Genomic DNA, 52,418 nt, shown 5'->3' with positions numbered 1-52,418 from the left:
ACCCGAGGATATAATTCAATACATGGATTATTACAGTCACACCTTCTAGGGTATGCAGGCATTTCCCATTTGGTACTTCCACGCGTAATAAGTGTTTGGGGCGGTTGCCTTCAATTTGTGTTCCATGATGATTTGAAACAGATATTACACACTTGTGATTTCCAGTGATAAATATTCAATATAAGACTAAAGTGTGGTGGTTTTCATGCAGGCAAAGTGCCAAGAGAGCTAGCAAACACCTTCCTCGGTTCCATTAACTTTCAATTTGCATGCATCATCCTGCAGTGAGGGAAGGGTTCACCTCGAGGATGGCTCGCTTTTTCCCAGCGCTCAGGTACATTTGTATATTGAAAAAGTAGCGGGTGCAATAGCACTTCGCACACACAAACAAAATACATTTAAAAAAGAAAAACGTATGGCGATTACAATTTTTACGACAGAGTTGGGTGCAATTCTTCTTCAATTTGAGCTGGATACTTGCTCAAGTCAAGTGGATAAGGTCCTGCGTTGCTCAAAAAACAAGTGCTTACACTTTGGAATCGTTACGAAACTACAATAAAATACGACCATTTGTTTGTCTTTGGTGTTGATTTCTTTTAGGTGCACGACCTTATCAGTACGATAGTTGTCGCCAGTCAGTTGGGTCGATATTGTTTTTGCCTTCTGCATTTACTTTGGACAATATTTAGGCTTGCTCACAATGATCACAATGTTGTGTGTATACAATCTGTTATGCTCTGATTGTAACAAGGTTTATTTGTATCTCTATTTTTAGATATGTATTTCATGTGTTTGGTCTGTGTTCTCAATGGTCCATTCCTATAATTTTCACAGTCATTCTGCACCAAATGAACTTTCTTGCTCTGAATAATTACATATTCTATTGCCTTGATATATGTTGACAGGCGTTACATGTGATTAAATGTCTACTAGAAATGTTAAATAGAAATGCTTAAACAGTATGGGACTATTCAGACACAAGCTTCACATGTTGTAATACCAACCTGCACTTTAGTGGATAAGCTCCTATCCACTAAAGGTAGATATGTTATATTATCATTATTATATAAGAGCACGTATGGCTTTATGCGCGTCTGACACTATTCTGGCACTGTGATTGTTCTATTCTAGCACTACTTAAACACTATTCAGTTGCAGTTTTTTGCACTAGGACAATGCCGTCGGGGAAAAAGTAATGTACCCACGCAGAGAATCAAACCTAGACCTTTCCGTAAACGAGCGTTGCCAAGAGACTAAGCCAATGCAAGTAGCTGGTTGACGTTACAATAAAGGCGAGGAACGAGTCCTACTGTTATTGCTTTGTTAAGAAATACTTCATTGCCATAGACAAGGATGTGTATTTTTTGTGATTTACCGTTGTTAGGCTAGCTTCAATGTTTCCGATAAGGACCTTGCTCCTCAACGATAAAGGTTCAGCTACAAGATTATCAAACAAGCAGAGGAATCTATTACAACCGTCGGTTGAATGATCAAAGAACAATTCCACGGGCGGTCTCCGGAGTCCGACAATGACGAATATGGTTGAATGTTTATGGCTATTTCTTCTCGTACTTTGGCCATATTGTGGAAATTAAAGGTTAAAGGAGAACAAGAAAGATCTCCCGTGTGGACTTTTAAGTTTGTGGTTAAACATACTGGTGATTTCGGATGTGAAATATCTCTCCGAGTGAACAATCAAATGATGCTTGTTCTTTAATGGAGGGCTTTTCATATCACCAAAAAACTGAACCGTGTTTGCTGCATTAATAACATCCACTTTCAACTTGTTTCATATTAATGAAACTTGTGTAATTATTATAACGATAATAATAATGATAATGATAATAATGACGCTATTTCACTTGTTCTTGTCCAAGCTTGGTATCCTCATGCTTTGATGATGTCCGCATCAAGTACCAGCTGCATAGAGCTCTCGCCTTTTAAGCTGCGTGCAGTAATTGTATTTCTACGCTCCCTTAAAAGTAAACAACCGAAGCTACCTGAAACATTAACGGTCACATCACCTTCTCATCCTACCGGGTATCCATTCACTGCTGGACCAGACGTATTTCGAACCCAGTGCCTTATTTGAAACCCCATGTGCGCTACGTATGCTTCAATAAAAGGGCAGGATCCAAGCCCTAGATACTCCCTGAAGCCAAGCTGCAAAATATGGTTTATTAGTACACTCAGTGCAATGTACTTGCGAGATGGAATTGATTGAACTCGAACGGGCTTTAAAAGCAAAACTTCGATGGGAACATTATGAATGATGTTTAAGGTAGGTAGATTAACAATACAGTAGGCGCGTGTTAATCTACTGGAAACATATATGTCGATATACTATGTGCTATCTGCAATTAGTCATCCGTTAATAAAACAGACTGGAGAACTCCAAAATCGATTTAAAACATTTCCAGATAATGTTTTTTTTACAAACCACAGAGTTTCTATCAGCAGATACACGGGCAAATTTCACACGTGAATGAATGCTCTTTTCCGCCACAGTCAGCGGCATTCAATGACGCCTGTTCATGGGTTAGGGAGAAATCAGTTTTTGAAACATTTCATCATGTGTTTTGTGAATTATCGTCACGCTTCAAATCTTATCTCACTAAACACAACATGGCAAACAGCCGCCCTGTGCAACATTAACATCAAAGAAAATGTTCATGTGAATTTTCCTGGTTTTATATGTGGCGTCTCTGTGTCTAGTAGAAAAAACAAAGGAATCATTACAGAACATGGACTATACAAAGCTGTGTGTATGGTATCGTAGCCTTTCACAGCAGACTCACGCATTTAAATGATCCTTAATTGGGATATGGATTTGGTCAAGTTACCAAGAGCAGAATTTATTAGTTACTCATTGAAATAAGAAATAAAACACTAAAGTCAGCCAACTGTTTGAAAGATTATGTGTAGTGTTTCAACGTTTTGTTGTGCATGGAGTAACATCGTTGTGTGTAAATGCATTCTCAGCAAAAGCTCTCACGAAGGTAATGGAGCGATACTTTACGTTGTTGGCCATTTGGATTGCTGACGTCGAATAAAACCTTACTCGTATTATTCCTGTAACCTGTGGCCCTTAGGAGACTCAGAAACCTAAATGCACACGAAAAGCAAGATTCATGGAATATCATCTGAACTACCACTGCGTCGAGTTTAGGAGCAGTGTCTTCTTAAGAACAGCAGCAACTCCACAGTGTCGCTCGCTGCCTGAAAAGTGAAATAGAAGGCTCTCTGTTTGCTGCACAGGACCAGTCACTTCACACTCGTCAGTGTACATGTGAAATGCGGATTATGTCTTGAATGTGAAAGGCTGTGCAGCACCTTTTCAGTGGATGCCCGGCGTTGCCGCTTACACATTATTTTAGCACGATGAGGCTCAATCCGTTAGAGGGCGTCGTAAAAATTAATAATCATCAATTTGTGTTGTGGGTAGATCAGCATAATCCTCAAAAAACCTGACCAACAGAGTCAACCGTCCTTGTTTGGATATAAATCTAATGCAATCATAAAGATTCAGCAATATATGATAAATATATGGATCACTAGATTGTCTGAACGATTATTTATAGACCACATTTCAGCAGGAACATTGCTGAGTCTGGAATTGCAAACACAAACACAGAAACCTGGCTTACAACGTGTCACGTTTACACATCGGGTGCTAAGTTGTCCGACTCCAAAATGTCTTCGATTGATTTGGTACCTAATAATCTTTTGACTGATATTTGGGAAATTCCCGGGTTTGTTACCAGGAATAGAGAGAGACCTGTCACCCTGAGTAATACAGGCAGCGGTGCGGGTTCAACTAGGTCATGCTTCCTGAGAGAAGCACTTTTGCTGTCAAAACTGATTATGGAGGGGTGTCTGATCTAATGATGACCCTAACCTCAGTCACCCGAACTATGTTGCATATATATTTTTTTCTCTGTCTGTAAATATTAATCTGAAAAAACAATTCATCCGTAGTGCCTCACCTCCATGTTGCTCCCCCCAAACGATGAATAAAATATAAACCTGAACAAGGCACCCTAATGTCATTCTCACTTCTCTGAGAAGTATACAATGAAGCCTACTCAAGAACACTTGGTAATATTGCCATCTCACTCCACCACTCCTGGTGGGATCAACAAAGTCTCATTTCGAAATGTTATGGAAATACACTCCTTGGAATATCCTCACAACAAGTCTCCATCCTGGCGTCAATGATTCATGAACAGAATTTCTCAATACTACAATCATCTATCATAAACAAACATTAATTAAGGAGTGTATCATTGTTTTATATCGGAAATCACATCCCATCTCAAGTTCAATGGCATTCACAATATGCCTTGACTAGTTTACTGTTCATCCGTTTGAGACATTTGGCCTCCTACGTCGTGAACCCAGCACTGACAATCATAAAGAACGACAACCCTTAAAAACCTACTCGAGCATTCGCAATACCAAATGGATTTATGCCCAAAGTAAATATGTATCATTTTAGAATAAATACATGGGGTATGCCGAGCGCCTCTAGTCTGTGCATGTTGATGTGGATTAATGTAACTGGGGGTATTGATTAAGCCGAAGCTGGCGAAATCACATGTAATCATACGACCCTCATTGCCACCATAGAAGTCACGCTCGGAATTGTTTGCACTCGAGTTAAATCACCGAGGGCCTGTTTGGTACGAGAACGTTAGAGTCCTGAAGCACTTCAGGACGTTTAGAAACTCCTTCGTTCAGCAGTGTCGTAGGTTTGATCTTTCACAACGTAAGGGCCGTTAACTAAATGCCGAAAAAACGCCCGCAAGAGCTTCATAAAAAGGTCATGAAGCGGTTGGCATCATGTTGTAGATAACATAACCATTCCATCGATCTATTTTTTCGCTCATCTGTTGAGCGTTTAACCCCCCATTCAAAGTTGCGATGCGATTGCCAACATGCGGCCTTTATCACAGCAATCAATACAGGGAAGGCGTATAGAAATTAACTTTATGAGCGAGTGCCAAAAGTGAGCTCGGACGCAGAGCATCCTCTGCCAGCCAAACTCCAACGTGCTTGCGTTTGTTTAATCATTTATGAATATATGTCACATGGGCATACTTCGGAACATTTCCTGATTTCGGATGATTTCCTTCTCTTGACAAAATGTAATTTATCTGCTGTGTGTTTATTTCATTATATATCACGCTTACGACAGTGGTGTCACTGCCAACCGTACGAGACAATCAGTACCGTATTGGGGACCTGGCTAAACGTGTGCAGGACTGATTAGGTGGCTCAGTCCAGAATGCCACAATGTTAATATTTGCACACAATTTTCTGCTGTTTGACTTGGAACCGCTGGCTCCTCTCGCCCAATCGGCGTCCCATCACCGGCGAGTTCTGCTCAATGAACTTGGAAACTGACATAATCTAGACAGGACTGGCAGCATTTTGGGCAGCTTTGTACAAGTTCTACAAATATCCAATTACTTCCTTCATCCAAGCTATCTCGATGGTGCATGTGTGGATATTCGTACTCATCTTCATATGTGGTATTATCCCCAAGGGCCAAAATTCATCACAAAAAGTACCCATTGGTAAGTACACAGTGATTTCAGTTCTTAGTTCTTAGTAGAAAAGAACACGCTTGTTCTGTCGGCGAACACCTGGTGTCATGGCACATTTTCAGTGATTCATTCACGATATTGTATCTAATGTTTGCCTTCCTGTGCCAGCGGATAATCGAGACTGAATATTTTCTGATGTTTATTTATTACACACTCTTCAATTGTTTTACGCCATCAAGTTATGGTTTATACGAGCGTCGTGTACCTTACAATGCTTTCCATGGATATCTGATCTGGATATGAATGATGTTCCTATCGGTTGTAAATAGAGGCATCACATTATGTGCAAGTTAACACGAATTCTAAATACAGCCTTGTTTCTTTGCCTTCTTCAGTAACTGTAAAAATGCTGTGTATGATCAATTTATGTATGCAAAATATAGGTGTATAAGAAAGTTTTAAGGATAACATTCAATGTATGATACACTGAAATTAGATTTCCTTCACCGGTATGAGCTGGGAACATTAATGTTGTGTCAATGTTAAGTTAATATGGAGGTCATATGTTGAATATTTTAGAGATCTTAACAATTTAGTGTATGATAAATAGGAATCATATTTCCTTTGTCAGGATTAACGGAGATAATATGATATGTCAATATTATGTTAAACTCGAGATTGTGTACTGATTATTGTGCAAAGCTTAACGTTCAGAGTATGATAAACACGAATCATATTTCCTTCGTCATTATTAACGAGAAATGTATATTGTGTGTCAATATTAAGTTTGTCTAAAGACTGTTTACTGAATATTGTATATAGCTTAACATTCAGGGCCTGACACGCATCATTTAAATTACCTCCGTCAACATTAACACGGAAATTCGATATCTCCATAATCAGCTTTATATAGAGATTATTTATTTAATGTACGTATTTAGAGACTTTATCATTTATTGTATGATGCATATAAATCGGTCTACCTTTGTCAGGATTATTTACAAAATGTATTGCCTGATTATTGTTATCTACAGACTATCTGTTGCATGTCAACATGTTAACATTCACTGTGGATACAGACTCTCTAGATTCAAATGGAATCTGATAGTGTCTTGTCATGACGCTGCTTTATTAATAGCTGTATTGCTTTATTGTTTACGCCATGCATTTCAACCCTAGTTTATGGTATCAGTTCTGACATATTTGATTATCCACTCAGCGGAGTGTGTCATTCGTGATGGAATTTGTGTATAATTGATGGTATCATTGATATATTGGATTTTCTTCAATATTTATTTTTCTATTAGTGCTGAATTATCCAATATGGGTGTAATTTTTATTGTGGGAATCCTGTTGGCTACAATAATGTCTATGAATGATTAATGGCGTCATTGTCATATTGAATTTTCCCTATTATTTACTTTTGCTATTAGTAGTGAATGATCTGATCTGGAATGTATTTGTCGTGGAAGACGGCATCTGGGTGTAAATCATGTCTGTAAATACTTAATGACATTGTTGCCATGTTGATGTGACTTTAACCGACCACAACCAGACCATAATCACAAGACACATTTTCTAGCCGCATTGCCCGTGTCTCCGATGTCTCATGTCTCCTTCGTCTTGGACATTAGTTATTTTCACATAAGGGAATCAATTGTTAGAATATGCTGCATACACGCAAGACCAAGTCAGTAAACCTAAACACGTGACATAGAAACATGTATTTCATTCCCATTCAATACATGCAATATAGGTCACGTGTAGGTACTCTGTGTTATAAATAGACAACATGATGAAGATACTGTTTCCCAGCTGAGGCCATACCACCAGTGTCACTAAGATAACAAACATTCATTCATGTCGTAGACTCTACTTCTACTTTATTGTCCGTGCGTGTTTATGTGAACTGATTGTGAAATGATTGTGAGATGATTTCTAGTGAGTGAGTGAGTGAGTGTGTAAAGTTACAGATTAAGAGGTATTGGAGCAATATCAGAAGGAGCATAAAATAGGTTTCACTTCAGGTTTTAGGCAACTCCTGCGAATGGTGGAAATACCGGTACTGAATCACATACTTCGCCTTTTTGGAAACACCCAGTATCATCACTTATTGTCAGTGGTTCATTCATGTGATTGTCATATCTATGTTGCATTGATGCCAAACAGAATTTGTTTCTGAAGATAGTCAAGACCACGTATTGACCTTCAATGTTCTATACATTTCCCTTCAGTGCAAGATGACATTGGGTCCCCTACATGGCGACCTTAACCTCACGGGTAAACAGCGCCCCTTTGTCCATACTAGAGACAATATTCACGGTATTGACACAGGAGAACATTAAGCAACAACTTATGCACATTAATGACAGGGCGTCTCGTGGGTTTAACTCTGTTCTATTTATATACAAATATGGTGGTGAATACATCGATATCCTCTCGATCAGTCTCACGCCGGTACTGAAATATCGACGTCTATATTTGCAAGCACAGCATTTGGAAAGGCATATTCAACCAGTTTCTCAGGTCCATGCAAATTACTAGGTACTCACTTTGGGATAATTTTTTCATGATGAGATGAGGTAGCCGAATGGGCAATATGCCACCCTTTCAATCAAATGACTCGGGTTTAATTCTTGTGGTGTACATTTCACTTAGGTATCAGATGTGTTGTAGTCCAACACGCGACAGAACCAGTCTGTGACCTTTTGTTTAGAGAAAAATACATATTATGAGTGCAACGGTCGTGACTGGACTAGCACCATGGATTTAACATTTTAAACAGTCATACACGGACACGCATATATACATAACAAAGCTCTGTGTAGGACCCGTTTCAAAACATTATGTGCTTTCAGTACTACTTGACGTATATCTCAGAAAAATTGGATGTCCATTTAGATTCTGTTACTTTGTTGATTGTGTGACATTGTACTCGTTGTTCATACTCTCAGTCCTGTTTTGACTGCAACGTATTCGAATATGTACATGCTTCTTAAATGATGTATTACATAAAGATGACAGCGTTATGAAACAATACAGATACAAGATCACCTCTGAACCTGTGAATCACGTCCATGAAAAAGCAGGTAGATAAGTTACGTAAAACCTAGACTGGATCCATTTCGTGTGTGACAGCTCTTATGTGTCTTTCTATTACACCTGAAAAACAACAAGTCTTTCGCTGAGCTGACAATTTCATTTACAACGAAAGTGTCAGCAAGGCCAGCACAAAAGCTTAGTATATATGCAAAGGAAAGTTAGTAAATCTTTTCCACAATAGCATGACAATCGGAAAAGTAAAGTCGATTATACGATATCAACAGTATGATTATGAATCACTAGTGACATAATGATATAGGAAATATGTCTATACCTTCAAAAATGCAAAAGCAGCCGTAGGCTGATAGCAGGCGTTAACGTGAGCGAATCCTACTCGATCTTTCACGTGATGTTTGGTACTAATGTATGCAACATGATTCTTACAAATTACTAAGACTTGAATGTTGAAACCTGGTCACGCAAACAAATGTTCAAATGATTGATAATCTGATTATTTGAACATATGAATAATCCACTGTGTGCAAAACTCGTTTCCATAATTCATCCTGTAATTTAACACAGTATTACGTAGCTATACCAATTCTAATATGGGTCGTTACTCCAGTGCAGCGTGCATAGTCTGAACATCGTGTGTACTTTAAGTCTGCCTTGTCAGTTACGACGTGAGAGTTATAATGTTCCTCCATCCGACTTTATGCTTCTATGGATATTATGGCTGGCTGTTTAGTAAGCCGAAACGAATGAAAAAGAAGCCTCCCTCGCAACTTTAAAAATCTACATCAAACGAATTCGGTCTATCCTATAATTATTCAGAACCAAACCAGAACCAAATGGTGAGCCCACACGTTTACAAAACTAGTCACTCCGCAGTTTGAATACAACCAGGGCTGACTCACACAGTCATTAAACTTAGTCAAAAGGCGTGAACCAAGGCGAGAGCTTTGTCTTTAACAACCACGGTGTGAAAAACTGGAGTACACGATAAAAGAAATTTTCCTCTTCACCACTTACGATAGTTCGGGACATATCTGGTGAGATGGTGTTTTGAAAACACACGCTCTTGGGACTGTATAATCTTCTTAGGGGTCCATTCGACAATGAATTATTCAGACTTGAATCCAGAAGTCTGGTGTGCTTCGTTACGAGCGATTTGACCTTGATAAGAGGATCTGCCTCCAGGTACCACCTCCTAAATAGGCTAATTGTCAAACCTTCATGGTATTTCAATTTAGTTTTAAAATGTAGTTTCATGTATAGATATTCTCTCAATAGGAATTATTATTTCATATATAATCAATAGGAGCTTGTGACTCTAGGGAAACAAAGTAATTGTTTTTGTAAAGTTGCTTTTTCTGAGGTTTCTCCAGAGTTTAAAAGTGAATTGGTGGTTTCACATGTGTCATGTTTGGATACGGTAATAACCGCTCAGAAACAATGAAAGCAGTTACTGCAATAGCTGTACAGACTCAACACTAGTCCCGGAAGAAATATTCTGAAAGCTTTCCTTCTTAAAGATGCGTTGTTTCATACGGCGTGTTTACATTGGCAACGGGCTTCTCTCCATGGTACACAGGCTGTGCTTGTATCGACGTCAGATAATCCAACTAGTTCAACTGCAGATCCAGGCTGGCAATAACTGTTCACCTGATTCTGTTTAACCGCTGCTGTGTTTTTCAGATTAATAATAAGCGACTAAGCCACCATATCCATAACCACAGGAAAGTCCAGTGAGCAAACTCCGAGCATGTCACAAGGATGTGCATCAAAGTCAAATCGTAATAATGCCATATGTAAGCGTCCCTTTCCCAAACATTGACTGCCAGCATAAACTCATGCCAAGGCAAGTCAAGTCGTCACCTGAAAAAAGGATCGAACGAATCATATCACAGTAGTTCAGCTCAAAAGGCCATGCCACGAAGAGAAGACACCAGGTGTCATACACTAACATGTAATGTAAGCCACTGCTACAGCTGTACCACTAATCGAGTGTGATACACGAACCAATGTGAATAAAAGCAATGGCGGAATACATTTGATGGTTACAGAAAACATGTCCCTTCGCACGTACCCAAACAGTAAGTAATACTGTATAGTCTCGGGGAAACACAATTTGTTAACTTCTCTGCCTTGGTTCTACATCTGACATCTACACAGCACGGTCCAACTCACATGCCATTGCAAGGTACCGTCACAAAATACCATCTCGCAACTGAATACTACCAACGTATCAATAGTTCATGTCACAAACTTTACACATCACGTTTGTACCTGTGTGTTCTGTCGTGATGCCAAGTCCGAGTGGCATGCAGTCACAGATAGGTCTCCAGTAACCTATGGTAGTGATGGAGTACCTTTGAATACCTTTGAAAAGATTCCGTATCTTCAGGACCCCATTATCTTTTGTAAACTGTCGGTCGTCGTGTGACTTGAATATGAAGATTTCACGTTTGGAAGCCAGAACAGATAGGTCTTCTGTAAGCTGTCTGTCGTCATGTGACTTGAATATGAAGATTTCATGTTTGGAAGCCAAAACAGATAGGTCTTCTGTAAACTGTCGGTCGTCATGTGACTTGAATATGATGATCTCACGTTTGGAAGCCAAAACAGATAGGTCTTCTGTAAACTGTCGGTCGTCATGTGACGTGAATATGATGATCTCACGTTTGGAAGCCAAAACAGATAGGTCTTCTGTAAACTGTCGGTCGTCATGTGACTTGAATATGAAGATTTCACGTTTGGAAGCCAAAACAGGTAGGTCTTCTGTAAACTGTTGGTCGTCATGTGACTTGAATATGATGATCTCACGTTTGGAAGCCAAAACAGATAGGTCTTCTGTAAACTGTTGGTCATCATGTGACTTGAATATGATGATCTCACGTTTGGAATCCAGAACATGCCCATGGAAATGCCCAGTTAGAACAAGTCCTAAGCGTTACGTGGTAATCTTATAAATGGTTTTGTTTGCAAAGTTTCCTTCTTGATGGGTCTTCATTCATCCCCAACCTCACCCCTTGAGGCGAGTAGATTGGTCGAGTAATTTAGGTCATATTTATCTGACCAAGATGGAGTTTGTGGTTAATCCACATGCTGGTTCATCCACACTAGCACGTCATTCTCTACCTGCATATGGCAAAAACGACAAATCTCTAATGTTCCAGCAGTCCGTGATTTGGGAAAAGAGATACAAGGTATTATGACATATGTGCATTTTGAAAGATACTCTAAAGAACAGTTAGGCTCAGTAAATGTGGTACAGATATGACATGAGGTATCAGGTCACACAAATACCTTGCACAGATGTTTTTCTATGAACTGTTTTGTATTTACCTACAAAGCCAGGTTACTAATTGTAATGGTACGGACTCTGTTACTGCCTGACAAGCGAGTATTAGCTGCAATGTATCTCTTACCACATTATACTATACACCTTCAGTGTGTAATTTGAAGATCATACGTCTAGTTATGGGCTTGTTGCTGATCTGTTTCAGCAGGAATTGAAACTTGTGCTTCGATTGAATGAAAGTCAATGATTAATGATCCGTTATAGTTTAAATAACGGTCAAATATCCAATTTCATTCCTCTCATTTACCAACCGAAATCAGAATAATACGAGACACGTGAAACGGCTTAATTCATATCACAGCACAAACCATCACTGGTTCATACTGATTCGTGAACATTTGTTCATGATAGGATGGGGATTATACAATGCGTGTTTACGTGATATTTTTCATGATTATTGAAATGTGAACATTTTCCCACATGGTATTAATATATGGAATCGAAACCAGAGAATGGCATTCGAATGTTTTAATGACAGAACGTCGCAGCCAGCCCTTTATCGCGTTCAGTGTATGAAGGTAATATAGGTGGCTCTAAATGAAGCTTCTTGATGGTGGCCGTGGCTATATCTCATGTTTTAAATGCTAGTTTGAATCGGATGCTTTCATTCTTTGAATTTCGTTTATTAAAGTTCAACAAGTAAGCCACACGACGATTCCTATGAGTGTAATTAGCTCGGAGGACGAGGATTTAATAGTTCTTGGATGGTAGTCAGGTATGTATCTGCCTAAATAACGAGGTATACACATGCAACTATGACTGAATGAGAGGTTTCAACAGATGCTGTGATTGATGTACACTTAAAGGTCACATATACTCTAATAGGGTTCAAACTCCAAATCACTTGCTGACATCGTTATAAATGAAACCCCGTCATTAAAAATGCTCATTTCGATCTGTAATTACCTTAAATCGACCTTTTTGTCAACAGTGCAAAATTCTCAGCCGCAAACGAAATTTCAACCAATCAGAATGGCGCGTCTCCGTGACGTAAAAGTGGGTGTAGAAATGAGGGTCTGTGCAGTATTCATCTACATTTCAGGGGTTGAACTATTTCGTTTACAGGTTTGTACAAACCTGAAATCGCGAAAGCTGATGAGAAAAATGAAAGGTATAAGTTCTCACAATCTAGTATCATTTAGTTTTGTCTCCTGATTTGCCTAGTTTTCGAGTTACAACCCTTGTTTTCATAGACGATTCTGTCAAAATCACTCGGTTGTAATCCGTATCTGTTGGTATAAACCTACACATTATTTGTCATCATTCACTTGATGCACAGTTAATGAATTTATATCTTGTATAATTAGTGGTAACGCCACTTAGATTACCCGACAAAGGCCCCCATTTGGCATTTCTTTTGTCTGGATCGATCAAAGGATTAACCGATAACACGCTGATTGATTAATTAGTTTTATGGGGATTTAAATGGGGGATTTGTCAAAAGGTAGTGTTTATATATGTACATTTACTAATCTATACTGAATACACTATGTCGTGTCTGTGTCTATGTAAAACAACGCCCTTCTTTCAAAGGTTATACCGCCAATACATTGATTGATTGCTCATTACTGGCTAACTAAATAACTTTTTAAAAAGAATGACACACATTATGCAGTTAGTTGGGTATCTTGGGTAACCAATGAAACTATACAGCAATGTGAAAAACAGGAAACGATAATCACGTTTTCGTATATTCGACTGTTAAAAGACACATCACTTGGGAAATCTGCAGATGAATTATATATCACTTGTTTTTTGGGATATTGATAGATACATTCCTCGAAGAAGGTAATAGCCTGACATTGCTTTAATTTTAATATTTGCATTTTTGTTTTTAACGCGTTGTCGTAACTTTCAACAGAACCATTGTTTTCGCAGATCGTTTCTTTTTATTAAGTTTCAAAATACATGGTTATAAAGTAATTAGGATTATGAGACCAAGTATGAAGACGTATATTGACATGTGTCTACATACAGGTGAGAGAATGTTACAAACCAAGTAAATTTAGCAAGTGAAGAAATTTATCGTGCAGTATTTTCACTTCGACCCCGACCTCGCTTAGGTTATGTCACAGGTTGTGTCATGCAATCTCCTTTTGGTAATGATTCAAATACATATTTATGTAGTTTCGATTTTCTAACTTGATGAGAACAAACCATACATAATCTCATTAATTCAAATGGATTTGACTTCAGGATTTTCAAAAATGGCGGCGCCCGGTCTTGGGATGAATGCTATTTAAATCACCAACTTACAAAAGGACAATTACTTTCTACTGGTAGTAAAATATGTATTTTCTTGATGGACATTAGGAGTTTACCTAACATTGCTTATAACATAACAATTTCACTCTTGGAATCGGTCAATATAAGGGGTCAATATAATATTACTTACGATACTCACTTCGACCACAACCTCGTTTCCGAGGAAGAAAGCGTTTTATCCATGCAAAATCCTTTTGGTCAGTAATGTGTAGTAAGCAGTTTTGATTTTATAAACTCGATGAAACTCCATTTTCTATCCTGGAAGCGTGGTAGGGTTCGAACCATCCGATTTAGTATATACCACAGGGTTCCACAAAGCTCACTTCGCACACACTAACAACCAATTTAAGCACAAACTACGGAGTCTGGTGGAAATCTGTGGGTAGTGACACCATCACCCGACCCCAAGGAACAATTGACGGCACCACAACAATTCAGCATGTCTTGGGTGACGTCGAGAAATCAGCAAAATGACGAGCTTCCTACACATTTTCTATACATTTAACTGGAAACCGTTCCTTTTGTGACGTCACTGTAGGGCTCTGGTGACAGAGTTACGTAACCTGTCTGCGGTTTCGTTTGCGGGCGAGAGAGAAGCAGACGGCTTTTTAGCAACTTTTAAGCGCTTGGTATTAATTAACCACAAGTTTTTTTTAAAAGAAAATGGTGTTTCGTTTATGACTAACCAGAAGTCTTTCATATACAGTGATAAAAAGAGTACCAAAAAATTGAGTTTAGTGGTCCTTTAAATGTCTCCACGAGTGTTTATATACAAACAGAAATTACAAAGCCCTTTCCACATCTGTCGGAAATGTGTTTGTTTGCTGTCACATTCAGCAGTATTACAGCTGCCCGGCACGGTCTGTACACAATCGAGTCGGGACCAGACAATCCAGTGATTGACAGCATGAGATACATGTTCATGAATCATGATCAAATAGTGATGATACAAGGTGTTCTCTAAAAACCGAGCCTCTGCAGCCTTAATTGTGTTAGCCTTCTTGAATGCATGCAAAGGTGATTGTTCATAGAAAAAAAAGCATCGAGAGGGATAGCATCAAAGTTTGACATGTCTACGATGCAACATTTTTGAAGTCTTACTAAGGTCTCGAATGTTGTTCCTTTATTTTAGAGTTTCTGTGCAAGCGTTGTATGGCGTTCTTTTAAATGTCAAATGTACCTAAAAGGTTGTGAAATTAAACACAACACACTAGAACTGTTAAGATATTGCTCAAGATGAAAGGAAAGTTGGCTATTGGAAAGCTGAAATCATCCAATTTGCCACAGAACCTTGTGGGGAGTTTTTGTCACTCCACAATTTGTATGCATAAAAGTGAATATGAATCACATAAATTTACATGTGAATCAATGTGGACTCTCTTACTTGTCTTCTTAAATTCAAATTGAGGGAGCTAAATCAGCGGCAATTTAATGGATGTTAAACGATATGACAACATCGATATACCCGAAGGATAAGTTAAACTTGTGGGACAAATTACTTTGTACTGTTGGTGCCAATTCATATATATAGGGAAATAGATCCGCAAGGAAGGGAAGAATATATGTGACCATGGGGATGTCAACTTGTTTTCTCTATGTTTCACCCTAAAATCTTTCAAAGATATTGTCAGTGGGGAAGTCCAGCATATTGCTTTCATTTGTGAGAAATTGTCCTCAACCGTCAAAGATACAAATGCGGTATTTCCTTGTTTACAAATGTTTGCAAATGTGCACAAATGCATCGTAGTATTTTCCTTACCTTTGTCACGGAAGGTAGTGGTAAAAAACGTTGAACAATCCAATGTTTCGACAGAACTGAACTCCGTTTCTGAGATTCGACTAGTCTCAAATACATTATGTGAATATTATGAAAGCCCTTCATTGATGGTATTAAGGATTATGAAGGATTATTAAGGATTATGTTAAGGATTATGTTAAGGATTATTAATGATTATGGTTAATCGCTGAGAGTGAGATTTGCTGGAACACTTGTTGGACTCAGTAATATACATATCTTTGGATTTAAATGCAGTACTGAAGAGGAATGGACACGCCTTCATGTATTACAGTGAAGTCAAACAATGATAACACCTAGAAATCATGTCTTTTTCAGACTCCTTTAGTTATATGTAATAAAATATATATAATCTCACACACATCTCTCTGTGTGTGTGGTTCGAAACGTTAATGACTCTACAAAAACAACACCTCCCAATTCAGATATGTTCACGTACAAGGATAGCATGTTCATTTTGAAAGAATGCATATAGATGTAACAGTTGTTACTGTATGACGAGAGTATCTTCGTATTAAGTGAGAAATGTTCCTGCGCATGTTCATATAAAAGGGGCGTGCCTTCATTGCACAAATAGGGCACCTGGCTGTAAGAGGGGCTCTAAAAATCTGTATGTTCAAGAATGGCTATATCATTCACATAAATGCAATTTTTCGCTAATGACATCCAATCATACATATTTCTATTGAAACGGCAGAAGTGGATAAACTTGAGTACAGAACAGTCAAAATGCTTTTGGTATTTGAGGGTTTGCACATTGAAAAGCGATTGTCAGCAGTATGAGTCTTGAGTCCTATGGCCCGAAGCTTTGCCCATGGCACGTAGACGCCAAAGGGGCATCTTCGTGTTCAAGCGCGGACGTTCATGACCAATGAGTCTACTTTCATGTACAAAAGAACATGTTCATATACAAAGAGGGTACGTTCATGTGCAAAAGGACATGGTCATATAACAAAAGACATTTTATATCCAAAAGGGCGTGTGTAGTGACAAAGACGGCATGTTCATGTTCAAACGGAGCATGTTCGTGATCAAAGAGGGCAGTTTCAAATGCGACAAGGTCATTTGTATGTAAAGAGGGCATGTTTATTAACAAGGAAGGCAACGAGAGCATGCTCATTTAGGGGCATGTTCATGAAAAAGAGAACATGTTCCAATACAAAGAAGGCTTGTTCATTTACAAAGAGGACATGTTCATTTACACAGAGATCATGTCTAAAGGGGACAAGTTCACGTACACATACGTCTTCATCTACACTGGCCAATGCTGAAATGAAAACACTTCAAATTGAGACATTCTGACATGTTTCGTGACTTATGCCTATTAAGAACATTTAAAAAACGCAGCAACCAAGTATAACACAGGAATAAGATTTATGGGCTATGCGGTCACATGCATAAGCTGCCCTGATTGACCAATTACTGTCTATTACATTTATGCAGGACATTTCTCATGGATGCTGTGGTTCGGAAATTTAATGACTCCTGGCGCCTTCTATGCATTTTTCTCGGCTTACTTCTTATCACATCATGTCGTTAAACATACCTACTTATGCAGTGTGGTACTACCAAGATATTCTGGTAAACTCACAAGAACCGTATGCAGTGACGTAGCATGACGCCGGAAAAAGGAAATGACACGAAAAGCTTACTGTTATTTGAAAATAGATGGAGATGGTCCAAAGTCCATACCGACATTGTCAGGTCTGAGGTTTAACCAGACGGCGGTTTTTAGTGGGTGGATTCTTTCACAGGATTTAGCACAGGACAGAAGTTGATATGAACGTACTCTTTGAGTGTGCCGTGGAATATTTACATAGCTGAGTCTGTATTTACAATGTTCACAAACGCACTGAGGTAATACAGTGAGACCCAGTAATGAGGACCCTCCTTCTCCAAGCCATTAATTACTGACAGGACTAACTAAAGGTATGTGTGTGTGTGTGTGTGTGTGTGTGTGTGTGTGTGTGTGTGTGTGTGTGTGTGTGTGTGTGTGTGTGTGTCTGTGTATGTGCGTGCGTTTGTCTGTGTGACTGTTCGTGTGTGTCTCTATACTCTGTGTGTTGGCGGATTAAAGCACACATTCTCACGTATTAGCACAGCTGGGTACACCAGACATCGGCATCGAACATTGTACTAACGGGAATAGAACCCGGATTCGTATGGACCACCGAACTACTCATTTGCCGAAGGGTCAACTTAATATGAATGAGATGAATGAAGAATCCAAAATGCGGTTAACTATGTTTCTCACAGATTTCATGCTTTTCAAATATCTTTTCTCTATACCGATGGGCCCTGCGTCCAGAAAAGGTCCCGTGTAGTCTAGTTTGGTGGTTAAAGGCGCTATATATACGTGGTGATGAGGCTTGGTGCGTTTGTTGGCTGCATATTATACTTCCACGGCGTTGATCGTGGATGACTATCAATCGTTGCTTTGTCTGATCCAGTGTCGGATACAGTGTGTTCCATGTAGCTTCAATATTGCTGAATGCTTTGTTTAACAACGTAAAAGCTAATGTCATGAATTCTAGGTTGATTCTGATGCAGCTTCCACCAACATCCTGATAGGCAGGATGATATGAACAGGTTGTGTCGTTCATGTTATCCATCTGCCCGAATGCAACTGAATTGGTGTCTACCCTAACACCGCAATTTAACCTCAAGGGACTTTGAAACCCAATACTGTTGAGGTATGGAATCTATCCAATCTACTCACTGGCATTTTATTGGCAACTGCGAACGATGAGTGTCGAAAAGGTCTGGGTCAAATAGACAGATCTCAAACCACTGCAAACTATTGGCCACCTTGAAATGGAAGAGACTCAGGAAGAGCAGGAGGCATGGCCATGTTTCATCCTGTAAGAGACAAACGTTGTCCACGTCAGTGGCAATGAGGTTGCTGACAAGACGAGATCGATCTGTGTGACTTTATTGCTCGCAAACATTAACGGTTCCATCATTAGTTCCTTGTGCACATATCAGAAGTCATGAATCCTTGTCAGACCGATAAGAGGACGTGACAGTTCGTCTTGTTCCAGCAATCGATTCAGGACCTCACCAAACTTCTTCACGGAAAATTTCCCATTCCATGTTCCAATATCTTCTCAAAGAAGTTAAATATTTGCCAGACTCTCTCAGAGAGGATGTCCTCATTTCTTTGACTTGAACACAGCTGATGTTAGAATATTCTGCTTTACGGGTGGCCGTCCTACCAAGAGTACTTCCTTCAAGTTGTCATATTCTGTCAACATTGAAAGGTTAAGAATCAAAGCGCGCCTATCACTATCGCATTTGTTAGACTTTTTTATGAAACGCAGCTGAAGATCTAAAAGCACAATTCGCTTGACACATGGAGGACCCGCGTTCGATTTGCCACATAGTTGCAATGTGAAGAGTTACAAGAGTGTCCCACGCTGTGATAGCGATAGAATATTGCAAAATGGGTTCGGGCGACATGCTTATCCTGTTTCGCAAACGCCTGGTGTCATCGTTGATTTTCTGTTGTCCATTCATATACTTTTTGCTGCTACTTTCCTTTTATACCAAACGGAATTGTTTCTGATGATAGTCATGACCGAATATTCTCTGGCGCTGACGATCTATATTTGTACTACACCGAATCCCTCTAAAGCCACACTTGTAACATGAAAACCACCTAAGAGGAAGGAAAGTAGCATCAGCGCTAATCTACGTCCAACGGGCTCATGTACTATACTGAAATTGGATATCACACAGAAAGAAGGGCGCATGTGACGTTTTGTTCCCATGGCTGAATGTACACCACTTGTAAGCTGATTAAATCGTGAAAAATATCTTGGTGGCACATATTTCAGTGTGTACAGCTACTGACGATCGCAGTACTGAGGTACCAGAGGTCATTATTGACACGTCAGGTACATGGGTATTTCCACTGATTACACTACTGTAACACGTGAGATCAATGTAAAGGTGATATGATAGGTTCTATCAGCTTCATGTTTGTTTTCTCTGATCCTAATGGGAATATATCGGAGACTCTCGAGATGGCTAGACCTTGTGTACGAACTACGTGTCCTTTCACCAATCCATCTTGTCATCGTGATTGAGGAAGTAACATGTCCGGATGCACAACGTATGCATTTAAACATTGAACACAACAGCAGGAACGTCATAACGAAATGATGGCCAAAATATTTCAAGCTGAGATCCAGAGTGTTAAGTATATCACCACCCAATAGCCATTTCTTAGTTTGGTTTGGTTATAACAACAACCAAACATGAAGGTATACATCCATATGATATCTAAATCACATGTATTCCATCTAGACTGCATAAGGATCTGACCCATAATTAATTGATGAGTGTAAACGTCCATCTGTTGCCTGATTATCAGTGCTCATTTACGACCCTCGGTGGTTCCAAGCGTTCATATGTTGAGTAATGTTTTACGCTCAGGTATGAACCTTGATATCGGTCAAATTTCATATGTTTAGTAATGCTGTAGCGGCGTTAAACAAGAAACAAAACAACCCAAACAAAAACTAATGTTGTATGTTGACCCTTGATAACGATAAACGTTCATCTGTTCTTTAACGGTTTGTGCGCAGGTGTTATCCTTGACGATGCAGACTCTGAAGTCAGAAGGGAGATACAGAAAGCCATTAACTTCAACAACCTCAACAACTCTCGTTCCCGGATCATCATCAACGCCTCATACAGCATCATCAACATCAGAGACAGCTACCAGCTTAGCGCCGCCAGTAAGTCCGTGTACCGACATCTCTACGATTACAAACTGATTACTTTTCGCAGTTGGATTTTGTTTTTGCAATATTTATTACCTTACTAGCAAAGGTTTCATCTTGCACTTAGTGGCATGATTCAAGGCCATGGTGCAGCAATAACATTACTAGCCTGAATCAATTCAATAACCCCTTATTGTATGTTCTGGAGAGTATAGACGTCACGCGGTAATGGTGTGTGAATGTAATTATTTGTCGTTTCTGTTTAATTTAGAGAACTTTGTGGAATCCCCCCGTACCACATATTCTTTTTAAGGAGTATATCGTAAATTAGGGTAGCTTTCAGTTCAGCTGACATCGTCCTCTCACCTGAAGAGCTGAGGCCTAGGTATATCCTCCAAATACAATACACACATGGTAAATGTCTGACACGTCTTTAACTATTTTGGAATTCCTTCAAGATGGTGAAACAACAGGAAACTAGTAAAATACTTTTCAAGACAGCAACAGCTCACTCACAGTCCCACGTCAATCACTCATATTATTGTAAAATTAGAAAAGAGGGCCTAGTTGTATATAATATTGTCTCAGAGCTGTTCGGACTTTTTTCTATATCTAACCACCGAATATCTAGCATTTCGAATCTAAGTTCTGATGAGAAGTGTAAGAATCTCAACATATTATGATACCTGGGTTCCTTGGGGCGTAACTCACTTTTTCCCCTCTAAGAGTGTTATGATAAATACAATGTTGTGCGTGTTTGCATCCAACGCTATATATAATTGATATACATGTTCCAGAACCATCTACATGTCGCACCATAGTCTTTAAACCATCTTGGTTTAGTAGTAATCGTCTTTTTGTCAAACATGAATTATTTAAAGTCACAAATATACACAGATGTGGGTTTTTTTTAAAATATTGATTTCACTCCTATATTTTACAACTCCACATATTGCCCTGGCTTTTTCCATACAAGAGTTTGCAAAACCAATCAAAACAAGCTCCAGAATGTTCACAGAAATCAATACAGTTGACTGTAAGTTCTCGTAATACGTGAAAGCTGTCTTCATGGATTATTTTTGTGTGGCAGTTTGAACTTTTATGTTTAGTCCACTTGGGAGTGAGAACGCACAAAAGGTGAAAGGTTGTTTTTAAAGGAAGAGCCACGGTCAATAAAGAAAACAGGTTTCGTAAAGCCGCGGATGAAAAACCTGTACCATGCCGTACACCTTACGCAACGAACATAACTGTTTACTATGGACACACAAGCATCCCATATATTTTATAAAGCCAGAAGCAAAATCAGTACATAGTGGGACTAGAACCAAGGATCATAAGGGAACTATTTTATATGGGGATATTGTGGCAGCGTATACGACTGAAACATCCTTAGAGTAAATATATCGTCAAAAGCTAAAATACAATTATTGTTATGCCATTATATGACGTTACATGTCGATAGTCGGCCTGAAACGATGTTAGCTGAACAAACAAAGAACCGTTATGCAGTTCACAAGTATATCTAATTTAACCAGATTTACCAATCAATCCACATTTTGCATATTAATGTGGTTATACACGGTAGCATAGCAGGAACACATTCACTGCAGGAGAATTATGTACAACGGTATCAAGAAGTACATTGCTCATAGGAATAAAGTGATATTTGTCACAGTGGTCACATTTTGGAAATAAATGGCAGAGGCAATACTCACATGAATTGTCCCATTAATTATTGACACAGCAAAAGGTTGCCACAAAAACAATGCATTACACGACCATACAAAAATCCTTAGAGACCATATGACAAATTGTTGTCTGTTCTAGTCCTTGACCTTGATCTGAGAGTGAAAATTAGGGTGATTGGTATCACTTCGGGGTGAGGGGAGGTGGGAGCCTATCTTAAGACCAGTTACAAATGTTCATTGTAATAAAAATTGATGTTTTGTTTTTTGTGTGTGACAAACGCAGACGCGGAAGAGGGTGTGTATTACGCCTACAAATACATGACGCCATCCAAATCGTTTGCAGAGGTAACGTGCGCCGGAAATTTGGTTCCAGTTGAATCTATGGCTAGACGTGCCACTTGTTTAATAAATTAGATAAAACTCTCAAACTCTTATATATATTATATGAAAAACTCGCTGTCTCGACAGATTCATTTTATGCGGGGTTTTAATCTCATTGAGCGTCGGAGTTTTTAGATAAGTTTCAGATATATGCCCCAAATACTAGACTATGTGGTGGTAAAATCATCCTTTCGCACATGTCTGTCTCCAAGAACGATCATTATAACGATCAGATGGTAGCAATATGTTTCTTGGTAAAATTATTTGCAATACAAATCTTGTCTTATTCAATTCTTTATTTATGAACAACTTGAACATTTAAAGTGCAAGCCATGTATTTTTATGATTTGGGATAAGAAAATCCCCTCTTCTTCTCTTCTATAACTGACCCGTGAAATTCGTCTTAGAATTGACCATCAGTAACCTAGGCGACTAACGGGATCGGGTGGTCAGGCTCGCTGACTTGGTGGACACGTGCCATCGTATCGCAAATGCGTTGGTCGATGCTCAGGTTGTTGATCACTGGATTATCTGATTCAGACTCGATTACGTACAGACCGCCGCCATATAACTGGAAGAGTGCGGCGTAAAACTAAACTCATTCACTCACTCTTCCGTAATCCCCATGCATATTCCTTATTGGTATGTTACGTATGTTCCTCAAGGGAGAAGATGGTGGTTGGGTGGCTAAGTTCGATAACTCACCCTGTTGCATATCATCGTACCCTGACTTAACCTGATTATTTACAGACAGCGGTGATACAACTGGAATATTAAAAAGCATGGCGTTAACAACAACACGTTGAATGCTGTACTTATGCGCGTTAATAAACGTCTTTTCATTTCAGTATGTGATCAGCTCGACAGGGGAGTTTTTATTCTTTTCGGGGCCAGCGCTGCGGCTTCTTACAACACAATCCAATCGTACAGTCAAGCGTTAAAAATCCCCTACTTTCTATTCACGCCGACAAGGAACGAACCTGGCGACGGCTACGCTTACGACATCAGCATCAGTCCGTCTTACACCAGTGCAGTCATCGATATAATCAAATTTTATGGATGGTCAAAAATATATTTCTTGTTTGATTCCGACGACGGTAAGTTTATTTAGGTGTGACGTTCTGTACGCACTGTTTGTGTTTTCTTATTGATTAAAGACTTGTATGTGGCGTTAATGCCTTGCAATCAGTGAATAGTTTTGCGATTGATTTTATAAAATTGTCTCTTTACTCGAGGGCTGCCAGTGCATTATTTACGGTCTCCAGAGACCTAGATTTGTGTAATCGTAAGGGTATTTTGAACGAATGAAGTTTACGACAATTGACTTGATTGGATAAAATTTCACTTCTAATTATCAAATCAATGGTAAAAACATGAATGCAAACAGTAATGTTTGCTGAGCCATGAAGGGTAAATTTGTCAATATGAAACATTCAGTGTCCCGTAATTAAAGTCCGTTTACTTTGACATTATGTAACACTGATTTCGATGGAAACATTTTTCAGCCTTGCTGGAGCCTGAATCTTATAGAAAAATACAGTTAGGGGTATTTTTGTGCGAATAATGCCTGGTGGTTTAGTCGAAAATAAGAAACAACAACCATTGTCATGCATTTTGTGTCGAAAACCTTTTTTGTAGGACTTTGGCAATTACAGAACCTCTACGATGCCTTTAGAGAGCCCAATACAAGCCTAGTTGTAGATGCTCAGAGACTACGCACTGTTGCAATGTCACGTGATGTTCTACGAAAACTAGACCGATCTGATCGTGTCTACAGGAAAAGAATTGTGGTGTCCTTAAGGAATATTTCTTCATATCAAGTTTTCCTCAATCAAGTGAGTATCATTCTTCATGATGACGTATTTCTTGCTTTAGAGAGAGGGAGGGGGAGAGAGAGAGAGAGAGAGAGAGAGAGAGATTCCACACTTGCTGTAGGTAACCTCAATTCTCATTCAGAAGGTTTACACGTATTGCGGTTTTCTCAATGGAAACTCCCTTTGTACTTTCCATTTCATGGAAAAACATTAAACAGTTAATTTTCCATACTTATAAACCATCTCGGGAAAGGTTCAGGCCGTTGTACGATTCCACAGTCCGTTGCAAGATATAATAGCCAGTGCGCAATGTATAACAGTAATGTTGTTTGCGAAAAGGTAAAGGGCTACCTGCGCCACCAGTGATCCCCGAGACAAATACAAGAAAAGGCAAGTGAATGTTCTCCAGATATCAGTCAGTTCTTACTTACAATAAAGGCAATGCCAGATACATCAAGACTGATCTTCATCAACATGCCAGTCCAGTTTAACCTCAACATGGGTCGACTGCCATCTTTATGTAAGATAAACACGTTTAAGTGAATTCCCACAGGTTAGAGCTGTAAGATGTTCATTTATCCACCGTCTTTTCCCACCAACATTTTCGTCAATTCCCACGTATATTCAGGACAATTTCCACCATGCGAGTCTCACAAGTCTCACATGCGAGAGATAAAATACAACCAGTGGCAGATGGAAATAAGAAGAAATATTTCTTCTTCTTCTTCTTCTTCTTCTTCTTCTTCTTCTTCTTCTTCTTGACATTTCTACCAACCTGTAAAGAAAGTGTATATGTTGAACCATGACCAAACAACTCCCTAAGGCTGCTTCTTTAATTAACTCTACATGGCAATTAGCAAAACTGAAATTGTCCAGGGAGACAAATGCCAAAGGTGGGAATTGTCCTTGGCGAAAATTGTCCAAAGTGGGCATTGTCTTGTCAAACTTTGGCAGGCGCTAACTTTCGAGTTTATTACTCCAGCCAGATCAAACAGATCACTGTGGACATAGGTCTTTGTTACACGACATTTTCCTATACATTCACAAACGTGACCACGTTCAGTACCTCTACACACTCAACATTCTTGAAAATTGAAATAGTTTTAAACATGTACGAAATACAACGTGCACCGTTTAGACATATATTTACAGTTTTAACATTACATGTCGTCTCCAAATAGTGCATATCGTCGACTGGAGAAAGAGTTTCCATTGGGAAAATAACAAAAATTAGAAAGTACTTCTGAAAGTCCGCGATAAAGCCAGTTGTCTGTGGAAGCAAACAACCATACCATTTACCAACGCCTTCTCTCCTGACGCCATGTTGACGAAGCTGTGGAATTTAATAAATATGTTTCATTTATTTCCAATTATAATTTTTCAATTTCACCTTTGATTGAAAGTTGATATCGTATTGTAAAGTGCAATGGGTCGGATACTAGTGGGGTAGGGGGGCATTACTTTCAAGTCGAACAAAGGTCATTGTATTGTAGCAATTTCAATTCATTTGTTTGTGACTTTTGTCATCTCGAAAACGTTGGGGTGGGCTTTTCCCACAATTTTGTTTAACCGTCCATGCCAGTCCTCCAAGCTGTTATTTGTTCTGTGACCGTCAGTGTCGTGGTGGTTCCATTCTCGAAGGTTACTCTTAAGTTAAGTCAATTATTTTTCTGTGAAAATTTAAAGCGTTGTGTCTATATAATACAATCGTGGACTGATTCAACTATTTGCTGGTTTTCACAGTGAGTACGTCCTTTGTCTCCGTTCATTATGGTAACCATGTGATAATCCTTTGTATAAAAATGCACATTAGTTCGTATCTGTATATAGTTATCCCAAGTGAAAACATAGCCAAGATGGTTTTCACTCTGATATCCTCAAGAGCAACATAGGCTGTCCATAGGAACTCGTTATGGAACTCTCCTAACTGTGATTGAAAATGATACTAGCTACTATAGTTTGGTCGTATTTATACAATATGTAAGACATGCATATACCGTATAGCACTAACTGCGTGAACACATAAAAACGTACCATTATAATCTCAGTGAGCTAAACTCAAATCATATTTCCACAACATAGGTCAGAATTTCACAGCAGCCAGTGACTTAATCTCTTATAATAACACAGCCACAACATTAAGAAGACTGTAACAAGAAAACTTTACCTCCCGGGAATATCCCGGATGCTCATTACGTCAATCACGAATCCCGATTCGCTAATTTACAGACCATTGTCACATAGGTTGGACATTTCTGTATACGGTGTTAAGCAAGAAAAACATTGTTTTTACAACAAAAAAGGTAATGTAATATCCGTTTGAGGTTTTAAAGGAACGACAGGAGCACAAGACTGTCTTAACTTTCTATTACATTATAAGCCGTGTTGTAAACCTAAAGCGTATTCACCGTCGCCGCATCATGGATGTTTTCGTAGATGAATTATAGAACGCGATTAGCCATTTAACCCAGACAATAAATCCTTTCAAGTGACACGAGGAAAATTGCTGGTGGCGTTGACCATATAATGATATAATCTGTTTACTATAACTTAATATAAGATTTGGCCTATTGCTCACAGTTAAACCAAGTAAAGTTGGCGGTGTGGTTCTGTAGAAAGAACGCGCAGAGTTACAACTTGTCACATAAAATATGCAAGACCTTTCTTCACTGTCTGTAAACATCTTTGATTTTTATGCCCTTGATAACGATTGTTTTGTTGCAACTCTTGTAAGAGATGGATTATGATCAATAATGAACACAGGAGACACATCCAGGTACACGTCTGTGATCTACGATGGACACAACGAAACCAACGTGCATGTATGTATCTGGGATATAAATGTTCAGTGATGAATACAGGGGACAGATCCAGGTACACCTCTGGTGACATACCTCCAGACAGATGTGCCTAAGCTGTACATGTACAATAATTGGCACAAATGAAACATACACGTACACTTGTCCGTGCAGTCTATAATAGACACAAGAGACACACCTGTATATAGGTATCTGAGTTATCTACATAGGTATAGTGATGGAGACGTTTGTAATTAGAGCAAGATGGTGTAAAGCCATTTGTGCAGGTGCATCACGTCTGTTCATATGCAGGATGTAAATATTCATTATCAGACGTTGAACTCAGATTTAACGCCACAGGGCTCTAAACATCCACCACAGCGATAGCTATGGTTTTAATATTATAGTTTTCAGTATATGTTAGCGCTCGTATACATACATGTATATGACTTGGTTATATAAATTATATTCCATAGCGCAGCCTGGAGATGAAAATACGGCCACCTGTTTCAAATATATCCCAAGTGGAATTTGCAGGAATATCACGAGAATATCTCCATTAGCATAATCCATTACCAGTTACTATAATATCAGAGGCGCACCTCTTGTTTCCATCATCAGTTTAATCAACTGACAAATACCAGGTTGGGGTGTACAGCATGACTTTATGTAACATCGGTTTCTACCATGCGTAGAAAAACATGAGATGAAGCCACCATGATACACTTCAGTATTAGGTATGTTTCTGGTTCAGTATATTCCGTGAATGAAAAGGTTTCCCATTTACAGCAGCATGACAAGTTACAAAATGATAGCCTGTCTGTCAAGTTACTCAAACCCACACGAAAGTGAATGACATTTAATCAGGCCCAATACGAGATATTTGTTGATTTCATTATGCACGGCAACGCGTAATAGCGAGGGAATTACTCGTATTAATTTTGGCATCAGTTTCTAACAATAAGCGTCTAATCCAACTGCCATTCACCAAATAGACTGAGAGGTAGTCAAATTGACCATGAGTGAGAGTGTTTGGCCTCCAGTGGATCCATATGGCAGACCGTCTAGACCAATAGAGATCTTATATAGGAATGTCTAGATCACTGAAGTTATGTACACTTTGAAATGACGCTGGGGTCAAGTGTTCCGCCAGATGGCGAAAACAGACTGATCTTTGCACAGTTTGACTGACAACAGGCTGGATAATGAGATGACCATCGGAGGTTTCATTCTGAACTTTCCTACTGGTCATCTTAAGAAAACAAAAACTTATTTGGTTCTTGGTGTGAATTGATATCACGTGTCAGTTTCGACAGATTAGAATGGAGACACATAATTGGATTTGACATATGGGTATGTGTGTTTTGACAGGAATATAACTTGGCACCTATGCAAAGTGCATATCGATCTACACTGACTTAACGTTTTGTACATGTATACTCTATTATTCAAAGTTTATACTTCATTCAAAATAGCCCCTGGTATTTTCTCAACGGGATACACAATGAGGAATCCTGTAATTATATTGATCCTGAACACGTTATATACTGAAAGGCAAAAGAAACGTCGCTGGGGATTGTGTAGACATCCTATGGCTTGTTGTCGCTGATATTATGTTAAGCCAGCCATAGCTGCAATGTTCAGGAAACAGGTGAACGACTGTCATTCAAGCCGACAGTTTATGCCTGAATGCATAATGCACATGCATCACGGTTCCAATGTCGTGCTTGTGTGAACACTTCCCTTTTCACAAACCAAAATATTTCTAACCTCAATCCCAAACAATATCCTATTGACAAAACAAGCAAAACGACCATGTTACCATCAAACGAGTCTTCCGGTTGTTGTTTTTTTATATTATAATTATTTATTTATTTACTTAAATAGGTTCAAATATTCCACTGATGCATAAATGGCATTTCCAATATTACGACATATCTTCTGCCTTTATATAGATATAAAGGCAGAAGATAAATTAGTACTATAGTCAGAGTGATTCGTCCTTCAGCACATTAAAACATGATTTGTGTCGTATTCATTGAAGTGATTTGCACTGATGATATATTTAGATACTTTAAGCTATCACTCATCACTCAGCAGGTCCCCAAATCTATAAATCGCCCGGATTAGGATCCCTGGTTGATAGCACAATTCACAGACCGCCGTCATATAGCCGGAATATCACTGAGTGTGGCGTTACACAACAAAATACAAATAAACTTGTAATGTGTCAACTTTTTACATGCTTTCGCCTTTCTTTGCAGATTGTGGACGTGGGTATGAACAGAGAAGACTATCATTACATCATCGCGGGCCCGGTTTGTGAGCGATTATTATTTAAGTTGCTATGGTTCAGTGTCTGACATCAGTTTCAAATGTTACTGTTTAAATATAACAGGGTTGGAAGGATGGGTCTATGAACTCCAAAGTCAGTTGTTCTTGGCGACGGACTAAACATTGTAGAGTAATGTCCCTTACACGCGCCACGATTGAGTTAATTCTCGAAAGCAGTGTGCGAAATCAGCCACTAGCCCGTGGCTAGTAAAAATCCAGTAGGGCGGTAAATCTCCACAGTCAACGGCGTCATTTTGTAAATATATTCCTCTCCGACTTGTTACGTTATAATAAACTTTTAAACCCTACAGGATGATGGTCAGATACAAATGCCCACCATATAAGCAGCTTGCTGATGAAACCCTGGTCATACCGACAATACCTCATTTTCATCTATTTTTGTAATATTTTGGTCATTAAAATTCAATTTCTACATTCAAAATTCAGGCTAGTGAATTTTCCTGTTGGACAGTAACTTTAAGGCATGGGTAGCCCGACTGACCAGCAAAATTAGGAAACCGTTTTACACACTGCTTGAAAGCCAGATCTTATTGGTTATGTTCGAAATCGTTAGCAACACATCTATAACTAATGTAACAACACCAACTCCATCGCCGAGACGAACATAACCATAACCTTTGACCTTGACCTTGACCTTCGCGTGCCTTCATGAGACAAGAGGAATTACATACATTCTAAATTACGATCGTAGTTGTGTCATGAGACGGTTCTGAATACATACACTTGAACTCAGTTATGTCTATTGCTTGTCTTTGTAGCAAATGTATATAAGATTTCAGGATAAGTAATCTCCGTTATCCAATAAACAATTCACAGAGCGTTAGAGGTAAATTAGCAAAGATTATATTCTTTCGTAGATTTCTAAATGGACCACTGAATATCATGAATGATAGATGGAGGAACGTGTCATTGTACAATCTGTTTCAGTAACTGTTGGATTTCTACATTAAATACATTCGTGTGAGACCCTTTCCATATTCATAAGAAATCTGTAGTAAAGGCCGAGCCGATTTTATAATACCGACTGTGTCATGAGCCTGCGTTTATGAATGAATCAGTATCAAGTAGAAAGTTACCCGGTCTTCGCGAAAAGGTCCTGCCAGCCACTGACACCCTTTACAAACAGATGCAAAGGGAAGTCAGTCGGTCACCTAAATGCTTATGGTACAAGTCGAAATAGGGCGTCCTTTTCGTCACTGAGATGTCAAATTTGGATATGTCCTCCACATATTACCATAAAATGTTAAGGAAGCTTGACTGTTTATTCACTTTCACTGTGGTCTTAAACCTTGCAACGTCGATCGACAAGAGTCACATGACACTCTTTGGAATATTAATTAAATGGCTGTTAGGTTGTAAATGAAACGAAAACAGTTAGTTTTGGACTAAAACAATAAACGGACCCGCAAACACAAGGATAAAATGTTTTACAATGTATTCCTATGATCAAAGTTCCATGTTAAATCACAAATGGGATTTTTCACTTGACTCCAAACACCTGAGGTATGATCGAGAATGCTCATTTTACTAGGTTTTGAAGAGAGAGTCATAAAGTTTATGGCATGTTATGGTAAACCCGTGGAACACGAACTTGATGCATCTGTATCAACATGAAGCAATTAGCAAATTTCTGTCTAAACTTGACCTATACATTGCTCCTTAGAGTCGTTGGTTGTGCCCCTGGTTTGTACCTCACTATTCGACAGTGATTCGTGTTTCATGATGTCAGTCATTAGAGTTTCTGGTCCAGGCACCATTATGTTCTGGCGTCGTGCTCTGTAGCATTGCTGACTCAGGCTTTAAACTAACAAACACCTGCTCAAAATATACACGGAGTTGTACACTTGACTCTTTTAGCAGCGAGTTCTTATGGGTATTGAAAGTGTTATTCCAACATACAGAAATATCGCCCAAATTCCATACTCCAGACTATTTGAGTTGTTGTCAATGTCATTCCAATCAGGTGTTAACGAAAGGGTGCCAATCAAAGCGTAATATTTTGACGTTTACTCTCCATGAAACGTATCCATCCATGTCTATTTAATACCGGTTGCCAGACTCACGTCAATCACATCACTGCTGAATTGCATTTGTGGGTCAGTACCAATCTATCATTCATAAAATTCGCTTAAGTGTTAGAATCGACTACAAACCGTGACTTTTCTCGAACATGGTTGGCAAATTCTTCATTGGAGTCATTATATTTCAGTGTCTGTGGATTGCTTTCTCAAATCTCTGAGGGAATCCGTTTTTGTTTTTCGAAGCGTGGACGATTAAGCATCACGCATTGTCAATCTTTCACTGGTAAAACAGGTACTAAAAAACAGAAATCACGTGGGCGGTAAAAGAGGTCGTTTTCACATGGGACCCGATTTCTTCCACAGTCACGAACATTTCGATGCACTGTGTGTGTTTTTAACGTAGACTCTCAAATTAGCTAAAACTAAAGATTTACTTGCACTGGCCATAATTACTAACTTGTTTATTGAATATCCACGTTTTAAACATATGAACTTTAAAAGTAAAACAAATCGTGCAGGAATCATTGATTCGTACTTGTGGCTTTTCTAACGTAAGTGTTATTAAAGTAACGGTGGTAGGCAGAACACAAATCACGTCTCATGTATCAATGCCCTGTTGTTTATCGCACAAAGCGATAATCATATCAATACATGTATATTCATCGCTTTTGTCAATATTGTGAATTGCAGGATATCGAACTACTAGACCTCAAATCATTTCTACACGGAGGGGTCAACGTAACCGGTTTCCGTTTGCTGGAGACTCGCCGTGGGGAGAGCATGTCTGAGGATACGAGAGCTATCGGCACCCTTGGGAGGAACCTAAACCGGTTAGGTAAACCGACACCTCTGAAGTTTCGAGAATCGGTGAGCTGAACACGAGTTTTCTATTTCCTATGTCAATAGCATAATGGACCCTGGTTTAGATTCCGTATTGGTTGCCTTGTGCCTGATGGGACTAGAGAGGACACGTTAATTCCATTTCCAGAATCATTTCACGGGTGCAAGCAGCCTTTGTACAGTTTAACTCGATAGCACGTGTTCCAAATTTCACTTTCCTGTGGGAGCGGAGTGAGTGATTAATGTTTGTAGGCGATCTATGTACACCTCGGGCCCATTTAATTAACAATTCCCATCAAAACAAACCGATTTTCAACATATGTCGAAAAGCTTTTATTATTAGGTCAATATTTCCCTGAGATTTTGCGACTGTAATGCGAATATGGCTCTCTGGAAACGGACACTTTAAACCCGTTTTAGAATGGATTAAGTAATGAGATGGAAATGGATTATCCGTGTCTGTATTGTTTACAGAAAGAACAGGGGTTTTTCAACAGTTTCACGTTAGAGTTCTTGTTAGTTTTGCAAACTGAAGCATCATTTTGACAGTAAAGCTGATGCTATTCTAATGATGTTAGTACCTCCACTTGTGTATTAGTGGAGAATCAAGCTATCACTCTAAAATGTATATTTATAAGTTATTGTGGTTGTTTTTTCATGTATTCACTCACTAAGGGACACTGGTTTCCCCTCTAACTCTGTTACTTACAGTTATGACTATATATCATTTGAAAAGCGGTCAAAAGTAATCATGTTATATACTACTCATCGAAGTTTAGACACTTCATTCAACTGTTCTAAACAAAATATTTCATTCTGTTTACAGGTACTGTTTACACATGAACTGACGTACTGTCCAATAAATTCGTAACATTGAAACGGTTATTGCCGTGAGATCAATAGACTATTGTAATCATAGAAAATTCTTAACATCACGTTACGCTAAAATTTGCATATGATTTCTAGCAGTTTGAAGCATAAAGTTATAAAGTTTGCAGTTGTTTCCCCCAAGGTAGTGGAGTAATTCATTCTCGGTAAGGTTAGGATACTGGTGGTTTTGTTGGGTTGTGTCTCATCTGGAGTACGAGCTGTCTGACATTTCAGTGGCTGAGTGGAGTAGATGGCTGTATGTTGGCGATTTTGTGAGTGACGTGAAAATTGTGGGTTCGAATCCTAGATGAGACTCCACCCATCAAAAGTACCAGTATCTATACGTTATTTTCAAAATGTCTTTGGGTGAAGTAGTAGGTGAATCAGATAAGGGCAAAGTTTATGGATGAACAACTTCTTTGTTCGGCTGATGCGAGGTTCCGACACATATTCTTGTATCGTTGTCAAGAAAGTATCAAAGAACCTGTATCGAACCTGATAAACAAGTTGTTCATCCATAAAGATTTCCTTATTTACTTGGAAAGTATAATCCTAAATACATCTAACATAAAATAATCGACATGCTCCCGATTCTCCCTGTTGGATGTAACGCTGTTACAACGGACATCTAGTGATGATCTTTGACCTGTCGTAACTGTCCAAGTAAACATACTACGCCTTAACAACCATGTTTCGTAAAATAGTGAATGGCTTTCTTCCCCATCGAGTTAACTTACATTTTCACTCACTCACTCACTCACAGCTGCATGCACTCATTAAGTGTAAAGAACATTGACTAACAAAGACCGCATGTCCTGTATCTCTCCAGACAGAAGCTGCGTTGGCAGCAGACGGAATCAAGGTGGTGTCCCGTGCGTTCAACCTGCTGCTGGACAGTCCAACGGACCGCGACATCTACCGGACGTTCCGACACGGACAAGTGTACAATGATGGCACTCGGGGAGTCAAGTGCAGAGACTTTCCCATCAAACCGTGGACGCACGGATTCACCATCAAGAAGGCCATTACCAAGGTGATGTGTCATAAATGTCAGCATTATGACCTAGTTACCAATATACATTGGCGATCATTCTGACTTTACTAATGGTGATCCTGCATCTTTCCAAAATGTAGGAAAGTAAAAATCTGTGTTTTATCGATCCCTGGGACTTATGTACCAACTCTTGTAGCCATTACGTCGTGCTTGTCTGATTTTCTGTGCAGCAATATTGAACGTAATATCTCATTGCCAGTAATGTGTGTTTGATTATTGCTGTGTGCCCTTTGCTTTTGTTCTCTACGCACACTGATATTACAATTCAGATATGACAAATTAAACGCCCAACCTTCATCAGATTTATGCATACGATTGAGACATGCGTAATCGCGCGAATAGATGCACTCTGCGGAGTGTGGACGTGGGATGCAATTTTTCAGTGTTCCATATGTATGTATGACGCAAGAGACGATGAGTATTGATACAGTCTGTGATCTGGTGCATGTGTATAACTGTTTTCCAGTGCAACACTGTACACTATCCAAATACACGTATTAAGGAAAAGGAGTTTAAATTTACTTGCAGTTTACTGTTGTCGCATTGTCCACATTACCAAAGGTCCAAATCATCCACTCGCGTAGATGTATGATGAATGTTCGGTTTGTGTTCCCGATTCATCGAGCACCATCCTTTAATAATTGCGAGGTTCCGCCGAGGCATGCTAGGATCAAAGATAAACAACAGCATTCCCGATCGTCACAGAACGTCACTCCAGCAAAAAAAGTTACGTTCTCATGACAAAGTCTCTGGGACGGTCATTTGGCCGGTACGTTATGACGAGTTGGTTCGTTTAGCGCAACGATCAGTGATGTTCCAGCAACATGTATATACCCTAGTGTTTACAAGACAATCCAGTGACCAACCGTTCATCGAGGCGTCAAGTAGTTAATATGCAGCTGAAACCGTCAATAAAGCCTTCCCATTCGCTCAGCAAATTTGACTTATGTGAGGTATCGTTCAACTCTGTTATACTTATATTCACACTACATACAAACCTGTACCCCATTCGATGCTTTTAGGGCTGTGTTAGGGTGGGCATGGGGATGTTTATTGCCATGACGATTCATAGACGCCGCGAATAGCACTGTGAAGGAGGAACTTGTGTCATATGGATGAAGTGCAGTATGCATGTTTGTACGTTTGTTGTTGGTCGCTTCCCAACAACCCACTCTTCTTTGGACTGTCGGTAAACAGTAATGTAGTGGTTAGCATGCTGGCCTCTCACGCCAAAGATCCGGGTTCTAATCCCGGTGGAGACACCATAATTTGTGACCTGAGTCTCATACTGTGTTGTGTTCCTTCGGCAAGGCACTTCGTCCACATTGCACCCAGTCGACCCATCTGTTTACAATAGGTACCTGAAAAGAAGATGTACGGACCTATACGGTCGCGCTTAGCGCATAACAGAAGCTTTGAAACTAAGGTAATGATGTAACGCCAGAGAACATCATCCCGTTGGGTTCTAGGCTTAAAAATAAGCATTATTTTTAAAAAATAACAAGACAATCCAATGATTGACATCATTTGTTTGCATGTAAACCAGGTGGCATGTATGTAAACTAACTTTGTTATTCCATACATTATTATCTTTTCCGTGCAGGTCAAGATACGGGGACGCTCCAAGAAGATTGGTTTCCACTCGAGTGGTATCCGACAACGTCACAAACTGGATGTGCTACAGCTGGAGTATAAAAAGAAACTGAGAAAGGTCCGTGTATCTAATTACTATATGCCAATGTCTGTTAACATTAATATGAGGTTGGAGTCATTCTGAACAACGCTACTTTCATTTTGTATTCTCATTAATTTTTCGTCAAAGTAAAGGAGCCTAAGTGCTATCATTGGTTTGTGGAACAGGTGCATGCAGTTGTAGAAGATCTTACAGTCCCCGCACACAAAAAAGATATATTTTTACAAGTTCATATTTTTACGAAACGAAAGTTCAGGAGACAATAAACATAGTTACTTTACGTGATATCAGTCTTATGAGCCGTTGTGGGATAAAACCGCACGGATGGTCTCAATCGATGAGAATCAAGGATACTTTCACGTCCAAAGGATTTAGTTTGGAACAGCAACTTACACTCCTTCTTCCTGTGTAAAATGGCACGTGTATTGCAGGTAGGCACCTGGTCTAAGTCTGACGGCTTCAACACAAGCATGGCTCGACCCGAGAAGGAGACGTTCCCGTTACCAGCAAACAGAACCAGAATAGTCACCACCATACTGGTCAGGGCATGGGAAACATTTGCATGCTTCCATAAATCCTTTACGCGCTACAAAATACCATGCAAGAAAACTAGTTTGAAAACATATGGCTGAAAAAAATTCTGGTGTGTCGAATTATCAAGACCCTGCGAGTTCGCCACAGTGGTTTGGTCAGTTTTAGCTCCACAAGTTCATTAAAATCATGTTATGGTGTTGATGGATTTAGTTACCGAGTAAGTTTAGTTTTACGCCGCACCCAGCAAAATTCCAGCTACATGGCGGCGGTCTGTAATTAGTCGAGTCTGGACCAGACAAGCCATTGATCAACAGCATGAGCACTGATTTGCGCTAATGGGAATCGATGACATGTGTCAACCAAGTCAGAGAGCCTGACCACCCGATACCCTTAGGCAAGCGTGAGTTGCAGAAGACCTATTCTAACACGGATCCTCACGGGTAGGGTTAGCGAAAGAGGGTTTAACAATAGGCTGCTGTCAAGTTTGATGAGGTATGTAAATTTATGCATATTCTAAAATATTAATCAATGTAATCATTCTATACGAGTACTGTCTGTAATTGGCTGGTGTTAATATGTGGGTATAACGTCCTTCACAGGTTGATCCATTTGTCATAAGGGATTGCCCACCCAATGGCTCCCCATGTACTGGAAATGACCGTTTCCAAGGCTACTGTGTCGATCTCGCCCGACACGTAGCAGAACTTGTCAAGTTTGATTACGTCATCGAACCGGTGAAAGACGGAGAGTATGGCGGACGGCTCCATAACAAGTCGTGGACGGGCATGATCGGGGAGCTCATTAGAGAGGTGCAGTCAGCTTGCCGTGTGATATAGTAAACTGTACAATTATTACGATTGTCATCAATGTCATGTCTGTTACTGTATGACAGTTGCAATGCTTTCACTCACCACTTTTACGCTGCACTATTTTCACTCACTATATGGAAGCTCTGCAAGGACTGTGCAAGTTGTGATGACTCGCCACTCTCTCTGGCCTGTGGCAGAGGTACTATGTTTGCCGCACGGAACTCTGGGTGAATGAAAGTTGTACAGCTGACACACAGTGAGTGAAAGAAGTGCAGCTGACATATAGTGAGTGAAAGTAGTGCAGCTGACATATAGTGAGTAAAAGTAGTGCAGCTGACATATAGTGAGAGAAAGTAGTGCAGCTGACATATAGTGAGTGAAAGTATTGCAACTGCGATATAGTGAGTGGTAATGTGGCATGAATGACTGAAGTGAAAGAAAGTTCATGTCCAAGACTCAGAATGTCTGGCCTCCAACGTTAATGGTCGGCTGAAGAGCCAATGTGCATGTACACTTGCCTCAAAACATTAATAACCAACTGGACCAGTTGTACATCTTCAGTTTGTTGAGTATAGAACAGATGCAGGTACATTAGAATCCATGATGAAAATCAATATTAAGACGACAGAGAAGTGACAAATCCCCCGATTCAATTATGGAAGTTATTACTAGCACCAAAGTCAATACTGTGAAGGGTCCTCCAAAGGGACACAATTCGGTGATGTTAAGAGTACTTCCCACAACCTCTGTCAGTAATGATGACATCATTGGAGACGCGGTTGCTGTGATTTACTGCTGCATCTCCTATACGGATAGTACAGCAGTATGAATTGAAGATTGTATTTGGGTATTTTACTTTTAGTATATTCTTTGTTCCATAAATGACGGAGAGATTGTGATATCATATGTACTGTGGTTTTTTGTTTATAAATTTAAAAATGAACAAAAGTATCATTAATGTTAGGAAACGAGACATCAATTTCGATGTCAGCCAAAGGGAGATAATTTGACAGGTTCGGTATTAGCTTGTCCAAGGGAGACAATTTCACACTTAATGTTAATGGCATGTGGACCCCAAGGAAATCTTCTTTTTGACAAAATGGAGGATAACAGAAACATGTAGATTCATCATAGCTGAAAAGGATATTATTGCTATGAGTGGCACCAGAAAGGCAAAGTATAAAACGAAATTGTAACTTTCTTAAAACTTTCTTTATTGAAAATGACATGTTTTTTCTTCCACAGGAAGCCGATGTTGCCATTGCACCACTGACGATCACAAAAATACGAGAGCGAGTGGTAGACTTTTCCAAGCCTTTCATGAACACAGGAATCAGTATCATGATCAAAATCCCAGACAAGCAAAAGCCAGGCATATTTTCTTTCATGGATCCTTTCTCCAAAAGCATTTGGTTATGTATTACACTCGGCTTTTTAGCGGTCAGCTTTGTGTTGTTCCTTGTGGGAAAGTTTTCTCCCTTTGAATGGGACGTTGAGTGCACAGGTGAAGGTCAGAGTGCAAGTACAGCTTTTACGTTGTGTAACACTTTGTGGTTTGCGCTCGGAGCCTTGATGCAACAAGGATCAGATATATCACCAAGGTAGGTAATAACTACGAGAAAAATAACAGTCACATTTACCTCTTTTTGCGTGAGTGAGAGAGTGAGTTTAGCTATATTACAGAAATATCAGAGCTGGGGACACCAGAAATGGACTTCACACATTCGTGGGAATTCGAACCCGGGCCTTCGGCATGACGAATGGTCGCTTTGACCGTTATACTACCACACCGCCACTCCTCTTATTTCAAAGTCTGTGTGAATGGCATCGTAGTGGAACGATCCTTGTGCGAAAAACAAGATCACTATTTTCACTGTCATGAACCCCGACACTACAAAAGTGCTTATTTGAGTGGAGTGTGCGTGTGTTCGTGTGAGTGGCGGGGGTGAAGATACCTCATTTATGTTTTTCGAAAATCACTCATTTAAACAGTACAGCCAGCCTTCTGTACAAACTTGTGTCAGACAGAAAACAAGTAAATGTGGCACTTTTTAGAAATAGAGAGACTAGGTGTCATTGCTTACCATGTAGAGGTGCCCCAAAATTTGCACAGTTATGTTTGTCCTTTAACCGAAAATCTGCGATTACCATGAATCATAAAGGCCTCTGTGAAGACCCCTTATGTAGATAATTGTGAATAGACAATATACGCCACTGTTCATACGTCTGTGCAGGTCACTTCTGCAGTCGCTACAAGAAAGACATACACCAGATTTGATTCGCCGAGGCGTTTCAACGCATCTTGAGAAAGATCCTTTCATTGATCACTGCCACAAACGGTTTCAATCACAAATGACCACGAAAACCCCTACAAATTCGCACCTATGCAAACTGAAACTCTTGATGCATGAGTTAAATCAGTTTACTTCAATGAAATAAGATAACTGTGTGTGGAGATTTGTGGAAGAGAGCAAATAATCACGTTAAAGACCTAATCCCAGTTTTCTGTGTAATTTCACGCACGACTGCCTCCGGTTAAAGGTAGCTTCTGCCTCAGCTGTTCAATCCAAGTCCTAATCAGTTTGTATCTCCGAACGAAGAGTTAATGCGGCGCACTGAAAGCCAGTTATCGCACGCCCTCGAGCTAAATCCACTGCTCCAGCTTATGGTGGCAACAGAGCCTGGTAATGATGGCAGTTCTTGAAGATGTCTCGTGGAGATGAATATTCAGTCAAGAATAACGTGGGACTTTCAACGTATATGTTCCAACCTTCCGAAATCGATTTGCAATGAACGTAAGACAATGGTGTACTTGAATCATGGATGTGACTGGTTGATGTCTGTCAAGATGAATGTTCGGTTTACTTTCTTCTACCTTACTGTGAAGAAGAAATCCGCTTAACTAGGATATGGTATTAAGTACCTTGAGGTTGAATGGCTGTATTATGGTTGTCTAACTGGTTTACCCTAAATACTCTGGAAGACAGGACCATCTTTGAGGCAATATGATTACGAACATCTGATTCATAGCGCACAAAACACCAAATGGACGTTCACACGTAAGGTTTGTCTGTAACATTTTCAATATAAAGGATGTGATACAGGGGCCCGTTTCACAGGGCGATCGCAGCGCTGTGCCTGTCGTAAGTCGATGTTAAAGTATGGGAGTGACGATCACCTTAACGCTTAAGGATCGCTTCGTAAAATGGGCTCAGGGCTTGATTTTGGAAGCTCTCTTAGTGCTAAGATAGTCGAGACCTTCGAAAATCTAGGTCCTGTGCTTCAAAATGGACCAAATGAAACCGGGAAAAACTTTAAACTTATTGCCAGGATCACTTTATCTTTGCTTATCGCTGATTTCAATTCAGAATTTCGTTTTTTAGAGTAGAAACCCGTCAGTTGACTTGTTAAAACCAAGCAACTATGCAATAATAAATACACCAACCGTATTGTAATTTGACACAAACTAACATACATTCAGTGATGGTGTTGTTTAACTGTATTAGAACATATCTGTTACCATGTCTGACAGAAAGAATGTGAAAGACATAAACCCTTTCCATAATTGAAACAACTCTCTGCCAGATGTTACCTGTGATTCTTCAACGTGTTAATGAATAATTATCTCCTAGTAACGATACCTTTGAAGGTGCGCGGTCCAAAAATGACAACTGGCTCATACACGGCTCAACTGACAATACACGGTGCCAGACTAAAGAGCTAGCATACTGATGAACCTAATCTGGAAATGGCTTTCATGTACCAGTTACAGACGTTTAAGAAACTTAACTTTAGGAACAAATCACATTTCACAAAGTGTCTGAGAAATCATCTTGACAATGAATAGGGCAAAATTGTTTGTGTTGCAAGTTTACCAAAAGGTTTTAACTTTTAGTGGAAATTTCTCATTGTTGTCTAATGGGGTTTCCTGATTGTATTATTTACGCAATATACAAGCCATGACCAATGTTAATGTATTCACCGGAGCATCATTCGTCCGTATGCCTTTCTTACCATTCCTGGTGGGTGGAACTTCAGAATGATGCGCCATTACCAAACCATCAGTCAGAAATTTCAGATGTTCTATCATATGATCTAATTTATTTTCCAAATGTTACAACTTGTTTTTACCCTGCCTGGAATTGTAGGATTAGAATCCGTCTGTTATGTCTGGGTGGGGTTTCCGTGTTACCCTTTGGACCACACGAAGGACACGCACACGCACACTCACGCACACGCACACACACTGTCCTATATGAGGGTAATGGCCTTGAATGGCGTCAAACACATTTTATCTTATCCCTTCTGTCCTTTGGAATTCCAGTAAATGAAAACGGATTACCTAACATGTATATGAACCGGTTGTTATGACATTTCATTGGCCTTTGTTCTTTGCCCTCAGATCTTTCTCCGGCCGTATAGTGGGGAGTGCTTGGTGGTTTTTTACACTCATCCTCATATCCTCCTACACTGCCAACTTGGCTGCCTTCCTCACTATAGAGCGGATGTTTACACCTATAGACTCAGCGGATGACCTCGTTAAACAAACGGAAATTAAATATGGTCCCAAGGAAAATGGTTCAACATACGAATTTTTTAGGGTATGTATTTTCATAATATAGTTTTGGTAAAGCTTATATGTAGATTTTGTTTATATTTTATTCATGGCTCTTTACTTCACTGACAACCGTACCACTGGTGTCGTGTCAAAGTGGCAGGCTAGTACAATTGTCTTGCGGGTAAAATAAGCCATATTGACCATACACATGTGTACAACAGGTTGTTCTTATGCTTCGTATTCATGGTTTCGATAATTCATTGAAAGCCAGTCCGCTCTCATTCATTGGCAGTGTTGGTTTTCATTGCCCACAGAATGCTTACTACTCGTGCTTGCACGCAGTATTTGTGATCAGATTGCAAATGTGACGTCTTCAGTGTCGTGAATGCTGGAGGGATACTGTTGAAATCCATTTGATCTCAGCGATAAGTTGCCTATGTCGTCTCAGTCTGTGATCTGCAGACTCTGGACGTGTTTCTGCAGATATAAAATGTTAGTGTTTGAGCTGCACAGGGCCGATCAAAACAATGTAGTGAATATCCAGGTTACGTTTCTCGTAATGACATAAAACTTCCCATCACAAACTTTCTCTGTGACACATATGACGTCCACCAATTTCCATCTGTAAGCTGATAAGACAAAAATACTCGTTGTTTACTCTCACTTCTGCCCGTGCCTGTTGTTGTTTATTATCCTTGATATATATGATATGATACAGTTTGCATCTATGAATATATCTGATACATGTGATGCTGAAAGAAATGTACACCAGTGTATATCAAACACACACCTAACTGTCATTAAAATCCATTTAGATGCTATTGCTTACTTCAAATATGACAACAGACGTATTTCAAAAGAAACATATACAAGTAATAATATGTATTACGACGTTAACAGCGTCACTGACACCATCGCATATCAATCCCATGTTCCATGCACACACACCACAGACACATGTATTGATTTTTCATCACTGTGCCAGCATAGTGATGTTACCAAGAACCTAGACTACTTGTATCGTCATTTACTGTATACTAACAAGGAATTAAAAAGGGTAGAGTGTTTTCAAGGCTCACGACTGTCTGGCAAACTAATTTTATTATTGGTCACCTTTGCATTGCGTGACATATCTCGTGGATGTCATACTTAATGGCAATATATTCAGCACTGTCAGTCAGCCAGGAAATAAGACGTCAAAGCTTGTGTAACCTTTGGTTTGTGGTATTTGCACAAGCCTTACTATCATTTTAGTAGGCGCCTTTGGAGCCTGTGAACTCTCAGAGTCAAATGATGGTTCGTTAAAGCTACATCTTTACAGTCTTCAAGATGAACCTTTCTATCAATGAGGAACTAATACCAGATATTTTATATTCTTATCAATATTTTTCAAAGCCGTGATTTTATAGAAAAATACGACAAACGCTCATTTTTATTGCATCGGGTAAAAAATGGACAGTCATTTTTTATGTGTCAGTTTTAGACTGTTTAAATCCCTACGGCTATGTTTGTCGGCGGACATGTATATGCTGGTAGCTGTTACCATTCACATGCAAATGTGAGTATCAGACGATAGAAAGGTTGCGTGAAATTGAGAACCGTCTCATCATGATAATGTGTCTGAATCCCATCCCAGCGATCGGCGTATATGTTTTGATTATGTAAACATTCAGCACCATATCATGGATGGTTAGACAAATGTCAGCCTTTGTGCCTTAGCAACTTTTAATAACGTAATATTTTCTATTTCGACTACATGCTTCAAGAAGCTGATGTTCATTTCAGTAGACCAGTTTGTTGTCAGTTCTGAATGCTTGAATTAGTTTTATTGTGCTTAGAAGTATATTTAAAAGACAAAGGCAAGGGTGATGTTAAATGCATCCTACAGACTCTCATGACTACATGCCTGGGGCGTGCATCAGCAAAGTATAAACAAGGTGAAAATATTTCTATTATTCGATTCTTTCTTAATCTCATGCGAAAAGGCCATGTTTACAGAATCTTTATCAGTGTTATGATAGAAACTGAAACTGGCAAATCTAGCTGATCTAAACACAATCAAATTCCGTTCATGCCATCTCATTTAGCATACAGAAATAAGCTGACAAGCTATAAGGAGGGCAGTTGATAAGATTATAATAAACGAAGAGCCTCTGAACGTCCACATAATTCCAGGAAATAACTTCAAAGTCCATATTTAGAATATGATGTTTGGGCCAATCAATTAAATTAAATGGGTTAGTATCCTACTCATCCTAGAGAGTTTGAAGCTGCCCACATACAGAAGGCTTCATTCTGTTGAGAATTCCACAAAAAACTAGATGGAAACAAAATAATGGACTTCTCGACTAAGTGATGGACAAGGGGAGGCAATGAAGCATTCTGAATGTACGTTTTACGACCTTGACACGGACAAGAACACGCTGAATACAAATGATGGAGATGAAGATGACGTGTTTCAGAACAGGAGGAGGTTGCTGTGGCAGATGTTGGTTCTTTACCAACATTAGCATCGCTGGTAACACTGAGCAACATATTACAGTTTGACAGTGACCTCAGATCAATGTCATTTCCAACCAGAAATAGGCGCAGGTGGTTCGACAAAAGACAGGCAACAACTAATGGAAACACACCCTCGAGGAAATCTGAAGTACACGAAAATTTGGAAAACGGTGAATGACCTTAAATTATTAATGGAGAAAGACATGTCGGATCCTGAAGACACTGGGTGAATTTGTGTGAAAGCGGAGGAGTGATGATGCGGAAATAGAGTCACTTTTGTCAGATGTTCTCCGTAATTCATACACAACCCACCTGGTCAAAGTGACCTATTAACGTATAGGCCCCGACATGACAAAATATTCCGAATTTAAATAATTTACTTTTACCAGATGTCACGGATACTCCTCGTGGGTTTTAATAATGAATGCCATGACAATAACCATATGGGTTAGCATCCTTTACCGCATGGTGTTTGAAACGTTCATACATCTCAGGTAATCGAGACCGAGTATACATGTGTAATTTTGCTTTTCGTTGCATGATTTTTATTTGTTACATGTTATGGGACACGGGTGGTACTGCCAAATGGATATGGGTAGGATATTTATATAACGCACATATCCACACACTAGTGCATGGTCAAAGCGCTGGTATTTTGTCCCTCGATCACTGGATGCCAATCTCAACAACACATCGTATTATCAGTCTCAACTGGGGAGTAAACAACTCTTGCAGCCAATAGGCGCACCGAGCTATTATGGCTCTCACATCCTAACGAGGTACCCATTAACAGCTGGATGGACTTGGACACTTAGTCACAGTACTTTGTCCAAGTTCACTGCACGTTGCTGTACTCGCAACTAGGTGTTTGCACGTATTCATGTGGCCACCATCTGGTCATATACCAACGGATTCGGTACTGTACACTAGGGGTTGCAACAACACTGACAGATTTTACACACAAAATTGACTCTAAGGTCTTTACACCCGGTCACAGGTGGGCTCATCCCGACACCTCAACCTCGCTTGATCACTAGTCTAGCGCATTAGCCAGGTCGCCCACCGCACCCCCGTTGCAGAGGTGCGTCCCTTTTCATTAACTGACATACCCTTTCACTTAACCCGACACTCACTCACTCACTCACTCACTCACCTACTCACTCCTTTGCTGCAGGATTCTGAGGTGACGGTGTACAAGCAGATGTGGAACTCCATGATGGATGCTGTGCCCTCGTCCTTTGTGTCCAAGGTGGATGAAGGTGTGGAGCGAGTGAGATCATCTAAAGGAAAGTTCGCCTTTCTGCTGGAGTCTGCCATGAACGAGTATTTTAACCAACGAAAGCCATGTAACACTATGAAGGTCGGGCGTAATCTGGACTCCAAGGGCTATGGAATAGCTACAGCACTAGGCTCCGATTTAAGGTATGACATGTCTAAAATGTACCAATCCCATCAACGTTGTAATGTCCACAGCAACGTTTCACGTAGTTAGCATTGAGACTTAGACTATTCACAACCTTTGAAATAGACATTGTCTGGCAACATGGCAATAGACAGTGCAACAGGGCACAATATGCGTGGTCTCTCGACAACACGGCCTGTGACCAGTGAGTGACACAAAAAATCATACTGTTCCAAACATTTACGCTGGTTATTTTTTACACTATCACAGAACGGGAGATGTGCTATTCGTGTGTGCGTTAGTTTACATTATAGCAGGTTGTTATTATAAAATTTGTTTAAGGAATGTATCTGGTCATTTTGACCATTCGTACGTTTAATGCATGTTACTTGTACGTTTGGGACGGTGGCATAGCCGAGTTGTTAAAGCGTCCTCTTGTCACTGTGAGGACCGGGGTTCGATTCCCCATATTAGTACAGTGTGTGAAGTCCATTTCTGGTGTTACCTATCGTGATAGTGCTGGGATATTGATTACAACGATGTAAAACCATACTTAGTCACATGTACGTTTAAGGTGATAATATTTTATTAATTTTAGCAGTCAATAATTCGAGGTATTTGAAGCATAAATGGTTTGTGATTTCGCATCTGCGCTTTAGATATACCTGACCCTTGACCAAATAATATGTTGAACAACTCCTAGATACCTCGCAGCCAGTTATGTCACCGAGCTTGACAAACCTATGAGGTGGTTGAGTAACTTTTCAAAAATAGATGATTTGACCAGAGCCCATTGTTGGAATCCCACAATGTCTAAAGTATAGTGCATACATTAGTGATGATTCACCGGGCGTCCAATGTGTACTCAATACATGCCTCAATGAAACGTTGCGTTCATGAATTATGGGGAACTATTGTTCCCCAGCAGCCGCTCACACAGAACCATGGCATTCACAGTCAGACAGAGATTAAATATCAATGTTTCAAGTTTTCGAAAACCCGGGTAAACAAATGTTAAATGTCAATGTAGTGAAAGCCATTATGACATTTCTCTTGCAGGGATCCTATAAATATAGCTGTGTTGGAACTGCGGGAGGTGGGGGTCCTCCACAAGATGGAGCAGAAATGGTGGTACGATAAGGGTCAGTGTGGCAAGGAAGGTGGAGGCAAGGTAATCATGGCGAACGATGAAGCATCAAAATAAAACATTCTGGTCTGAATATTTGCCCCAGATCTTAATGGTGAAGATGGTCAGTGCATTGTAGCAGTCGATCACCTACATGCCAATCAAGTAACACTCCAACCCTTTAGAGTTGTTTTATGTCTCGGGATTGCCTCTGGGAGCAGCGGTTTGAATACATCGTTGATCATTATGGAGCAGTGCATGAGCATAGCTGAGACAAATTACTGGACGCCATGACTGTTGTATGTAGGTTCTAGGTGAAGTTTCGAAGAAAACATGTCACTTGTTTCCTGTGGTTATGTTCAACGTATCGGTACTTAATGTGCCTATAATGTGCTACATAGTACGTCAGTTCCAGCTTGCAAAGAACAAATAATATTTAAAGTAACATGTCATTGAAGACTGAATTTCTATTAATATTTATTTTGTGATAACACAATAGACTGTGAAATATGCGCAAACACTCATGGTCATACTCGACACTTTACACACGCATATTAAGAAAAATCCATGGGTTTTGTATAGCTTAGATGTTAAACTGACGCGTGTGTTAAGCTCTATCAAAAGTAATAATAGTTTTTATCATGTCGCGGCAAAATAAAGTTTACGAAATGAATTGTAAATAAATGAAACGAGGAGAACAAATAAAATTCTCTTTCCAAAACGTTGAAAAGGATGTAGAATATTAACACAGCTTTTAAGGGTTGACAATGGACTTCCTGATGCCTGACCAAACATATCCGGGAAGTGTTCCAGACACTGACATATGTCAAGCAGTGTGGTTTGTTACGAGAATATAATACCTGCTCTAAATTGCTTCTAATCCACTCTCAGTTGCAACCTGAACATGATAAGGGTAAAAATCTTCCGATGTCATTGACGAGATTAATCTTCACAAATGAGATTGATATGAGTGTGAGCTTCCGAACGCTCCTTCAAAGAACTGCTTGGGTGCAGGCGCTGGAACTCTGGTTTCTGTTCCATATATATTTAGGGAGGGCGGGGGTGATGTGGGTACAAGAATTTCAAATTCATGAATTCAGTCAGTATTATAGTGGTGACGTGTGGGTAATTCTATTTCAACATACTTCAGCCACGTGTGGGTCTTTCAACCTCTGGGATGGCGAGGTGACTCTCAAGTCAAGTATAAACATCTTTTGACTGTCCTTGATGATGCACATATTTTGTGATGTCCCTGTCATGAGCCCTTAAAACACTACAAGAACCTATACTGAAACATCGCCATTATTAAAATAAAGAAACTGATGATCCATAAAGTCTATGTCATCCCTTATAATATGAGTGAACTCGCACTTTCACAATTCTCCAGGAATTCCATAAGTTGCTAGTGAAGGAACAACTGGTTTCTGTATCCGTAAAATTTCGTGACACAAAGACGACTGTTTAAGACACATCTGACGTAAATGAGTTCAGGAATGGAAGAACATGTTTGAAATCGCAAAATTATTCATGTTTGTAAGTTTCCAGTCTGTGTATCCAACTGAATTTGCTGACATTAGAAAATTGATGTAGTCAACCTGCATATGTGTTTTCGCTTGTCTCTATTGTGGATAGAGAGCGTAATCCAATATTACCCTTACCGTGAAACAGACATGCACGTGTCAATTCCAAATGTAGACAGGGCTCAGGGGGATAACCAGTTTTCAGTCTGACTGTCAAATAAACCGTCGAAAGTTCAACACGTTTGTATTCATATTCTGGTGGAAGATTTGAAAGAAACAGAGGATTTGATAATTTTCTTTGATCATTCCAAGCGAATATAAATGTATTTTGTGAAATACGTTTAAGGCAAAAGCCAGAAAACAACCGCAAAATCTTAAGCGAGATTTTATGTGGGTACCTTTGAAAACACTTCAAATTGTAAATCCGATATGACATTTTGTCCTTTCTCGTTGTATTAAACTTATGTTGCATATGTATGTGTTTCACGCAACTCATAAAACATAGTAATGTCAATTTTAGGACACCGCCACCAGCGCTCTGACACTGAGCAATGTGTCAGGGATATTCCATATCCTCATCAGCGGCTTAGTGCTGGCAATTCTCGTGGCGTTTATGGACTTCCTGATAAAGAACAAACTCCGGGGAAGATCCTTTAAGGTGCGAATCTTTGAAGTTTGGTTGCTGCATTTCTCCTTGACAATAGGTTTCCTAAGATGATGTATTGGAATCTAATTATGAAAACTATTGATTTTCCCCTGGAATAAGAAATAGTACGATTTATTGGGGTAACCTCATGCATGTGTAAGATATATGCTGAATTTCGCTCGAAGCTGGTGCTACGTTCACAAAAGTTAATAAACTACTTGTTATTGGATCTCGTGAAATTTGTATTACTATACGGTACTTATTTTCACTTTAGTTGCAAAGTTATAGTCAATCACACGTGTGTACACTGGTTAAATATGACACAAACATTGTGTTGTTTTCACGTTTAACACTTCGTCACCTTTATCACCGTAAACGTAGTATGTGCAAATAAATGTTGTTTTTGCTCTTCAGAGCGGTTCAAGGACGAAGGACAATGCGGCTGTAGAACCACAGAAAGGGAGAGAACTCACACGATTGCCGCGATCACCATTAGCAGAGGCTGAAGAAAACGGAACGGTGGAGTACTAATGTTTTAGTTGAACCTGTTGTACACTAATGAATGGGCCACCATTTGATATTCAACCAGCAAAATTTAGGGACGAGTGATATCGTTTTCATTCAAGTACTGTAACATTTTGTTAAAGATGCCCGTCCCACTTCCCCAGTGTGTCAGTGTGTGTGTGTGTGTGTGTGTGTGTGTGTGTGTGTGTGTGTGTGTGTGTGTATGCATGTGTGTTCGTGCATATGGCCGATAAGTTATTTATTTCGGGTCGTTGATTTCACTTTGCATATGCACCACCATTTCCAAAAAGGTTTTCACTGTCCTGTTCCTTTTGTCCTTTTGAGCTGAAGGCTGTTGAAGGTTCATGTGGCGAAAATGTTTCATGGTTTCATTTTAATCGTCTCAGATATGTTTCACAATTCATCATCAAACGTATGCGTTAATATCATGCTTTAAAGAGACAGCAATTCGTCGTGACAGGGTTTGCCGCGAGGTGTCATATCCGAATTTTGTTCCATAAAGAAGTTTATGTCAACAAGCTGCCTCATTTTGCATTTGTCCTTGTTTTAACTGACATAAGGCGATAGAAGAGTTATACTCAAATCACTCACAAATAACCGTCTTTAGGCTCCCTCGGATGTAACCGCATACGTGTTGTATTACCAAATTGATAGTTACAACTGTGTTGGCACAACATATGTCGGCATTTGGTACCAGGTCATTGTAACGAAGAATTGATTCCTATTTCTGTCTGTTTCAGTGCTCATTCAAGGAGCCAACAGATCGTCAGCTAATATCGTTCGATCCTCTAACAGATGAACAGATTCATTTATCCTGACCAGTGCGGCAGACATATGTGCCGTAATGCGGCCTCCACGTGCTCAACGACAATGAGGCGACGCAAAGTCGTAAATGAATGTGATATGGACAATTCCTCGTTAGGCAATATCAAACTCTAATCCCCCCATGTGACACCAGAACTATAATCAATAAAAATAACGTGTTGTAATAGATTAGCTTTTGAATACATGACTAGATACTTGGGGAAATGAGACAAATAGTACTATTATTGTCCTGAAACATTACTAATGTTTCGGTTCAAATATACCTTTATCATGTCACGGGACGAGCTTAAAGTACGGAAATATATGGAATTTTGTGTGTGTTTAATAACAAGGAAACCCCATGCCCTAACTGTCCATGTTGGAAATCTGTATCGCTACACATACGCACATCCCGGTTCAAGTCAAAGCTTCAATTCGAATGAGTTTATGTCATATAATGATAATTGTGAAATATTCCTTTTTTGTTATTACAATTACACATCTGCCCATTCCAAAACTTAAGGTCTAAATTCCTCTTTTTTATCAAAAGGGTGTATCTCCGCCTGCAACTCAACCATATGTTGAAATATTGGTTATCGCTTACAACGTGCTATGGACTTAAATTATTAACGTGATGGCTTTATGTTAAAAAGTATTATTCATTGCTAGTGTTAATATAAACATATGGGCTTAAAAATGGCCTCTTTCAAGTGTGCCGGCATTAGTTTTCGTCGAAATGTATTTCTCACAAGAGTATTTAATTTTCCATCATCATTATTGAACGGTGATATTGTTTGGGGTTTTATGTTTATCGTTCCTCTATTGATTGTGCGCAGATATGTATGTCGGTCAAGAGACAGATTTTGTCCTCAGTTTCATTGCTGTTACGAGGCGACCATACAGGCCATCGAATGGTTGCTCTGGTCTGTGGTCATGATCTGAGAGTGTTCTTTATTCTATCGTCTACTTGTTTGTCACTTTCGATTACTTGTAATGTTGTCGACTATGTTCCATAACAACGCCCGGCAGTTCACGCGCACCTGCACCTGGCTAACTGCTAATATGTTCCCTCACAACGAAGATTACATTCAACTGAAATTCCGTTTTTCGTCTGTACATATCCACATATTCATGATGATTGGAATGCATTATTTAGTTAAGGTGTCGTTGTGAAATGTACATACATGATGGACATATCAGTATCTCGTGCAATACAACCATGTCCCCATCACACCATCCAGTTCAAATTGCTTGATTGAAATATATTAAAATGAAAACTAAAAAGTCAAAATTTAAATCGTGGTTCAAGCAGATGTACTTTGGAATTAAAACTATTGATTAGACATCATTTATATGCATCTTGGGATTGAACATTTTTCAAGTCCTCCAGGTTTTGAAAATCATGACTTTGATAAGTGAAGGTTTAAAATGGTTGAAAACGATGACACGGAAAAGCAGATTACTTTCGTCATGGTGTCACATTCAATGTGAGGTCTCGATATATACGAGATGTCATTCATTCCAGCCGACCAAACGAAAATTGTAATCACGAAAAAAACTCTCCAAAATCAGATTTGGACATTTTTCGTAGACACCATAACGGTCAGTTATATATTCGGTTTCCAATAACACATTCAAGATATTGTACAGAGGCATGCTACAAAAGGGAGTCCTTTCATCCAATATTGGTTATCGTTGCATTTATTACCAGAATATCTCCTTAAAACAGACATCTG

At 39.5% G+C, this 52,418-nt stretch overlaps 1 protein-coding gene across 1 annotated transcript; it reads left to right on the top strand.

The window, feature by feature from the left end:
* The first annotated feature begins 5,494 nt into the window (after nt 1–5,494).
* Nucleotides 5,495–51,037, top strand: LOC137273038 (glutamate receptor 3-like). Its single transcript, XM_067805478.1, has 17 exons — nt 5,495–5,579; nt 20,605–20,757; nt 23,660–23,908; nt 24,450–24,646; nt 29,688–29,741; nt 32,490–32,666; nt 34,339–34,542; nt 36,167–36,274; nt 36,688–36,795; nt 37,390–37,599; nt 38,845–39,200; nt 42,002–42,200; nt 45,834–46,081; nt 47,121–47,232; nt 49,228–49,365; nt 49,768–49,872; nt 50,619–51,037. The coding sequence occupies exons 1-17, from the start codon at nt 5,495–5,497 to the stop codon at nt 50,694–50,696; spliced, it is 2,781 nt and encodes a 926-aa protein (XP_067661579.1). The 3' UTR covers nt 50,697–51,037.
* Nucleotides 51,038–52,418: the final 1,381 nt, after the last annotated feature.

Source organism: Haliotis asinina, chromosome 2 (assembly GCF_037392515.1).
Source record: "Haliotis asinina isolate JCU_RB_2024 chromosome 2, JCU_Hal_asi_v2, whole genome shotgun sequence".
NCBI classification, from domain to species: Eukaryota; Metazoa; Mollusca; class Gastropoda; order Lepetellida; family Haliotidae; genus Haliotis; species Haliotis asinina.
Note: the sequence above shows the minus strand (reverse complement) of the source record. Positions and strands in the feature narration are given on the sequence as shown.

Coding starts and splice junctions, on each gene's coding strand:
- LOC137273038 (XM_067805478.1), top strand. CDS start 5,495: ATGGTGCATGTGTGGATATTCGTACTCATCTTCATATGTGGTATTATC. Junction 23,909..24,449: donor CTTGTTTGATTCCGACGACG/GTAAGTTTATTT, acceptor CCTTTTTTGTAG/GACTTTGGCAATTACAGAAC. Junction 47,233..49,227: donor GCAAGGAAGGTGGAGGCAAG/GTAATCATGGCG, acceptor TGTCAATTTTAG/GACACCGCCACCAGCGCTCT.